This window comes from Myotis myotis, unplaced genomic scaffold (genome assembly GCF_014108235.1).
Source record: "Myotis myotis isolate mMyoMyo1 unplaced genomic scaffold, mMyoMyo1.p scaffold_m19_p_9, whole genome shotgun sequence".
Lineage (NCBI taxonomy): Eukaryota > Metazoa > Chordata > Mammalia > Chiroptera > Vespertilionidae > Myotis > Myotis myotis.
This window is the reverse complement of record NW_023416401.1, coordinates 85,244,679-85,316,767: the sequence shown is the minus strand read 5'-3', so window position 1 is coordinate 85,316,767 and position 72,089 is coordinate 85,244,679.

The window sequence follows — 72,089 nt, the reverse complement described above, 5'->3', positions numbered from 1 at the left end:
AGAACTTTGGGGGAACCAGGCATCTGTGGGTGCAGAAGCTCCCCGTGCTCCCCATGGACAGCCAAGGTCAAAAGGAACTGCCTCAGAGGGCAGGCTTCTCTCAGGAAATGACGCCTCAGCAATGACCTCGAAGATGAACAGCAGTCGTGTTTTTATCTTCCTGTGTGCGAATGACACACATCCTGGTAGTAATGATAGTTAATGCTTATTGAGCAGTTATGCCCCAAGCATGGCATTAAATGCTTCTAATACTTCATCTCCGTTAATGTTCACCATGATCTCAGGAGGTAAATGCCATCATCCCCATTTTACAGATGAGGCAACTGAGGCCTAAAGACAGTGAGTTGCTTGCCCGAGGCCACACTGGTACTAAGTGGCAGGATGGGGGCCCAGGCACGTGCTGTCCAAGCTCAGCTCCCCAGCCTCCCTCTCCAGGGAAGCTCGCCAAGGGCAGCCCAAACCGGAGCAGTGAGAAAGGCTGGGCCTAGTCTCCTCTGGCTGGATTTGTTTTATTTTGTTTTCTGCACACGTCTGCCTGTGGCGAGGCCCCTCAGGCACCCCCACCTCTTGGTAGATTGAGTCAGAACCTTGGCGGGAGCTCCAAGGACAAGGCTTGTTAATGCTTCTGAATAATCTTGCTCTGGGGTGAAGAGGAGGCGAGGTGGGGGGGACTTTGTTGGGTAAATTTAATGAATTATCTAATAAGTAGCATTCCAAGGCCTTTACTCCAGGGAGGTGTGTGTGTGTGTGTGTGTGTGTGTGTGTTTCTAGGTCTGGATCATGTCCACAACCTAGAGCAGGCCTATCTGGGGGAGAGGGTCACCCCAAGGAACACAATATGATAGGGAAGTCTCTTGACTTTTCCTTTCAATTCTGAGAGACAGAGACCATGCTTTGCTTATTCATAACGCTAACTCCAGAACGCTGGCTGGCAGGCAGGATAATTGCTCATTAAGGTGTGTGGAGCAGCCCAGCTGGCATGGCTCAGTAGTTGAGTGTTGACCTATAAGCCAGGAGGTCATGATTCAATTCTAGTCAGGACAGGTGCCTGGGTGGAGGCTCAATCCTCAGTGGAGGGCGTGCAGGAGGCAACCCATTAGTGATTCTCTCTCATCATTGATGTTTCTCTCTCTCTCTCTCTCTCTCTCTCTCTCTCTCTCTCTCTCTCTCTCTCTCTCTCCCTTCCTCTCTGAAATCAAAAAAATACATTTTAAAACAATAAAATAAGGTGTGTGGAGCACATGGATATGTACAATGGGGGTTTCGGGGGAAGATGCCCCGCAGAAGAGGCGCCTGAACTGAGACCCCTGGCTGAACACATGTTAATACATGGAGAGGGTGAAGAATGTCCCAAGAAAAAGAAACTCCACATTCCAAGTTTAGATGAAGCTTTTCAGGTATTCCTTGTCACCCATAATTGATAAGAAAACTGAAGATCAAAGAGGGTTAGTGATTTTGTCAACTACCACATATCTAGAAAGTACCAGAGTTTGAATTTGAACTTGGGCCCCAGACTTGTCTCCCAGCATTCTTTCTACTGGACATTGGCAGACAACCAGAGGATAATACAGGTGAATAGATTATATTTCGTGGCAGCACAAGGACTCTAGCCATCACTGCCAATGACAAAAATCGTAATTAACAGCATTAACTACCATTTATTAAGAGCTTATGATGTGCCAGATACTGGTCTGGGTATGTGAAATGCATTATCTCAATAGACCTTTCCCAAAAAACCTGTGGCATGGAAGCTATTCTCATCCCAATTTTACAGTTGGGGACACCAGGCCCTGAAGCGTTAGTAGGCCTCAGTTTACCGGGCCAGTCAGGAGCAGAAGGTCAAGCTCAGGACTCCAAAGCTGAGCCACTGTCCTTCAGGCCTGTCCGTCAATTCAGTCCTGGCATCAGGCAGCCTGGCCCTTGGCTGTCGCCGGGTCAATGATGAGAATCATTATTATTACACCTCCCTTTCTAGGGCTCTTAATGTCTATTTTAAGAGAACGTTCACAGTCCTTTGACAAAATTTTCCACTTTTCAAAACTGGGTGTTTTGATGTCATGTCTTGGGTGATGGAAATTTTTCTAGTCACAAGCTGTGAACACATAGTACATAGCCACAAAGACTATGAACAGGCCTGCGGAGTAGATGGTTATCAGCTCAGAGTCGGCACCCCTATGCACCTTCCCCAGACCCCATGGCGGCTAGTCAGGAAGCTGAGAGGGAGGATATCTCCCCACCCTGGTGCTTCTCCCCACCCTGGTGCTTCTGCCCATCCTGGTGCTTCTCCCCACCCTGGTGCTTCTCCCCACCCTGGTGCTTCTCCCCACCCTGGTGCTCCCACATGGAGAGAGCCCAGCTCCTAAGACTCCTGGCCTCTCTCTGCTCTTTACCCACTCTGCTCCAGGAGAGGAGTGCTTGGTCTGGCTGGTTGATAAATTTAGGAAGAATAAAACTAGTTTCCTTGTGGAGTAGGGAGCAGCCTTTGGACTCATGTCCTCTGCTCCTGTGTTGGAATCGGAGGAACCATTTAATTCTGAGGCTGGTGTTGAAAAGCCCCTCTCTCTCTCTCTCTCTCTCTCTCTCTCTCTCTTTCTCTCTCTCTCTCTCTCTCTCTCTCTCTCTCTCTCTCTCTCTCTCTCCCTCTCTCTCCCTCTCTCTCTCTCCAGCCCTTTTCCTCCCTCTCTATTTCTCTCTCTCTTGTTCTCTGTTCCCTGTGTGGGAGTTACTCGATGTCAGTCCATTGAACTTTTTCCAGCATAAGTTAGCCAGAGACAGTTACCTCTGCGAGAGAAAAACACCCACACGACTGTCTGCACATGGACGGTAAGAATTAGAACTTTAGGTCCAATGCCTTCATGGAACAGCTGGGATACTGAAGGGGGCACTTTTAAATTTGGGGTCGGGGAGACCTTGTGACTTGATGACTAAGAGCACAGGCTGTTGAGTCAGACAGTCCTGGATACAAAGCCCGCCTCTGCCATTTGTTGGTTATTCATTGATGGGGGCGCATTACTTAACTTTCCAAGCCTCGGGAAGTCACCTGTGACTGCAGGGTAAGAACAGTACCTGGCTTCCAGGGCAGGTCGTGCAATGAAGTGCATAAGAACCCATGGCTGTGGTTGCAGTTATTCTTCTAGATTTCTCCTGAGGCGTCACGCAAACTGGGGATGTAAATTGCAGAAGAGAGGCTGAGCAGGAAGGCCGTAAAGAAGCCCTTTCTCCAAGGGGATGTTGCTTTCAGAGGCACAGAGCAGGGAGCTCAGCCAGCTGTTTTCCAGGAAATTGTGCACTTGACCCAGGGTCAGCTCTACATTTTAAAGATAAGGCAGTGTCAAAGGCCTGGCGAGAGAAGAAAACAAACAGGATAATGAACAAATCCAACCACGCTGCATAAACTCTGCGGTCTCCAAGATGCCATCAGAACCCTGAGTTTGGAGGTGGCTCCATCTCCATCAGGGCAAGGAATCAAAGCCATCATTCATATTCTATTGACAGCTACAACACAAAAGTCAGGCTCAGCATCAGACGGCCAATGCAAAGGCTCACTAGGATCTCGGGAACAGTAAGATGTAAATGGTTAATCCAGACCCATGGGCTCAGGGACTTGGCATTGAAAGTTTCTTCTGCCAGAAAAATTCTTGCCAAACCTCTTCTCTGCACTGTTCAACCTTCTCATCTCAGCTCAATTGTCACCTCCTCCAAGAAGCCTTCCCAGTTCTCTCTAATGAAGCAACTCTCTCAGAGTGTTGTCTATGTTTCTGTCCCAGCAATGCCAAGTTTGTAAGGAGATGTTTCTGTGATTGTTGGATCGGTGGCTTTGCCCACTGTGGGTTCCAGGCGGCCAGAGAGCTAATCCACTGTACTCACTATTATAGGCCAGGGTAAGTCGGTTCCAGACCTGAGATAGAAACTCTATGTATCTTTATTGACTTAATGATTTTGGTAAATTCCTTATAATTATCACTCATTCACTCACTCAGCAAGGACTTAAATCTTTAGCATATCACTATTTGATGATGAACACCATTAGTTCATGCAATTAAACATTAATTAATTAGTAATCTGTGAGTGCATACTATCTGCCATGCACTGGCATGGGCAATGAGAATACAGCCATGACAAAACTCTCCACCCTGATGGAACTTGTAGTGGGAAGAGGTGTCAACAAATACATAAATATGACACATGTCCAAGGAGTTCTAGTTGCTTTGGAGAAAAATAAGTAGGGGAGGGTGGGTTGGGGAACCATGGTACAGGGAGATGCTGGAGAAGGCTTCATTGAGGAGAGACCTGAACAAGTGAGGGAACCCAGCGTGGCCATCTGAGCGATCATTCCAGAAAGAGCAGCAGGCACAAAGGCTCTGAGGGGCACGTCCTTGGCAGTGTGGGTGCAGTGAGGCGATCAGAGAGGAGGAGAGGGTGTGGGCCACTGAAAGACTTAGGCTTTGCTCTGAGATGGGAGTCATTGAGGAGGTCTGCAAGGGGATGCGGCATTTAACATTATTTTCAAATAATCCCGCTCTGGAGACTAGATGGGAGGAGGCATAGCTGGGGAAGAGGAGAAACTCTAGGCAGCCCTGTGTGGGCTGGATCAGGGCGAGAGCAACATCAGGCTCCTTGACAGTAATGCGGAAGATGCTGCTGGACTGTGTGTGGAACGTGAGGGGAAGGAGGCATCAGGGGCGAGTCCAGTATTTGGGGCCTGAGCCACTGAATGGACGGCGTGGCCATGAGCAGAGATGGGAAGACTATGAGACGAGCAGGTAGGAGGGAGGTGGTGATGGGCCTTGGCCATGTGACAGTTGAAACTTTTTATACCCCCAAGTGGAGATAATGACAGACAGACACAGCCCTTGCCCCCGGCCCCTGTTCTAGTGATAGCATATATGCCACCTAGTGCCAGGTGCTACGAAGGTGAGGGGATGTGAGTGGCAACTATGTGTTAGGCGATCGGTGGCCTTTGTGAGAAGGTGACAGGAAAGCTGAGACCCAGGGCAGGGGACAACAAAGACAAGTCCCCGAGGACCCGATGAGCTTATCGAGTTGAAGAACAGAAAGGCCACTGTGGCTGGGACAGAAGAAGGGGGACAACGGGAGGAGAGAGGCGAGGTGGCGGCCGCTCTCCTTGTCAGAATCCGGAGGGCTTCTGGACAGCCCGGGTTTTATCTAAGGATGGGAAGCCTTCGGCAGGGTTAGGGAGGAAGGCTGCCGGCCTCTGATTTCACTGTTTTATTAAAGGTGACCTTGAGATGGATGAGCATGAGAGGGAGACAGTGGAGACTCAGGGGAACGGACTGGGACGTCTATTACGGTTGTCCACCCAAAATCTGACATTGGCTCGGGAGGTGGAGGGGACAGAACAAGTCAGAGATGTGGGGCCTGTGTTGTAGGTACAGACGACAGGACACACAGACTGGCGAGGGGATTAGAGGATGAAGAATCCAGGATGACACTAGGATTGGGGTGAGTAATTGGTTGAAGGCTTCCAGGGACTAAAGAGGGGACAGACGGCAGGAGAGGAACCCACGTTTTCTTTGGTCACATTAAGTTTGAAATGAATGAGGAATTAGGAACAGGGGGGTGCATGTTGGCGCTTTTTGTAATGTTAGCGAAATCTTCCATACAGACAGACCAGCGGGCGATTCAGAAGAACCTAGCTGCATAAGTTTTCCCACGGTGACCCATCTGGGTAACCGGCCCCTGAAAGTCCCTCTGTGCCCCTTCACTCATTATCCCCTCCCCAAGGTCACCACTGTCCTAGCCTTTCATGAGAGACAAGTTTTATTGGCATTTTAAAAAAATATTTTTTTATTGAGTTCAGAGAGGAAGGGAAAGGGAGAGAGATAGAAACATCAATGATGAGAATCATTGATCAGTTGCCTCCTGCATGTCCCCCACTGGGGATGGAGCCCGAAACCAGGGCATGTGCCCTGACAGGGAATTGAACCATGATCTTCTGGTTCATGGGTCAACGCTAAATCACTGAGCCACGCCGGCCGGGCATTATTGGCATTTTTAAACCTTTGAATAAGAGATGATAACCAGAGATAAGCATGGGGCATTGTTCATGTAATTCTCAGAAAAATACTTCATCTGGTTTTTCTTTTAGACGGAATCAGATTTTGTTGTTGTTTGTAACATTGAGGTTGTGAGTTTGTCTTTCCCTCCTTTCCAAGTGAAGTGCTAACCTGGGCTGTGAGTGAACTGCCACCTGACCCCGCTCCCCCCGCCCCCTCCCTCCTCCGCACCCTGTGAGTCACAGGCCCCCAGGCCCCCGGGGAAGGTGCAAACCTGCGCTCAGTCCTCAGGAGCAGGTCCTCCCCGCCCAGCCCTTCCCCTGAGGTGCCTGTTTCTGGCCCAGCCAGACAGATGGCTCTTCTTAAGGCCTCCTTGACAGCGTGCAGGTTTTGCAGTGTTCGTTTTAGTTTCTTAATGAAAATACAGCCAACCCCATTCTGTCCTGAAAATTAACTTACCCCACTCCCTCTCTCCCTGTCACTACTCCTGTGATTCTTTCTCCGGGAAATAATTCCGCTCATGCTCTGCCTCCTGCATCTCCGAATCCCAGCAGATGGAACGGGCCGCTATTCTGAGCATCTGCACCGGCAGGAGGCGGGAGCCACTGCAGAGCACAAGCCTGTCTTTCCAGCAGGCAGACTTCCCCGGAGACCCTGGTCTGGGCCTTTGCTGAGGGAGCTGTTTCTCCTCCTTGGCTGTGCACACGTGCTTTCCTCCATAATCTCAAACAGTAACCTTCGAGTCTCCCACATTCTGGTGTGCTTGGAACTCACAGACCATGTTTCCAAACACACACACACACACACACACACGCACACGCACACGCACACGAGACCCCAATCTGTCCTGGCTGACTCATGGCCAAAAAAAACCAAAAAACTTTTAACTTGTAATGTGGCCTTTCTCCTTTTTCAAACAGCTTCATTGAGATATAATTCACGTGCCACAAAATCCCCCCGTCTTCAGTGTGCAGTTCAATGGTTTTCGCTCAGTTAAGGAATTGAGGACCGGCTATTGCGTTTTGGAAATGGAGCCAGTGGCGAACATTCTGCCGTCCAGCCCCCCTCCTGAGGGACGAAGGGAGACGTCAACTCCAGAGGGCCCAACCTGTCTCACCCCCACAGTCCCTTCATTCATGTGCCCTTCACAACTTGCTTCCTGTGTTTTCATTCTGAGCTGCTCAGCCTGCTTCTTAGGAGCCCTGTCGATTGTGAGAGGCATTTTCCGTGTTTGTTCTCATTAGTGTTTGGAGTCTTCAGCTCTTTGCTTTCTCTGCTGGGCTAATTAGAGAGACTGAGGGTATCTTCTGGCCCATTGCAAACCATCCAGAAACCTGAAGTGTTTAGAGCTAAGTTTAACCATTCATCGCAGTCTAAGACTGTTCAGAATGGTCAAAAGGAAGATACTTAGAAATATCAACAGAGCACACGTGTCTGGAACATTTTCCTGATATTAAAACATTAATCTAGAGTTTGCTTTGCTGTGCCTGGGTCTCCGTTTCCTCATCTGAAGAACAGGGATTAAAATAACCACTCAGGAGGTTTGCCCAAGGATCACATGAGATAATCCCTGTGAAAACACTTAGAATACAATCAATTTTGTTAAAGCAATAAATGTTCACTTAATAGGCATCTCAAAGAAACCCACTAGTGGTATAAGAATTCCATTTCTGCCGGGCCGACGTGGCTCAGTGGTTGAGCATCGACCTATGACAGGAGGCCACGGTTTGATTCCCGGTCAGGGCACATGCCTGGGTTGCAAGCTCGATCCCCAGTGTGGGGTGTGCAAGAGGCAGCTGATCAATGATTCTCTCATCATTGGTGTTTCTATCTCTCCCTTTCCCTTCCTCTCTGAAATCAATAAAAAATATTTTAAAATAAATAAATAAATTTTAAAAAAGAAATTCCATTTCTGTCAAGGTACATTCATAAAAGCATCGTGCCTGCTGTTGGAGAGGTGGGTGCCAGTTCCACCACCCACTCACCCACAGGTACCAAGGCTGGCTGTGCGCTAGGCTCTCCGGGCAAGGTGTCTAGGCTGATACAGTTAGGAGGAGGCGAGACAGATGTTCAACACATAGCTGAGCAAAGAACTGTCAAGTACAAACTGTACGGTATAAGGTTGTGGCAGCAATTCTTCCAGGGTGTGTGTGTGTGTGTGTGTGTGTGTGTGTGTAAAGCAATTTAAAGGAATGTATATTTTCCTAGTAAATTTATGCTTACAGGCATAGGTAAAAAATTTCTGGAATAATCCACAAGAACTTGGTTACAAGGGTTTCTTTTTGTGATAGGAACCAGACAAGTAGATAGGAGAATGTCTTCTACTTTTCTTTTTTCTTTTCTTTTTTTTTCTTGCTTAAAGTATTACAAAGAGTATTACATATGTCTCCTTTTTTTTCCCCCCCACCCTTGACAATCCCCTGGCCTCCCCTACCCCCCAGTGTCTTATGTCCATTGGTTATGCTTATATGCATGCATACAAGTCCTTTGGTTGATCTCTTACCCACCCCCCTCCTGCCCTCCCACCCTCCCTGGCCTTCCTGCTGTAGTTTGACAGTCTGTTCGAGGCAGCTCTGCCTCTGCATCTATTTTTGTTCATAAGTTTATAATGGTCTTTATTATCCAGAAATGAGTGACATCATGTGGTATTTTTCCTTCATTGACTGGCTTATTTCACTTAGCATAATGCTCTCCAGTTCCATCCATGCTGTTGCAAATGGTAAGAGTTCCTTCTTTTTTATAGCAGCATAGTATTCCATCGTGTAGATATACCACAGTTTTCTAATCCATTCATCTACAGATGGGCACTTAGGCTGTTTCCAGATCTTAGCTATGGTGAATTGTGCTGCTATGAACATAGGGGTGCATATATCCTTTCTGATTGGTGTTTCTGGTTTCCTGATATATATTCCTAGAAGTGGGATCACAGGGTCAAATGGGAGTTCCATTTGTAGTTTTTTGAGGAAACTCCATACTGTCTTCCATAGTGGCTGCACCAGTCTGCATTCCCACCAGCAGTGCACAAGTGTTCCTTTTTCTCCACATCCTCTCCAGCACTTGTCGTTTGTTGATTTGTTGATGATAGCCAGTCTGACAGGTGTGAGATGGTACCTCATTGTTGTTTTGATTTGCATCTCTCGGATGATTAGTGGCTTTGAGCATGTTTTCATATGTTTCTTGGCTTTCTGAATGTCCTCTTTTGAAAGGTGTCTATTTTGATCCTTTGCCCATTTTTTGATTGGATTGTTTATCTTCCTTTTGTTAAGTTGTATGAGTTCCCTATAAATTTTGGAAATTAGGCCCTTATCAGATATGACATTGGCAAATATGTTTTCCCACACAGTGGGTTTTCTTGTTCTTTTGTTGATGGTTTCTTTTGCTGTGCAGAAGCTTTTTATTTTGATGTAGTCCCATTTGTTTATTTTCTCTTTAGTTTCCAATGCCCTAGGAGCTGTATCAGTGAAGAAATTGCTTCGGCATATGTCTGAGATTTTGTTGCCTTTGGATTTTTCTAGTATTTGTATGGTTTGCCCTTGTATATTTAAGTCCTTTATCCATTTTGAGTTTATTTTTGTGTATGGTGTAAGTTGGTGGTCTAGTTTCATTTTCTTGCATGTATCTGTCCAATTTTCCCAACACCATTTATTGAAGAGACTATCCCGACTCCATTGTATGTTCTTGCCTCCTTTGTCAAATATTAATTGAGCGTATTGGTTGGGGCTGATTTCTGGGCTCTCTATTCTATTCCATTGATCTATATGTCTGTTCTTGTGCCAGTACCAGGCAGTTTTGAGAACAGTGGCTTTGTAATACAGCTTGATATCTGGTATTGAGATCCTACCTACTTTGTTCTTTCTCAGGATCGCTGCAGCTATTCGGGGTCGTTTTTTATTCCAGATGAATTTTTGGAGAGTATGTTCTAGGTCTGTGAAATATGCCATTGGTATTTTAATGGGAAGTGCATTGAATTTATAGATTGCTTTGGGCAGTATGGACATTTTAATGATGTTGATTCTACCAATCCAAGAACATGGTATGTTCTTCCATCTCTTTATGTCTTCCTCTATCTCTTTTTTCAACGTCCTATAGTTTTCTGAGAAGAGGTCTTTTACCTCTTTAGTTAAGTTTATTCCTAGGTAGCTTAATTTTTTGATGTGATGGTAAATGGGTTTGCTTTTTTAGTCTCTCTGCACATTCACTATTGGTGTATAGAAATGCCATAGATTTCTTGGCGTTAATTTTGTATCCTGCTACATTGCTGAATTCTTTTATTAAGTCTAATGGTTTATTGATGGAGTCTTTAGGGTTTTTTAAGTATAATATCATGTCATTTGCAAATAAGGACAGTTTTACTTCTTCTTTTCCAATTTGGATGCCTTTTATTTCTTCTTCTTGTCTAATTGCAATGGCTAATACTTCCAGTACTATGTCAAACAGGAGTGGTGAGAGTGGGCATCCCTGTCTTGTTCCTGTTCTTAGGGGAAATGGTGTTAGTTTTTGTCCATTGAGTATGATGTTGTCTGTGGGTTTGTCATATATGGCTTTTATTATGTTGAGGTATGATCCTTCAATTCCCACCTTGCTGAGAGTTTTTATCAAAAATGGGTGTTGAATTTTGTCAAACGCTTTTTCTGCATCAATTGATATGACTATATGGTTTTTTTCTTTCAATTTGTTTATGTGATGTATCGCGTTTATTGATTTGTGGATATTGTACCATCCTTGCATCCCTGGGATAAATCCTACTTGGTCATGGTGTATGATCTTTCTGATGTACTGCTGGATCTGATTTGCTAAGATTTTGTTGAGGATTTTGGCATCTATGTTCATGAGGGATATTGGCCTGTAATTCTCTTTCATTGTGTTGTCTTTACCTGGTTTTGGTAGTAGGGTGATGCTGGCTTCATAGAATGAGCTTGGAAGTGTTCCTTCATCTTGGATTTTTTGTAGTAGTCTGAGGAGGATAGGTTTTAGTTCTTCCTTGAATGTTTGGTAAAACTCCCCTGTGAAGCCGTCTGGTCCTGGGCTTTTGTTTGCTGGAAGCTTTTTGATGACTGCTTCAATTTCTTCCATAGTTATTGGCCTATTGAGATTTTTAGATTCTTCCTGATCAAGTTTTGGAATGTTGTATTTTTCTAGTAATATGTCCATTTCCTCCAGGTTGTCTAGTTTGTTGGAGTAGAGTTGTCCATAGTATTTTTTAACAATCATTTGTATTTCTGTGGGATCTGTTGTTATTTCGCCTCTATCATTTCTGATTTTGTTGATTTGGGTCCTTTCTCTTTGCTTCTTGGTGAGCCTGCCTAGAGGTTTGTCAATCTTGTTTATCCTTTCAAAGAACCAGCTCTTTGTTTCATTGATTTTCTGTATTGTTTTTTTGGTCTCTATGTCATTTATTTCTGCTCTAATCTTTATTATCTCCTTCCTTCTGCTCACTCTGGGCTTTTCTTGTTGCTCTCCTTCTAATTCTTTGAGCTATAGATTTAGATGATTTACTACCATTTTTTCTTGTTTGTTGAGATAGGCCTGTAGAGCTATAAACTTCCCTCTCAGGACTGCTTTCATTGCGTCCCAAAGGTTTTGGATTGTTGTGTTTTCATTGTCATTAGTTTCCAGGATGTTTTTAATTTCTTCTTTGATCTCATTGGTAACCCAATCAATATTTAATAACGTGCTATTCAGCTTCCAAGTGTTTGAGCATTTTGAGTTGTTTTTGTTGTAGTTTATTTCTAATATTATGCCCTTGTGGTCTGAGAAGATGCTTGGTATGATTTCAGTCTTCTTGAATTTGGGGAGACTTTGTTTGTGACCCAATATGTGGTCTATTTTTGAAGATGTCCCATGAGCACTTGAGAAGAACGTATATTTTGTGGCTTTGGGGTTAAGTGTTCTGAAGATGTCAATTAAGTCCATCTGATCTAGTGAGTCATTTAGGATTGCTGTTTCTTTGCTGAGTTTTTGTCTAGCAGACTTATCCAGTGATGTCAGTGGTGTATTAAACTCCCCTACTATGATTGTATTGTTGTCGATCTCTCCCCTGATATCTTCCAGGAGTTGTTTTTTTTTTGTGGCTGTTTTCTTTCTGGGCTTTTTAGTTCTTCTTTTTACATCAGTCCCTTTAGCATTTCTTGCATTGCTGGCTTGGTGGTGATAAACTCCCTTAGCCATTTTTTGTCTGTGAAGCTTCTTATTTCCCCTTCAATTTTGAATGATAGCCTTGCTGGATAGAGTATTCTTGGATTCAGTCCTTTGCTTTGCATCACTTTGTAAATTTCTGTCCATTCTTTTCTGGCCTGATGTGTTTCTGTTGAGAAATCATTTGATAATCTGATGGGGGAGCCTTTGTAGGCAACTCTCTGTTTCTCTCTTGCAGCCTTTAAGATTCTGTCTTTGTCTTGTGCATTTGCCATCGTTATTATGACGTGTCTTGATGTGGGTCTTTTGGGGTTCATCTTGCCTGGGACTCTCTGTACTTGTGTAACTTTTTTCTTCCCCATATCTGGGAAGTTTTCTGACATTATTTCTTCAAATAGATTTTCTAATCCTTGCTGCTCTTCTTGTCCTTCTTGCAACCCTATTATGTGTATGTTACTTCGTTTCATGTTGTCCCAAAGCTCCCTTAGGCTCTCCTCCTGATTTTTAATTTTTTTCTCCAGTTGCTGTTCAGATTGAGCTTGTTTCTCTGCCTTATCTTCTAATTCACTAATTCGGTCCTCTGCTTCTTCTAGTCTGCTGTTGAAACTTTCCATGGTGTTTTTGATTGTAGCTATATCACTTTTCATTTCTTCCTGATTCTTGCATAGGTTGTTGATTTTCTCATCCATCCGGTGAATGAATTGTACAACCATTATTCTGAATTCTTTTTCTGTCATGTTGCATGCTTCAACTTCATTAATGTCCTTTCTTGGTGACTCCTCATTGTCTTTCCTCTGGGTGTTGTTTCGTCTCTTCATTCTGATTATCTCCCGATGGTTCAAACGTCGAGTTGCGTGGGCCTGGGCTGTGTGCAGTGGGAGCCTCCCACCACCCTAGTGTCACTGAAGAGCTCTGACACTAAGATGTGTGGTTGTTGTGGGTTGGTGGGAACTAGGCTCTCTCAGAGTCAGTGTTGTCAGCGCTCAATGTGGCCTCGTATGAGCCCTTAGAATCAGGGACCCTGCCTGCACCGTGCTGAAACAGAGACCCCCCTGAAGCATGTTGAAAACCAGAGCCCCCTAGCATGCACCAGGAGTCAGAGTTCCCCAGAATCCAGTATCAGAGTCTCTGTTGCTTAGCGCGACCTTGCCTTGAGAATCAGGGTCCCTGTGTGTCCTTGCACCAGGAATTGGAGTCACTGGCTCTTAGTATGAATGCACAGGAAATCAGGATCTCAGGCGCAGGTGAAAAGAAACACAGTCAAGTCACTGGTGCTTGGTGCTGCCACCTGCCCAGAGAATCGGGGTCCCTGCGCCTGTGATACGTGGGACAAATTCCCGGTGTTTGCGCGATTGCTCCCAGCCCAGGGCTCAGAAGCCGGCAGTGCGCCTAGGCTCAGTTCCTGGGGTTCGCGCGTTTGCTCCCAGCCCAGGGCTCAGAAGCTGGCAGTGTGCATAGGATCAGTTCCAAGGTGCTCGCGCACTTCCAGGCTAAAGTTCCTGGAGCGCTGAGGCCCTGGCAAGGGGTGGGTCTATCAGTTAGTTACTCTGGCGCTGCCCTCAAGCCTGCAGGAAGGGGGGATGGGCTCTGTTACTCACGGATCTGCGGGGGGGGGGGGGGGGGGGGGGGGGGGGGCGATTTCTGAATTTTGGTGTCCGCAGGTCTGTAGCTGTGGTCACAGGTCTCTGTCCCCAGTGGCTGCAGGGTCCTGGTATGCGTCTGAGATCAGACTGGGTGGTGCTGAGGCCAGGATCCTAGTCTCAAGCAGCTCTGTTTCCCAAGATGGCGTGGTCGCCGTGCCTGTGCTGGCCGCCCAGGAGTGTCCGCGCAGGGAGCGGGACTCCGCCGCCTAAGACTGCCCAGTTTAGCAGCCCCTTAGAAGACCTGTAGAATCTAACTGTCCCTAGCTCATAGCTCATACACACATACCACATGCGTCCACACACTCCTCTATCACTTCCTTGCGCTCTTACACTCTCTCCCTCCCTACCTTCCTGCTGGTCGCCATTTTGGACCTGTCTTCTACTTTTCATTCTGTAACTTTCTATAACATTTGAAGCTCCTAATTGTAAACATTTTAAAATTATTTGTTTGCTTGTTTACATGTCAGTATGGTTTCCCTGAGAGTCTATGTGTATTTTCTTCATTATACTTTCTCTATTAAAAACAAAACCTATTATTTAAAATGAATAAATGATTAACTGCTTGAAATATTTAACTTGTCATGCCAAGCCAGTTAAATAGTAAATATATTTACTTAAATAAATGTACTTTGCGTTTTTAAGTGTAATGTATTATTACACTTAAAAACACAAAGGTCATTCACACGAGTGCAAGCATTCATCCACCCACACCAAGTTGTTCCCAGCCAGCGGGTGCCCCCAAAGTCTGCCCACACAATCACACTTTCACTCAGCAGACATTTACTGAGCATCTACTATGCACCAAGGCATTGTTCTGGGCTCTGTAGATTGAACAGAGCCATCAGGGAGTTACAGCCTGGACTCTACCTGGAGAAAACAGACAATAAATAAGACAAAAAAACAAACATTTATATATAACTAGAGGCCCGTTGCACAAAGAGATTCGTGCAATAGGCCTTTCTTCCCCTGGCTGCAGGCACCAGTTTTCCTCCAGCACCCGGGACCCAGGCCTTCTCTCCAGCCGCAGTGAAGAAGCCAAGCCTGGAGGCTTCTCTTCTCTGACCACAGCAGAGAAGTCAAGCCTCTTCAGTCTTCAGTCTTCGCTCGAAGCCTGCATATGCAAATTAACTGCCATCTTTGTTGGGTTAATTTGCATACTCATCCTGATTGGCTGGTGGGTGTAGTGGAGTGACACCAATTTGCATGTTTCTATTTTATTAGTGTAGATAATGTAAGTGCTACAAAAAAATGAGCACAGAGCTGGATGCTGAGTGACAAGGGGAGAGGGGTGGTGCTTTGTTTTATGGTATAAAGTACATTTTGTAGTTGCATCCACTGTGGAGGACAATCGGAGGCCTGCCTGAGGAGGGGCATTTCAGCAGCGACCTGGGGAAGGGAAGGAGGGAAGGAGTCATGCAGGTAAATGAGGGAAGAATGGTCTCCTCCACAAAAACCGGTAAAGGCCCTGAGATGGGAGAAATAGAACCAGTGAAGCTTCCCGGTGATCACATGACTGTTACACTGTCCCGCCCGCTTGTCACAGTGTTCAAACACTTCATAACCTCATCCTGGCCAGTGTGGCTCCATTGGTTGGAGCATCATCCCGTGCACTGAAGGGTCTCAGGTTTGATTGCTGGTCAAGTCACATACTCAGGTTTTGGGTTCAATCCCTGGTTGGATGCAAATGGGTAGCAACTTATTAGTGTTTCTCTCTCACATCAATGTTTCTCTCTCTCTCTCCCTCTCCCTTCCTTTCTCCCTAGAGCCAATGTAAAACATATCTTCGGGTGAGGATTAAAAAATTTTTCATAATGTCAAACATTTTTTAAGTAAAAATTAAGCACTGATAGCTTTATTATCTTTGTGTATAAAGGGCTCAGATTATGTGGTTCTGGGCATTGCTTCTCTTTTTTAGATATTTAATAAAAATAGTCAATGTGAATAATACATATTAGAGAAACAGATATATCTTTGTATATCAAAATATGTTAAACTTCTTATAGCTGTATTCATTCACAATCATTAGCTGTATTCATTCACAATCATTACAATACACTTTTTCTGTATTATCCTAAGTGCTCCATGAAATATTTGTATTTTATTATCACAATACATCCCCATTTTAATGAAAATTAAAATGAAATATTAATTAGGCACTGAAATTTAAATTAGTAAACACCCCAGCACACAGAGCACAGAACAGTCCCCCACGATGGAGAATGATTCATGGATGCTGCCAGCAGGAGGGCTCTATTGTTATTAGTGGAGAGAGGTCTTCACCTCCACCTGCCACTCAGGGGAGTGGAATTCTTGTGATATCCCTGAGAAAAAGAATTTTTTGAGACTTGCTTGGGAGAACAAAACATTGTAGAAAACTTTATTTCCATGGGTGCAAACCTCCAAGTTTCCAAGGTCCAATTTCCGTCAGTCCCCCCAAAGGAAGAAGTCCCATTTTGCCTTTAGCAAGACTAAAATCCATGTCCTGAGCCTCCGGTCCATGTTGGAGCAATCCAATCCAGCATCGGGCTAGCTCAGTTTGTGGTCCCCGTTGCAATCCATCAGTCCATTGCATGTGGGGTCCGCAGGACCACATGGCTGAGTAGGAAACAGACGAATGCAAGAAAGCAAGAACAAGAGAGCCCCATTAGCCAAGAGCGCCAGCTCCTTTGTTTGGGGGATTATGTATCCCCAAATTTTCAGTGGCTTGCATTGGCTGCACCTCTTCTAGCCAGTGATTTTTGTTCCCAGATTTGATTGACAAGTACCTCCCTTACGTCAACCCAACTTCACTGTGCATGTGTCCAATCTCCCCTTTGTCCAGTCTCTTGCCCCAGTGATCGGCAGGGGATGGGCTGGTGGTTCCCTGGGGACTGAAATTGCAGCTTCCTGGTGAAGCTGCCCAGATGGCCATGCTTATAATCACCGGCCTCCTTTATGCTCCTTTCCTATTATTAATAACCAGCCAATTACAATGGTATCATGATGATAGGTGAGTGAAACCAGGCACTGCTTAAGATAATAAGAAAAAAAATAGAAATAACAAGTCTTCACTCACCATCTAATTGTGTTTCTTGGAAAGCACTTTCCACTGTGGTCCTCACCTATAAAATGAAGGGCTGCCTATTAATTTAGCTCTAAGTCCTTGTTGATTCATTCTCCTTCTCTCGTATGTTCAGTTCTAACTCTATAAATTCTGATTAGAATAACTGCTTTGTAACCAGTCATATTCACAATTACTGGCTGAGCACAGAATTAATCTTCTGTCTTCATACAGGATCTTGTGGGTAGGATGACCTGGGAGAGTGGTTCTCAACCAGAGGCCACCCACCCCCCTTCCAGGGGACACTGGCAGCGCTGGGACAGTTTTTGCTTAGCATGACGATGCAGGAGATGCTGCTGGCATCTAGTGGGTAGGGCCAAGGATGCTGGTAAACACTCCAGTGCGGGGACAGCCCCCCACCATGAAGAATGATTCAGTGGGTGTCAGCAGTGCCAAAGGTCAGAACCTTGGGTCTAGAGAAAGTGGAACCAGTCAGGACCGATAAAGACCAGACCGGTGGAGGGCATTGTTTACTTCTGATGTCCACGTGGTATTTCCCACCTAAAAACAACACAGCAACTTCTGCCTTTGTTGATGCTGTTTCTCTTTATTATTCCTGAATTCTTGGATGTGTGACTTAAAGAACCCACATCAGCCCCAGCACAATGGGGTGAATGAAGACTGAGGGCAAATTGGACCCTGTGCCATGACTCTAAGTCCTTCTGCTATAGAACTTGGAAAAAGTCTTCAGACCCTGGGACTCATTTAATCAACAATACACTCATCTGCATATGGCATTCAGCAACAGAGGAAACTTTTCTTCCCTGAGTCTTTCGCTTCCCAATCAATGGGAAACAAAGGATTCAAGCAGCTTCAGTGACTCTCAAGTAAACGTGGGCGCGATCTCCAGCCATCTAAAATGTAGAGCGATGAAAAAGCATACTTACTAACCTTGTAAACATTCTACAAAAGTACAAGGGAATCTTTACAAAGAATATCCAAGTGTCCTTATTATATAATAGCCCTTTGTACTTTGAAATGTTCCTGTGTCTATAAAACAGAATTGAACAGAACAGCCTAAAAGAATGCTATTTCCAAGTCTTCTAGTAATGGTGTTGTTAAAACATTACTTTTCAGTTTCTTAACAGAAAATTAAGTTTCCCACACCAAGATCAGTTCAACTTACAAAAAGAACCCATATTTAAGCAACTGTCACAAGGGACTCAAGAGAAAGTTAATTGAACACGGAGGTTGTTTGTTTTTTATGATTTTACTAGAGGCCCGGTGCATGAATTTCATGCACTGGTAGGATCCTTAGGCCTGGCCAGCAAACAGGGCCAATCTGTGGGGTGACCAGCAGGGCAATGGGGTCCCCCCACTCGCATCTGCCTTGGCCTAACACCGCCTGCTCACCTGCTCCACCATCCCACCATGGTCCCATTGGGGCCGGCAGCGCCCACACTGCCAGCCGCTGCCAGCGCCACATCACCAGCACCCGCCATGTTCTGTGCCACCCCCTGGTAGTCAGCACACATCTAACTCCTGGTTGGTCGAATTCCTGCCTGTGGGGACAATTTGTATATTAGCCTTTTATTATATAGGATTTTTTTTTTTTACAAAATAATTAGCCATTTACATGCAATAAACATTCATATTTCAAGGAAAAAAGATTTTAAGTATAATATTACCAAAACTGTACTAACACAGTATAATATTACAAGAGTTGTAGGAAATATTAAAAATCTGAAAATAATAGGATTACTTCTATTATATTCTAAAATCATTTTTTCTCTGGCTCTATTTTTGCTCATCAGTTTATGTTGGTCATTATATTCCACAAAGGAGATCATGTGATAGTTATCTTTCTCCAGCTGGTTTATTTCGCTTAGCATAATGCTCTCCAGGTCCACGCATGTTGTTTGTTTGTTTAATTATTTAATGTTGAAGAACATGAGTTTTTGAAGTTCTCAAATGATGACCCAGGTTTTTTTCCTGAAAACACCAATAGCAGCAGCTTGGCAGGAAGCAGGAATTGGACAAGAGAAGAGATTGAAACCTCCCCTCCAAACTGGAAGAAAAACTTCCAAGGAGAAACTGTGAGGTTTGAAATCACTGCATGTTACATTATTCATCATTCTAATGGCCTCCAGCCTTATGCAAGGCAATGCCTGCAGCCATGCGCCAAGAAGTGTACTGTAGGGCCCTAGCCAGTTTGGCTCAATGGATAGAGCCTCAGACCGCAGGCTGAAGGAAAGGTCCCGGGTTTGATTCTGGTCAAGAGCATATACCTCGGTTGCAGGCTCAATCCCTGGCCCTGGTCAGGGCGCCTGTGTGGGAGGCAACCAATCGATGTGCCTCTCTCAAGTCGGTGTTTCCCTCTCTCTCTGTCTCTTCCACTCCCTTCCCCTCTCTAAAAAAATCAATGGAAAAGGATCCTTGGGTGAGGATCAACAACAACAGAAAAAGAAGTGTGCTGTGGGGGGAAGGACCCTCTGGGAGGAAAGGAGAGCCTCTCACCTCCCCAGTCCTCCCCCTCCCTCCCCCCTTCCCCCAGCCTGTAGGTTTCCCAATCGCCTCACTGTTCCAAAGGCCACTGACATCGCAGCCCCATTAGGGTACTCAGCCAAATACAGTCACTGCTGAAATGCATCTTTCTCTTTCTAAGCCCTTTGACCCACTGATTTCAAAATGTCTCTTTAATAGGCCAGCGAGGGCAGACTTCACTCAATAAAGGCCTGGAAAAACAAGCTGGAAAACCGCACTGGGGGCGGGCGATTTCAGGAACTGCAGAGAGCAGCCTGACAGTTCCCATCTAACTCCTGAGGCCTCACTTCAGTCTACAAAGATGAGAGGCAGGAAACTACCCGCGATCATCAAATGAGCTCAGCCGCCGGGGGTTGTTTTGTGTAAAAGGCCGGGTGGGGTGTGGTGGGAGCTGGGAAAACAGGCATTCTGCCCAGGGGAACCTAGAGGGAGAGAAAACCGCTCTCCTAAAATCCCTGCAGTTTGTTGCCAGTGATTCAGTGCATACCTGACCAAAAAAAAAAAAAAAAAAGTTGTCTAACTGGTTTAGCTGTTTCAACTGGCTACTGCCAAGAGGAGTCAACAGCACCTTATCATTTCAGTCACCTGTAACTTGGACATTATTTTCAAGTGAATATTTATCATTGCAATGCTATTGCATTGCCGTCTTTGCCTTGGATTGATTGCTGCATTGTGTCGGATGTAGCCGACTCCATAGCAACAAGCTGGGGAGGCTGCTGGCACTGAGCTGTCCTTCCGTGGCCCCTGGGAGCGTGGGGGAGCGTGACTCCCGCCCCTGCGACTCCAGTTACCTTGCTGGATGGGAGCTGAGTTGAGAGTGAGAGAAGCCTTCTTTCCTTGCCCTCTGGACTCCTCCAGTGGGTGGGGTGGGGTAGGGGTGGGGGGAGAGGGGCTACTGATCACGTTGCTCATCTCAATGAATTCCACACATGGGCATTTCTCTCTCTCTTCATTCAGGAAGTGGCGAGCCCAGCCCTGCGATTCTTTCTGCTCCGATGATATAAACAAATTGCAGAGGAAGTCAAGTCAAACTTTCCCTTGCTTCTTTTGTTCTCCCAACGAGCAATTCAGAAAACAGAGCCAACTCCCTTTTTTTTTTTTTTTTTTTTTGGATGCCTTTTAAAGATCGCTCTTAACTGGCAAGGCAGAAAACCTCCTGTTTTTATTTTTGTTTTTTTAAACAAAGATACTCCTAAATGGATTTTTTTCCACAAAAGCAAAAATGCCCTAGAAGTTTGTGTTGTGTATGTGTGTGTGTGTGTTTTTACAGCTGTTTTCTGAGACTTCTCAAACCAAATTGCTCCCTTGACATTGCACAGTTACCTAATTGTTGTTCTTTCCTTTGAATTTCAACCAGAAGAGCAGTAACGAGCTTTGCATGGACAGTGGCAAACATGAATCAAAGCTTCTGGCGCTCGCAGCCACAGCGGAGGAGAGCTAACAGGCAGGATTGGTGAGGGTGCCAGGACAGGCTTGCGGCAGACAGAAAGGAGACAGCTTATCTGTGTCATCTACAGATGCTGCTCAAAGGAAGCTCACACATCATTAGCCCCTCTCACAGTGGGGCTACTTGCAGCCTTATCGCCCCGCTTACAAGATTTCATCTCTGGGTTTCACTGATAGCTCGCAGAGGGAACATCTTCAAACCAGAGGCACCTGATAATCCAGGTGACATGCTCACCACGCCCATCCTAGTCATCTAATAAAAGACGCCTTGCACTAAGTAACTAAAGGAAAACACAATGGAGCTACATAACAAATATTTGTAGGGTAGCCCCGAGATGGCTCCCCTGATTAGATGTTCTGTTCTGTTAATCCTGGTGCAGGAAACACAGAAGATCTGATGCCACATGGAAGTCCCTCTGCCTCCCTTGCTTGTCCTCAGTTGGCCCTCAGTACAGGGGTAATTAGTCAACTTTGAGCCCAGCCCTATTTTCTAGTGAAGCATGTTAGAGTTCAAATACAGGCTCGAGCTACTTACCGAGTCTCTGTGTTCCCTTCTGTAAAATGGGGATATGTTATAACATAACAGTGCATAAGGGTTAGAAATACTATATGTGGAGAGACAGAGATAGAGAGATCGCTCTCTCAGCCCAAAGCGTGGCATATGTGAGGTTCTCAATTAAAGGTAGTTGTGATTATTAAAATTTAGAACACTGACTTCTGAGTCAGGAACAAATAGCATTGGTAGAATCCAAACTTCATAGTGTTTGCCAAGCGACTCTGTGTCAGAACATGTTTGCTCAGTCATGACGCCACCTCCCCCTTTATCTATAAATACCTGTATACTGTAGACATTTATAGACTAATAGGCACATAAGATCATTTATGCAAGTTTTAACTGACTGTGTGATTACTGAATAAACAGTGGGTGGAAGGAAAATGTGTGGGTCTGAAAGCTGGCTTTAATTCCCGTTTTATCTTATATTCTTGCACTGTTTACTTACTTGTCTACAGTCTCCCCACTGTTGATTCTTTTCCAGGAATGTATTTCCTTTGAACAATATCAGATGAGAAAATGATTTCATTTGTGTCCTCGCAGGGGAGGCAGAGAAACAAACAGAAAAACCCTGAGGGTGCGACTTGCTTGGAAGCCTCCAGGGTATCCAGGTCAGTGAATGTTTTTCAAAATATTTTTAAATTTTTTTTTATTTTAGAGAAAGAGGGAGGGAGAAAAGAGAGAAACATTAATTTGTTATTCCATTTATTTATGCACTCATTGGTTGATTCTTATATGTGACCCACTAGGGATTGAACCCCCAACCTTGGCATATAGGGACAACTTTTATTTTTTTAATAGATTTTTTGTTGATTTCTAAGAGGAAGAGAGAGGGAGATAGAAACATCAATGATGAGAGAGAATCATTGATTGGCTGCCTCCTGTACACCCCACACTGGGGATCGAGCCCACAACCTGGGCATGTGCCCTTACCAGGAATTGAACCGTGACCTTCTGGTTCATAGGTCGATGCTGAGCCGCTGAGCCATGCCAGCTGGGCAGAACAGCTTTCTTTTTAATGTAGAAACATGCAATCCCTACAATACCCCTGAATTTCTGTTAAGCAAATAGAGCTCTCATGCATTGATGCATTGTACATACATTTATAGATTCAATAATTGCCTTCAACAAACTTTATCAAATACCTACTAGGTGCATTAGGAGGAAAAAGAAGAGTCATCAGAGCTGGCGTGTCTGATAGGAAGGCCCAGAGAAGCAGGGGCACCATCATAACCCTTCTTGCCTCCAAAGGAGACAACCAGAAAATTCAGAAAAGTTATTTTTCATTTCAACATACACATAATAGTTTTATCTCTTTGAGAAACTTTTTCATCTTAGCTTGATTTTTTACTATTTTTAGTTGGGTACAGGGCTTCGGATAGTGTGTACTATGATTCAAAAAATACTCCTCTCCCATCCCGCTTTGGGTGGCATATACTTCCCTGCCCAACTGATACTGGACTTGGCCATGAGGCTGCCGGCTAATGGTGCCGGCAAACGTGATGCAAGCCAAGCCTTGCTATGCATTTGCACAGTGGGTCTTGCTCTTCTGCATGTCCAACATTGCCATGAAAAGCATGTTTGCTCATGCAAGGAGGATGAAAAACACCTCAGGGAGACCTGGGAGAAACCCACAACTTGAAGCCCAGCACAGCACAGCCTACATCATCCAAAAACCAGCCAACTTGCAGATGCTTTTTCTGAGATTAAATAATTAGGATTTTAAGCCACTGAGTTTTGGATGATTTGTTATGTGGCATTATTATGGCAATAGCTGACTGATATAGGCCCTATCATATTAATAGGTCATAATCTGCCCATGGGTATACCAATAGATACTAAATTAGAGAATAAAAAAATAGCAAATTTTGCCCCGGCCAGTGTGGTTTAGCTAGTTGAGTGTAGTCCCAAGCACCAAAAGGTTGCTGGTTCATTTCCTGGGCTGAGGGCTTGAACCCTGGTAGGGGGTTTGCAGGAGACAGTCGAAGGATGTTTCTGATGCTCCTTCCCCTCCCTCTGCCTTCCTCTCTCTCTAAAACTCAATAAAATATTTTTAAGTTAATTTAATTTTTTTAAATGCCTCCACACTTGCCTTACTGATTTGACTTTGTTATGTAAATCAAGGTCAATTATAGCCATTCATGTACTACATGAAACTTGAGGCCCATAATGTGTAAAGGAAGCAGCATATGGTTAAAGAATAAAAGAGGTCTGAGGCACTCATGTATTTACTCAGCTTCAGATAAGGCCTTCATTCCACAAATGCTTCATTCCAAGAAAATTTTTTCATTCAAAAAGTTATCAGTTGTGCTCTTTTGAGCTAGACTTTCAAAATACCATATGAGTATTAATAGCTCACCCTTATCGAGAGCTTACCATGGACCAGGCACTGTTCATGGTGCTTTATCTGCATTGACTTATTTAATCCTCAAAACCCCATGTCCTAGTGACTATTACCCCCTTTTTACAGATGGAAAAATTGAGGAACCAAGTAACTTATACAACTTGTACACGACAAAACTGGGATTTGAGCCTAGGCTGTCTGGTTTCAGAGCCCACACTCTTATCCACCATAGTAAGACACAGATGTGTTAAGAAAAATTTAAATTTTTATTCATTAATTCTAAAGAGAGAGAGGAAGGGAGATGTGTTGTTCCACTCATTTGTGCATTTATTGGTTGCTCCTTGTATCTGCCCTGACAAGGGATCTAACCCACAACCTTGGCAAAATAGGATAATGCTCTAGTCAACTGAGCTCTCCGGCCAGGGCATAAATGTTTGTTGACAGGAAATTTATAGAGTAAAAGGGGCAACACCTTCAAATTAGAAGACAAATCAATCATTGCAAACCATGGGCAGGACCATTATTGGAAAGAACAGGAAACAATGCTGAATAGTAGGGAGGACCTATTTTTTTGTTGTTGATTTCAAAGAGGAAGGGAGAAGGAGAGGGAGAAAAAGAGAAACATCAATGATGAGAGAGAATCATCAATCAGCGGCCTCCTGCATGCCCCCTACTGGGGATCGAGCCCGCAACCCGGGCATGTGCCCTGACCAGGAATTGAACCATGACCTCCTGGTTCATAGGTCAACACTCAACCACTGAGCCACTCCGGCTGGCCGGGAGGACCTATTGTAGACAGGTGGCCGGAGAAGGCTTCTCTAGGTCGGTGAAGTAGTCTCAAGGATATATACGATCATACAAAAAATGGCTGAGAAAGAGAAGAAAGTTCTGCACAGAGAGAACAGGGAGATTTTGGTCTGGAGGTGGTTCCCAGGTTGGTATGTTTTTAGGAACTGAGAAATGGCTTCAGTGAGGCTGAGAGGGTGAGGGTTCTCTCACCCATTGCCATAGGACAGGGGTTGGTCAACAGATCTTCTGTAAAAGTGCCAACGAGTAAATATTTTAGGCTTTGTAGGCCGTGTGGTTTCTGTCACAGTTACTCAAGTCTGACACTGCAGCATGGAAGCAGCCATCCACAATAAGTAAATGAGTAAGCGTGTCAATATTCCCAATAAACCTGTATATATGGGCACTAAGCTTTAGGTGTGACAGTCCCACAAATCGCAAGTATGTGTGTGAAGACACACAGGATACCCAGTGCATGTCCAACACATCAGGTAACTTCTTATTATAGTCGATGTATCTTGACCTTGGAACGCACGCTGGTGAGTTCTCTGTCAAAATACAGCCTAAGTCATACCAGTAAAAGCAAGAGATAATTTTGAATGAAAGTAATGATCGGGCAATTGGGTTATTTAAGCATTGTATTAATCAGGATTCTCCAGGGAAAAAAAAATAGAACCACCAGAATATATATGTACAAGAAGAGCTGTATTGTAAGGGAACTGGCTCATGCATTTATGGAGCCTGAGAAATCCCATGGTCTGCCATCTGTAAGCTGGAGACCCAGGACAGCCAGTGGTATAATTCAGTCCAAGTCTGAAGGTTCAAGAACCAGGAGTGCCAAGGGCAGGAAAAAATCAATGTGAAAGCTCAATCAGACAAAACGGCCAAATTCTTCCTTCCTCTGCTTCTTATTGTATTCTGGCCCTCAACAGACTAGCTGATGCCCACCCACACTGGGAGGGCACACTGCTTTACCAGGGGCCACTGATTCAAATGTTTATTTCATCTGGAAACCCTCACACACACCCCAATAAATAACATTGAACCAATTTCTGGGCAAACTGTGATTTAATCAGGTCAACACATAAAATTAACCATTACAATAATCTGATTCATAAACATGAGTAAATGATATATTCACCCAGGAAAAAGCAGTAATGTTCTTGCTGAAATATTGGCATTGACCAAGATAACATAATATGCACTCTCCATCCTTACAAAGAAGGTAGCAACAACAGAGAGGTTAATGGGTGTCATCATTCAAAGAGAACTTAAGGTTCATTGCTATATAAGAAAACTTGAGCCCTGGCCAGTGTGGCTCAGTTGGTTGAGCGTCATCCATGCACTGAGAGGTCACTGTTCAATTCCCAGTCAGGGCACATGCCCAGGTTGTGGGCTCGATCAGAAGGCATTCAGAAGGCAGCCAATCAATCGTTCTCTTTCATCTCTCTATTTCTCTCTCTCTCTCTCTCTCTCTCTCTCTCTCTCTCTCTCTCTCTCCCTCTCTCTCTCCATCTCCTTTCCTCTCTCTCTAAAATCAATAAAAACATATTTTTAAAAAAGAAAACTTAAGGTCATATATGAAAAAACTTGACAGATGTTTCCCCAAATTTGACACAATCCTAAAAATTTATATCTCCTAACCAGTAATGAGTAGTGAAGTCAAAAGAAAATTTTCTAAATTGACAATATTAAAAATTTTTAACCAACTCTGACTGCAGAAAGACTACATTCTCTAAGTGTCTCTCTACCGAAAATGGTAATCCGAAATCATTGTCATATTAACAGGCAATCAAAAATATAGAGCCAAAATGTATAGGAAACGTCAGATAGTTTGTTAATTTTTAAAAAGATTATTTGGGGAATTCTTTTTATATGAGTGGCATTTTTCAGCTTTTCAATTTTTGAAATTTGCAGCATTTCCTCCTTTATTCTAAGTAAATACTAACTTTCATAATTAATTTTATATTCTTTTTTTTTTTAAAGGAAGGCCCCCAAATTGTAAAACATTCAAGGCCTACCAGCCTGGAACCAACTCAGAATAAGTACCTACAATATGAGCCAAGCATTTCTAGTGCTAGAAACATAACATTGAACAGAAAAAATAACAAAACAGTAATACTTTTAAAATACGTATATCCACAAATTCTTTGACACACGAAAGTTTTGGGAGAGAGCTATAAGGAAGTCAGAGACTCTAACATTTGAATGAAATGTCAGCATATAGGAGTTCATTTCAAAGGAATTGACTTCTCTTCCTGAAAACTTCAACCCTTCCTGGTCATCTGCCCTTTTTACAGGACCAAGAGGATGGTGTGAAAATGATGTCCCATTTACCAAACGCCTGCTGTTCCTTAGGAACTAGAGGCAGACTCTCACATTGCTGGCCCCAGGTTAGGGATGTGGCTCAGAGAGGCCAGTAACTTGCCCAGGCCACACAGCAAATGAATGCATGGCAGAGCCAAAATAGCCAAGATGTTCTCTTCTCCCTGCGAATACAGCCTTTCAGACTTGGAAAAGGAAACCAGAGAAGGTGAGCTGCTACCTGGGGAAGGGCTAGGGAAGGGGGCAATTTCCCACTTTAACTCGCTCACTTCACACACAAATTCCCTACTCCCCACCCCACCACCACCGTCCTGCCCTGTGAGGTCACTCCAATCTTACAGTCTTACCTTGGGCACTGCCCTCTCACAGGTTCCCCAGCCTCATTAGATCAGTGTTACTAAACAGTACAACATCTTTTTCATTTGCATCCTCAAGGAACCTTTTTAAACGTTTTCTCTAATTGCTCCCCCATTCCGTGAAATGTTAATACCACACATGTACTGCACATCTGTTTAGGTGCTGTTCACATATGTGTGCTCTATAAAAAGAGTAAGGTTTTTTCTCCCCTCCTCCTTGAGGACCAGCTTGTCCCCCTAGAGAGCAGTTCTGTGTCCCTTGGGAACAGGGTCAGCGCTGGTGGCAGATGTAGCCGCACGGTGTGAACGGGGCTCGGTGGGTGCAATGCGGGGGCTCCTCCTGCCCTTCTCTCTATGCTGGTTCCCAGGTCCTGCCCGGACGTGGGAAGCTGCATGGCTCTGCTGGCCCATCTTGGAATGGGACCCCTTCCCCCCACTTCCACTCAGCTCTTCCCCAATCCCGTACCATCTTTGTCAGATACACAAGTGATTCCAGGAAAGCAGCAGCCACAGGAGGGTACCGGCTCTCTTCCGGGTGGCAAATCACTCCCCATCACCCCAAATCCCATCCGTTCCCACTTTTAAACTTGCTCTGAATTAGCCCTTTTTATGTCAACAGTCTTTTTCGGTCGCTGTTTCCAGAGGAACCTTTAGCCTTTGAAAATGTGCTAGGGTGGCGCTTGTCTAGAAATGAAGCACTGAGCTGGGTTCTTTCGGGGATTATCAATATTTCATTCTGGCAACAACTGCCACTCTACCGGTGAGATGATGGGGGCTCGGAGAAGCCAGTGACTTCACATGAGGGTAAGTGGGGGCCAGCCCAGGCCAGCCTGGCTCCAAGGGCATGTTGCTGAAGCCACCACTACATTTCAGTGTATCACTTCCCTGCGAGTGGGGAGGAGGCAGAAGTGGGAGATCTTCAAAGGGGGCGGGGGCACCTTTGAGCTTTATATAGTGTATCCTTCCAGCCACAAAGGCGGCCCTGGCGGCACACGGTCTTTCTTTAGTGGTGAATCCATCTGATCATTGATTAAGATTTGCTGCCCAGTCATTTAGTTTACCGCGTTTAATAAGAGATCTTGGCACTACTCCGTGGCTCCATTATCAAATGGTTCCCTCCAGGGAGAAACACCCCAGGGAAGACCAGGCTCCAAGGAGAAACGCTCTTACGCTTCGCCAGCTGTGCCCAGAAGCTTTGGAGAGGTGTGAATACTGAATCGTGTCTTCAGTGTTGCCCCAACGTTCTTTCACGTAGCACTCCTCGGCTCGGCTTGCATCACGCGAACCTTGAGTAGCTTCCTGTGTTCTTGGAGAATTAAGTGAGCATCCTTTCAGTTTCTTTTCATAGTTAAGGGAAGAAAAAAAAAAACACCACTTTATTTCTGTGATGATCTAGAATGTTTCCTTTCTATTTTGCATAAAATAACTGGGAATATGCCTTTTGCTCTGTATTTTGTACAAGTTACCTCTAATCCTCACCACAGCTTATGGTCAGTTTCGGGATAAGACAAGGTTCAGAGAGGGAGTGACTGGCCTGAGGACACGCCACCAGGTATGGAGAGAAGCAGGATTCAAGCTTGCCTTTTGCTGGCCCCAGGGCCCATGTTCTTTTCTTTTTTGTTCTTTTTTTTCTTTTTAAAGTTTTACACATGTGTCCTTTTTTTCTGATTGACCCCCCCCTCCCCGCCACTCCCACCCCCAAGGGCAAGCCCCCACCGCCCCAGTGTCTGTGTCCATTGGTTATGCTAATATGCATGCGTACAAGTCCTTTGGTTGCTCTCTAACCACCCACACCCCTGCCATTTGTCTCTGGATCTATTCTTGTTCATCAAATTATGTTGATCATTATATCCCACATATGAGTAAGATCATGTGATACCGTGAGGCCTTGACTTATGAGTTTAATTCGTTCTGTGACGGAGCTCATAACTCAAATTACTCATATGTCAAATCACTGTGATGTTCGCTGCGCCAACTAGCGGTGGGGTATCTGAAGTCGGCTCATAACCCAAATTTTAGCTCGCAACTCAACTCAAAGCAAAAAATCGGCCGAGAGATGGCTCGTATCTCGAAAAACTCGTTAGTCGGGACACTTGTAAGTCAAGGCCCCACTGTATTTATCTTTCTCTGACTGGCTTATTTCGCTTAGCATAATGCTCTCCAGTTCCATCCATGCTGTTGCAAATGGTAAAAGTTCCTTCTTTGTTATAGCAGCGTAGTATTCCATTGTGTAGCTGTACCACAGTTTTCTAATCCATTCATCTACAGATGGGCACTTAGGCTGTTTCCAAATCTTAGCTATGGTGAATTGTGTTGCTATGAACATAAGGATGCATATATCCTTTCTGATTGGTGTTTCTAGTTTCTTGGGATATAGTCCTAGAAGTGGGATCACAGGGTCAAATGGGAGCTCCATTTTTAATTTTTTAAGAAAACTCCATACTGTTCTCCACAGTGGCTGCACCAGTCTGCATTCCCACCAGCAGTGCACGAGGGTTCCTTTCTCTCCACATCCTCACCAGCACTTGTTGTTTGTTGCTGGTAGCCATTCTGACAGGTGTGAGATGGTATCTCGTTGTTTTGATTTGCATCTCTAGGATGATTAGTGACTTTGAGCGTGTTTTCATATGTCTCTCGGCCTTCTGTATGTCCTCTTTCGAAAAGTGTCTATTTAGGTCCTTTGCCATGTTCTTTTCAAGAGCACTTATTTCCCACACGTGGCCAGCACATCAGTCAAAACTTTCTCCTCCAGGCACCTCTGAGACTTTCAGCAGAAGCCTAAAATTTCCATTTCTAACTCAACAAATGCAAATAAATAAAAGAATCCTTTATTTGGCATTTCCAGCCAATCACTTTTAGGTCATTAGAAGTGGCAGGCAGACTTCCAGTTTCTGCTATGTAGGGAGCTTAGAAGCCGCCATTCTGTTTCAGCAACAAGGAAAAGACTGGACTAACTGGAGAAATAAACAGGTGTCCTTAGATCTGTGAGAGATGTCACAGGGCAGATCACTGCCTCCAAAACGGGAGAGATGGATGAATAGGTGAATCCAGAAAATCACAACTTCCTGGAACATCGCCGTCAGTGGGAACCAGTGCCAGGCCAGGGAAACCTGACCTGGAATTGGCCCATTGCTGGAGGCTCAGTGTGGATGGATCTGAGAGTCAACTCCAGGCATAGGGATCCCCACACTTGTGTGAGTTTTACCTCCAGGAGCCTGACAGGTTCTCACAGTGAGTATCAGAGGAAAGTCCTTCGTGCTTCCAGCAGGGGGAGGCAGGGACAGGGCACCATTTTGAAATAAGTCAGAGCTCTCTCTTGTTCCTAATAAGGTCTGCCATCAGGCTAACTAGTTAGCCCAAGCCTAATCTGCTAGGTTTTGTTGTTGTTTTTTTTAATATATTTTTATTGATTTTTTGCAGAGAGGAAGGGAGAGGGATAGAGAGTTAGAAACATGGATGAGAGAGAAACATCAATCAGCTGCCTCCTGCACACCCCCTACTGGGGATGTGCCCGCAACCAAGGTACATGCCCTTGACCAGAATCGAACCTGGGACCCTTCAGTCCGCAGGCCAATGCTCTATCCACTGAACCAAACCAGTTAGGGCTCTGCTGGTTTTATCAGAGCCTAACTGGCCAGGGAAAAGGAAATACCCAACTCCAGCCCCTTCTAGCCACCCTGCCCCACCTAAGGGGGTGAGGAGATGAACAGAGGAACTCTTGTGATGTTCACAGCCTCACCAAAGGACTGAGACCTAATCACACGACTCTAGAATGCTTCTCCTCCCCTCCCATCTCACCACCACATTACTAAGGGCCTATTGACTGCAGTTCCTTTTACCCGATACATCATATCAGGTGATGAGGAAAAAAAAAAACTACTAGGCACACTAAAAAGCACCATTTGAAGATACAGAGCAAGTATTGGAACTAGACTCACATATAGCGGGGATGCTGGAATGATCAGACCAACAATCTGTGGTGATGATGCGAAATGACCTAATGGATAAAGTAGACAGCATACAAGAACAGATGGGCAATGTGAGCAGAGATGGAAATTCTAAGAAAGAATTTTTTAAAATGCTAGAAATAAAGAAGCAAACACTGTAGCCCAGCCCGTGTGGCTCAGTGGTTAAACACTGACCCATGAACCAAGAGGTCACTGGCTCAATTCCCAGTCTGGGTACATGCCCAGGTTTGGGGCTCAATCCCTGGTGGGGGACATGCAAGAGGCAGCGAATCGGTGTTTCTCTCATCATTGTTTATATCTCTATCCCTCTCTCTTACTCTCTCTCCAAAACGAATAAAAAATATATTTAAAAACAAAACACTAACAGAAATGAAGAATTCCTTTGATGGGCTTATTAACAGACTGGATGTGGCTGAGGAAAGGATCTCTGAGCTCGTGAACACAACAATAAAATCTTCATAAACCAAATGCAAAGAGAACAAAGACTGAAAAAAAAAATAGACAGAATGTCCAAGGACTGTGAGACAATTACAAAAGGTATACATATAATGGAAAAAGCAGATGGAAAAGAGAGACAGCAATAGAAGAAATATGTGAAACAAAAATGACTGAGAATTTCCCCCAAGTTAATGTCAGGCACCAAACCACAGATCCAGGAGGCTCAGAGAAATCAAGCAGGAGAAATGCAAAACAAACAAAGAACTACTTCTAGGCACATAATATTTAAATTGCAGAAAATCAACTATAAAGAGAAAAATCCTGATGGAAGTCAGGGGGGGAATCTCCTTACCTATGGAAGAGTAAAAATACTTGCATGGTCATGGTTCCCCTCAGCAACCATGCAAGTGAAATACCTTAAGTGTTGAGGGGGAAACCCCACCAACCTAGAATTCTGTTCCCTGCAAAATTACCCTTCATAAGTGAAGGAGAAATAAAGACTTTCACAGACAAACAAAAATTGATGGGATTTGTTGCCAGCACACCTGTCTGGTGAGAAATGTTCAAAGAAGTTCTTCATTTGGATGAAGATGGTCAAAAGGTACAAACTTCCAGTCATAGGACAAATCAGTCCTAAGGGTGTAATGTACAACAGGATGACTGTAGTGAACACTCTCTGTGGCACAGTTGAAAGTTGTTGAGCGAACAAATCCTGAGTTCTCCTCACAAGGAAAGAAACATTTGTTTCTCTTTTTGCACCTTTAGGCGATGATGGATGCTCACTAAACTTATTGTGGCAATTACTTCATAATATATGTAAGCACATCATTATGCTATAGACAGTAGCCTTATACAGTACCACATGTCAATTATATCTCAATAAAACTAGGGGGGGTTAGAGAAAAGAAAAGTAATATAGGTCAGAAACAGATCTACATAAAGAAAGGAAGAGTATTGGAGAAGGAAAAAGTGAAGGTAAGATAAAAAGTTTTGGTTTTCTTATTCTTAATTGATCTAACAGATAACAGTTTGCTCCAAATAATAATCACAACACTATATTAAATTATGTATTCATAACCGAGCTTATGTATATATGCTTATCTACATAGATAAAAGCCTAAGCGACCATTATGACTGGAATGACCAGAATGACCAGTCAACCAGTCGCTATGATGTGTACTGACCACCAGGGGGCAGACGCTCAATGCAGGAGCTTCCCCCTGGTGGTCAGTGTGCTCCCACAGCCAACTTCCTGCCAGCCAACTCCCATGGTCCCTCCTCCCGGCCTGCCAGCCCCGATCACCCAATCAGAACCTCCCTCAGCCCCTATCGCTGGCCAGGCCGAGGGACCCCACCTGTGTAAAAATTCATGCACCAGGCCTCGTGTGTGTGTGTGTGTGTGTGTGTGTGTGTGTGTGTGTGTGTGTGTGTATGCTTATGTATAAGTGAAATGAAGGACAGCAATCATTCAAGGGATGAGGGGGAGGAATTCGGATTATTTTGCTACCATAAGGTACTACTAGCACTACCTATGAATCTGTATCATGTTATTTGAAACTGGACTTGGATCAGTTGTAAAGATATAAAGATATAAATAGAGATGTTGATATAGAAGTCTATAAATATATACTGCAAATTTTAGGGCAACCACTGAAAAAGCACCATGGGCACCCAGCCCACAACGGAGAGTCTGGGCAAGCACCATCCTCCAAGGAGGAGAGAGAGAGACTGGGCTCAGAACACGGGCTGCACCGTAGGGCCTGAGGCAGCTGTGTGCACTCAAGCCTCTAGCCGGAAAGAGGATATTTTTACTTCCTCGCTTGGCCACACCTGGCACCATGACCTTCCCTTCAGTTGCCCAACAGTCATAACCTCAGTGGCTTCCACACCTCTGGGACCTTTTGCAAATGACTGTGGTTTGCCATTTACTTACCTGTTGGCTTCTATGCCTGTGGCATCTTGAAGCCAGATTTCAAAGACAAAAACCACAGGTGTTTGTCCCGGTCACACCTGCCTCCCCATGGGTGACACAGAGTTTCACAAGAGAGTGGGGAGGAAAAAGATGAAGGGAGGATGAAGGAGAGGAGGGAGGGAGGGAGGGAGGGAGGGAGGGAGGGAGGGAAGAAGGGAGGGATGGAGGGAAGGAGAGAGGGAGGAGGGAGGGAGGGAGGGAGGGAAGGTGGGAGGGAGGGAGGGAGGGAGGGAGGGAGGGAGGGAGGGAGGGAGAGGAAGGAAAGAAACTTCTTAGAAGTTGAGATGAATCTCTGGAAAAGTTTGCCATGAACTGTAAGACAGGGTAAGGATCAAAGTTCTGCTTTTTACTGCTTCAGTGCTTATAAAATTGTGTGTGTGTGTGTGTGTGTGTGTGTGTGTGTGTGTGTGTGTGTATACACTGTACAGTATAATAGTCAACTATGGAGCCTCTTAAGTCAAACAGACCTTCATTCAGATCCCACTTACTAGCTCTATGTTCTAGGCAAATCCCTTCAGCAAGCCTCAGTTTCTTCATCTATAAAATGGGGGTAAATGGTGGCATCTACATGGTAAGGACTTTGTGAGATCACATATGTAAAACCCTTGGTACAAATCTCTCACAAATAATCAGGTCTAAGATAGTGTTCCTATTATTATACCATTACTGTTTCATTATTAGTACCAATTGATGTAAACGTCCAGATCAGGTAGAGTAGAAGCCGAGGGTGGAGAATAGGCGAGGGGTGGGTCTGAGAAACAGAGGGCCTAAAAAGCAAAAAGAACAGTTCCTGCTCCTCATCCCTGGGTGTTAGCAGGAAGCTGTTGACCCACTGGTTGTTGTGCTGGGAAGGAAGGGCAAGGACTGTGCAGCCCTGGGACAAAGCCGAGACTGCTGTGCACCTGGCATCTTCTCTCCGGTCGCCACACCCCATCACAGAATTGGGGAACAGCAGGAAAGGATAACTCCACAGATTCAAGGGCCGAGGGAGGCCAGGGAGGCTGGGGTGGGGGGATGCTAGAACGCTGCTAATAATTACACTGAAAACACTTCAGTCTGGAACGATGAAGTCTGGCCAGAGAGGGGATGACATCGAACTAATCTCACTCACAAAAGCTGCCTTTTAGTTGGGCATCCATCTTGACCAAAGCCCTGAACTGCCCGTACAGGCCGAAGTGACACCCCGAAAAGAGGAACTATTAGGACAGACAGGATCGGGCAGTAGGCATTGTCCTTGAGCAACGGGATGGGTAAAATCATTCATTCCGTCAGTCATTTCATGCATATGCCCTGACTGCCTGGGGAAAGCACAGCTGTAGGCGTTGGGGTTCAAGCAGCAAAGAGCAGGCGTGGTTCATTCTCTCCAGAAGTTCAAAGGCATAGAGGCCCCTCCGTGCAAGGTGTTCTCTCCTCCAGAACCCTTCCCGGCCCAGGGCAGCAGGTGTCCGAGTGAGACCCGCCTCCTAAGCCTTGCCACCAATCAAGGAGTGTGCTGTTGCTTTCCTTTATGTTTTTGTGTTTCACACAGCATGTTCGGCTAAACCATAGGCGATTGCCATTTTTATAGCTTGAAAATAGTCAAATGTCAACGATTTCAGATGATCCCCCTAATGTGTTCTAGCTGGTCCCCGGGGGCCTTGGGTTTGCGTTCTAGAGAGCCTCAGCTTATTTCAGTTCCTCAAACTGCCTGGCTCCCAGGTCTTCAAACTCTTCATCTGGCCAGTGCTGGCTTGTCAACGGTGTCACTGGTGATCGGGCTTCCTCCAGGAAATGCCACCGGATCCCTCGCTGTCGGGCTGGTATGCCCCCTCAGTTTTCCTAAAGGACCATCTTCTTCCAACATCCATGATGACAGTAATAGCTGACACTTAGAATTACTACATGCCAATGCCAGACACTTCTAATACTCTTGTATGTCTAATGTAGTAAGTTTGTACGTCTCTTAACCACAGCTGGCAAGGCTCCAAAGCCACTCCTTTGCGTGGGTGTAATGGTGCAATGAAGGCCTATAGAGATAGAGATATCACTTACTCCTCACAGTGGTGCCTCCAATTATTATGCCCGTGGTGCGGACGAGAAAACTCGGGCCTAGAGATGATTGTGATCAGCTCAAGCCCATATTGCTAGTAAGTGCAGCCCCAAGATTTGAACCCTGCCTGTCTTCCTCTGCAGCCCGTGTGTTTGCCACCACCCTCTCCTCTGTCATCGGAGTCACTGCTGTTTGCTGGCCGCCCTGCCCCGCTGGACTGGAAGTCTTTCGTAGGCAAGGCCAATTCTAGGCTGCCCTGCCGTGCGTCTGCGGGGCCACCTTCAATGGCATCTGGTACAAAGAAGATGCCGAACGCATCCTTTGTTTTCCGGACTTGACAGAAGGAATAGAAAATCAGGAGGTGTTGCCCAAAATATCAAGGGGTGTGCGATCTTTAAAAAAATGTTATGCACCGTGGCTGATTAGGCGACTTTCACATCGATATAAAGGAGGGAACATAGAACTAAGAGGAGAAAAGCAGGAATGGGACTTCACTGAGTCCATTCTGAGGGCCAGAGAGCGTCACCATAGCTTTTCCCAGCAAAACTAGTTCAATGGCAGAATAAAGGATCACAGTGACCTTTCTTGCACATTGACGTTCTTAGAGTAGTAGGCAAGAGAGAGGTGTTAGGATAAAGAGAAAACTGAGGCATCACAACCCGCTGGAAGACAGCCAGTCCACAGACCTTCGCATAAATAGCGTGATTCTTATCATTTTAGTATTTATTTGCTATTTCATTGACTATTTACTATGTACTTAGTATTTATTTCTTTATTTTATTTCCCAGTGTTATGAGGGGGAAAAAGGCATTGAACCCTCTATCCTAGAGGGACACAGTCCAATATGGCAGCCACAAGCCACACGTGCCGTTGAGCACATGAAAGGTAGCTCGTCAGAGGGACATGTGCTGTGCACATGATGACATGCCAGGTTTTGAAGACTTAGCCCAAGAAACAAATATAAAATATATCATTCACAATCATTTTGTATTGATTTCGTATTGAAATGATCATATGATGGACACACTGAGTTGAATAAAACATGTAATTCATTTCACCTGTTTCTTTTTACCTTTTTAATGTGGCTCTTAGCAAGTTTTTAAGTTCATGTGTTACTGCATTATATTTCTTCTGGTAGCCCTGTTCTAGAAGTTTCTGAGCTAGAAATAAATAGGAGCATTGATACAATGCCTTGCACTGATGAATGCTTTGAAGAAAAATGTCTCAGGGCAGGAAGAGGAAGTGAGAGGGGAGGTGGGGGCTCGCAGTATTTCACAGAGGTTGGACATGGAAGGTCTTTCTGAAGAAGTAGTATTTGATTACCCAGAAGTGTTCTTTCACTGTGTTACCAGCCAACATGTTGAAAGAACACTCAGAGGGAAACTGAGGGAATAAAAACGGCTGAAATGCTGTGTGTCTCCCATGGTAGGTGTCTCGACTAGCAGCCAGGAATAATGGTTTCCCCTGTACACAGTCAGCAAAGATCAGAGAACAATCTTATTTAGGCACAAGTAATAAAGATCTCAAGAAGAGATTTCCCCTTCCCCTAGCTATGCACCCACATCATCTATTTTTATTTAATTCTGATCAAACGAAACCCCTGTCTCATGATGGAAGCGGGAGGGGGAAACCAGAGCTCCGTGTACCCAAGGGTCTGGTTCAGTTCCCAGTAACTGTTTTGTGTACGGACAGCATGAATGCCGATGGTGGCAGAGGAGTGGAAACCCTGTTTGAAGTGGGCAGAGAAACCTTTCAAATCCCCCTGTGAAGAGTATTGCTATTACTGGACGAGGGTAACTGGAGCACCTCTCAATAGTGTGGTAGAAAAACTGAAACGCAGACTAGAGAGTTCTGCCCAGGGGAAGTGAAAGTAAACAGAAATCCAAGCGGTGGCACTGCTGACACTATGAATGTGGTTGAACTTTGATCCTCAGGAAGCCCTTCAAATGCCAGGTGGGTGCAGTCAGGGAGGCTGCTTATGAGCTGATGAATTCCATCACAGGCCGTTGTCACGGGCTCGCTGCATTTTAATTCAACCGGACAGTGGGCGAGGCGGCGCTGGCTTGTATGAGAACAATGAGATTTGGTACATGACTCCGGGGCTGTATTTTGTGGATTCAAATCCAATCAAATAAATCATTTCAATGGTTTTGCTTTCCTAGTCAGGGAACCCTGGGTGTGGTGGACACCGAACCCCACACACTAAAGCCTTGACGTGGACCAGATCCCTGGGCGGCGGGAACGAGGACCGTGCCCCCCATTTCAGGAAGAGTTCTGTGTTTGTTTTTGTCCTGGGTCTTGGCTGTGCATGAATCAACGATTCTGTCCCTTCTTATCCCCCCAATGAAAAGAACAAAAAGAAAAGAGAAGAAAGAAGGGAAAAAGCAGTTCCTTTGTTTTCTAAAATTATTTCCAGTTTTTTCCCAGTGATTTTTAAAAATAGACACGTGGCCAGTGGCTTCATAGTCGGCTCCTGAGACTGACTCACGTGGATGAGACATTGTTGGGGGTGGGAGTGCACTAACTAGGGGAGCCCTGGGAAACCGTTTTCTTCTAGTCGCTAATAGGTTATGCTTTTAAAAATGAGGCTGAGGCCAGAGTTCTCAGAGACCCTTCAAGAAGAAGGAGGAGTTGGCTTAGTATATCTGACGGTTGGCATTTCAAAATGTAAGAGCAGTTCGTCTCAGCCTCGTGGGGACAGGTCCGTGTGCCTGTATTTGGAAAAGCAGAACTGGCTCCTTCCTTCCCACACTCACACCCACCTCGTCTCAGCTCCCCCACGGCGCATGGTCTGCAGTTCACAGAGAGATCAGCTCTCTGGCCTCAAAAAACAATTCCAGTAAAGGAAACCCCGAAGCGCCCAGCGACAAACATTCAAATGAGAAGGTCAGACCAAAATTTCATTCGGAAGGAAGCAGGTCCTCGGGACAAACAAAACAGACACGGTTGGAAGATACAAACAGGATAATATTAATGTGCTGAGCTGGAAGGCAATTAATCAGCCTCCTTGCTTCCTCAACTTCCAGCTGTAGAAATATGCCAAGGGGGAGACACCGCCTCCCAGAGTCCTGAGCAGTGCAGGAAGAGTGCTATTTTGACTCCAAAGCCAAGGTTGGGGGGAGAGGGGGGGAGGTGAAATGTGGGCCCTCCCTAACAACGGAAGACTGCAGGATCCATTCTCAGGTATAAACATTCAGAACCTCCTCTGAGCACATAATAACATTTCTCTCTCTCTCTCTCTCTCTCTCTCTCTCTCTCTCTCTCTCTCTCTCTCTCTTTCTCTCTCTTCCTGTAGTTTCTACTATTCATAAGTACATCATGATGAATATTAGTGTGGTCTCCCACTTTTAAAAGAATGCTGACTTTTTCTGGAAGGATCCAAAGCTTTCCCCCCGAGAAGAAAGCACCTTTTAGGAGATGTTTTACTGGCCAGGAAATGTATGTGTCCATTTCAACAATTGTGAGATTTGAAACAAGAATATGAAAAGCCATCCACGGGTCGTGATCACCAGAAATGTCACCCAGGAAAAGCCTGTTTCTACAAACAGAAAAGGAACAAGCCCGGCATTCTTACCCGAAAATGCTAACGCGGGTCTTGCGTAATAAATCATGAATCTGTTCCAAAAGTCAAACAATGTTTGCTCCAAAAAGTGACACTCTGAAAGTTTCTTCCAACTGGTTTAGATCAAGAAGTGAATTTTCTCTCTGTCTCTCTCTCTCTCTCACTTGGGAAGTAAACACGGACTATAAATCTCTTTTAAGAGATAAATCATGTAGCCCCTGCCTCTGACATGGGTTAGGTCATTTGTTTGTTTCTGGGATACGATCTACCCTTGACTACAGCTGGGCTCCACAGTTTGTTCAAACGTTTTCTGGCAATTACTGATTTGTTCAGACAGAGACCAGAAGCTTAAATCCCACTGAATTAACCGGTTGGGTTATTACCAAGTGGAATAGAGCCAGAAAGCTAGAACATCCATACCACGCACATGTGGGACATAATGTCTGCCTTCACAGGGAGAGGATCGTTTCTGGGCTCTCACCCACCAGTCAGCTCAATGAACTGGAAATGTTTTTCCTTCCTGGTTTTGGTGTGTGTGTGTGTGTGTGTGTGTGTGTGTGTGTGTGTGTGTGTTTAACAGCAGGAATAGAAGAGGTTGGTAATTAACCAAGGTGAGCAATTCTTTTTCCTCTTGGAACATGCTAGAAAATAAAAATAACCATCTCTTCCTTATACTATTGACATCACTTCTATTAACCAATAAACCAAAAAGAAAGAGAGAGGAGTGAGGGAGAGACTATGAACAACAGTATGATGCTCCACACCCACAGAGGAAATAACCCAGAGACAGCATGTGGGTGCAAAAGGTCAGAAGCTACCAAGTAGCTTCCATATTCGACTCATTGAAGAGTGTGTTTAAACAATGCCTCCAGCATGTGCACAGTCACAGTTCACCCAGAGCTTTCACGTGTGGTATTGATTGGTTTGTCTGATATCATTAATGATCTCTTCTAGTGGGGGAAGCCAAGGGCTAAAGATATGAAGTCATTTAGGAAAGACGATACATCTGTACAAGGTGGGGCCAAACGGACCTTGATATTTTAGTCTCACTTTTCAGTTCTTACTGTGACACCAGACAGTTTTCATCCCTTCTGGTTCTTCTGTGACATTCACACACAGCTCATGTATCCATGGGGTTGCCTCAATTTGTATGACCCGCCACATTATGTTGTGAGAACTAAAGCAGTGCACTGGATCGTCACCACTGCAGTGGTTCTCAGGACAGCCTGTAGGCCCACCTCCTTGTCTTGTACTCAGAAAACACAGGGCAGTGGGTGGTGGGCCCAGCTCTCTCATACCTTAGAAATGGTTTTCGAGATCTTGTCAGCCAGGGGACATTTGGCAACATCTGGAGACATTTTTGGTTGTCACAACTGGTGGAGAGGGGAGTTAGTACTGAAACCTAGGGGGTGGAGACCAGGGATTCTGCTAAATGTCTCACAATGCACCAGACACCCCCACTGCAAAGGATTTTGTGGCCCAGAATCTCAGAATCCTGCTCAAGTCACATGACCAGTGGACCTGACCCGCATCAAGGATGGGCAGGGGACCCAAGAATGACCAAATGAGATCCCCTGCCCCGAAGAGCTTTTGCCAGAGACATTGGGAATGTGCTCTCCATTTCTCTCTCAGGTCAAAACCTTAAGCGCACTCCTCTACCGGTTTGGCTCAGTGGATAGAGCATTGGCCTGCGGACTGAAAGGTCCTGGGTTTGATTCCAGTCAAGGGCACATGCCTGGGTTGTGGGCTTAATCCCCAGTAGGGGGCGTGCAGGAGGCAGCTGATCAATGATTCTATCTCATCATTGATGTTTATATCTCTCCCCCACTCTCCCTTCCTCCCTGAAATCAATAAAAAAATATATATATTTAATTAAATAAATAAAGGTCTCCCTTCCTTGAAAACCCCCTCCAACTGCCTGTAGGAAATAGGCTTCCCACCCCCGACTTGCTGGCATTCCCTGTCCCCTCACCCCCCGCCCCCCCGCCATTGCTTCACGTGGCATCAGACCCATTTGACAGGCCATGTGCTTTTCTTGTTCATTTGTTTCTCTGTTCTTGCCATCTCCCCAGCACCCGAAATAGCCTATGACTTGTAGTAGGTCATCAATCAAAATATTCGTTGAGAGGAATGAATGAAGAATGACGATGAAATGAACGTACGGTTAATGACTAGATACAAACCAAGATCATGCCAAGTATAAATGTTCTCCCTTGGAGGTCTGTGGAATAAGTTAGAAGAATAATGTTCTTATAAAGGTCCAAATGCATCTCATCAGCTCTTCAAAATGTTTACTTTCTCCCAGTCAGCGTGGCTCAGTGGTTGAGCATTGACCTATGAACCAGGAGGTCACGGTTTGATTCTTGGTCGGGGCACATGCCTGGGTTGCGGGCTTGATCCCCAGTGTGGGGCATGCAGGAGGCAGATGATTGATGGTTCTCTCTCATCATTGGTGTTTCTCTCTCCCTCTCCCTTCCTTTCTGAAATCAATAAATACATTTTTTTAATGTTTTACTTTCGTATGGTTTTAGAGTTCCGTCTTATCACATGTGCATCAAAAGCTCTCCTGATCTGCCCAGAGCTCCTTTTACCAGCAACTGACAACTAGGAGGGCACTGTCCCCAGGCTATAGATGAGATGCTATCTGCTCAGTTTGAATCTGAAAAGGAATGGAGGGAGGGAGGGAGGGAGGGAGGGAGGGAGGGAGGGAGGGAGGGAGGGAAAGAGCACCTTCAATGACCACAAAACAAAACAAGACAGACACTTGTGTGAGGACTACAGGGAGTAGAGAGGAGTTTCTGGGATGCTAGAATATGCTATGTCCATGTCTGGTCATTGGTCACACAGGCTTGTTCAGTGTACGCAAATCCATTGAATTGTACATTTATGATATAGACACATTTCCACATATAGTCATGCATAATACAAAGTTAAAATAACATAAAATAGTCATCTCAATAGTCTACTCCTTAATGTTTTTAATCCTCGCCTGAGGACATATTTATTATTTTTAGAGAGAAAGGAAGAGAGAGAGAGAGAGAGAAACATGCAGGTGAGAGAGAAGCATCAATGGGTCACCTCCCGTACACGCCCAACTGAGGATCAAACTCGCAACCTAGATACATGCCCTGACCAGGAATCGAACCCAAAACCTTTTGGTGTATGGGATGATGCTCCAAGCAGCTGAGTTACCCTGACCAGGCCAAATGACATATTTTAAAACATTCATTTTTTTTTATCTGAAATTCAAATTTAAGTGGACATCCCATATTTTATCTGACAGCTCTACTCACAACATTTCTAAAGTCCATATAAGTCTTAGAATCAATAAGTTATTTATAATTAGTATTTTTTTCTTTCTTAGTGGTTCATACAATAATATTGCATTTTATTGGTGGCTTCTTGGATTGTGTGAAACGTGGTAGATGAACATTTGACAGATGAGCAGACAGACTCATCTGTAAACTCCCCCAGGTCGCAAAGCCAATGGCACAGGCAGGATTTGAACCCAGGAAAGCTGCTCTAGGACTGCACACCTACCCTACTGTACCTACTGCACACCTACCTTCTAGATGTGCGGTCCTAAAATAACCATAGTCCTGCCTTGACACTGGGCCATTAGGAGCCACTTGATTACATATCTGATTTCTCCCTTTTTTTGCTCAAATTTCTGCAAAGCAATGTTGGATCTATATGTTTAGTGTCTTGGCCATGGTGAGTTGGGATTCAAGTTCAAGTCAGCAATTACAGAGTCTGGACTTTAAGAGCTTCTCTGCTGTTAGAAAATGAACTCCATGAAAAGTGCTCACAACTTCCAAGTGGATTCAAGGTGCTGGGACCTGCGTGTCTGCTATAGGACAAAGCGGGTGGCCCTGCTGTCCCCCTGCTTCAGACAATAATGGAACGAGGTTAAGAAAACAGACTGTTGGTTGGGCATCACCCTGTGCACCAAAAGGTGGCTGGTTCCATTCCTGGTCAGGGCACATGCCCACCTTGTGGGCTAATCCCCAGTAGGGGGCATGCAGGAGGCAGCTGACCCATGTTTCTCACATCAATGTTTCTCTCTCTCTCTGTGTTTGTCTCTCTGTCTCTCTCCCTCTCCCTCTCCCTTCCTCTCTGTCAATAAAAATCAATAAAAACATATTTTTTTAATAAAGAAAGAAAACAGACTTTCAATCATCAGTCATCTCCTAAACAGTGCTCAAAGCCCAGCATTCATTCATTCATTCATTCATTCATCCAAAAGATAGTCACTGGCCTCCTCTATGCCAGGCACAGTTCTAGATCTAGTGCCATGGCAGAGAAGGAAAGAAACAGGGGGAAAAATCCTCGTCCTCGTGGAGTTTGACCTTAAAGTGATAGAGACAGAAAGTGAATAATCAGATTCTATGTGTGTTAGCAGGAGATGGAAGCTGGGAAGGTGAAGCAAGCAGGAGAGGGACGGGGAGTTGTCGCTTGAATGGGTGGCTGTGAGGAGAGTTGGGGCAGGGGTAGGGGGTGGTATTTCAAATGGATCCTGTTCAGGACATGCTGCTTCCCTGTAGGGGCACTGCCACGGTGATGTGAGGACAGGGCGGGCCCCACCTGTTCCCACTTCTACAGCAATGCTACAGGTGTTTGTTTTCTTTGCTTTTAAGATCATGTCGTTCATTTTAAGTTTGTCTAACAATTTTTAATGGCTGTGTTGAACAACAGGCTCACAAAATTCCTGAAAATGTAACAGTCGGCTGTCGAAAACCTGTGCGAGCCAGCTCCAGCTTACCCACCCGCACCCTGCCTGAGCCCAGGTTTCCCCACTTTCTCTTTGCTTAGTTAGCACCTCCCCATCCTTCAGGTCTGAGCCAGGCAGTATTTGGCAGGAAATTCTCTGTGCCCAGCACACTTGCATGGGCTAATTATATGTGTGATGATTTTATTGTTGACTTGACCCTTTACGAGGTCAGTTGTGTGAGAGCAGAGTTCTGGTGTGTCCTGTCTCCCCTGCCACTCACAGGGTCTGGTACACAGTAGATGCCTAATTAATGATTGCTTAAGGAATGCATGCATGAATGAGATTTTCATTAAGGCTTTCCCCGCCTCTTAGACATGCAAGTTTTGGTGACATTGTAAAGAAATTATGTAAGATTGTGTGCCCCAAAATGGAATCATTTATCCAATAAATGGCCCTCTTCCTGGCTCTTTGCAGGAGCTCAATCTTTCTTGGTGCCACGGACCCTGTGGGGGTCTGGGGAAGCCTGAGATGCCCTTCTCCAAACTGTTTTTAAATGTGTAAAAGATGAACAAGTTTTCAAAGCAAGCCAATTACATTAAAACACAGTTACCCACAAAAAATGCTTAGATAAATGTGGATTGTGGTAATATATGTGCTTTCTTATTAACACACTAAATGGCAAGCCCTGGTGGGAAGTCTAAAAACAACTGTAATTTCTAAATAACAATAACTGATATTTCAGATTATCTGTGACTCTGGTGTTCTATGAAAATATCTAGTTTCCATGGGTAACAAAGTTCCAAGTACTGTTAATACTGCTGTGGTTTGTCTCATTCGGAATGAGAAAAATGGTCAAGTTCAGGAGTGTGTGTGTGTGTGTGTGTATCTATTTATCTTGTATTCTATTCAAGCATCACTTGGGAGGACGCAGGGTCTCAGGGTGAGGACTCCTGTAGAGAGATCAATTGGCTCCAGGGTTCAAGGCGTCCCCACAAAAGAAAGAGCCTGTGCAGATCAAGCGCCAGGGTCTGCTGCCAGACAGTCCCAGATTCTGCTTCTGCTACTGCCTCTTCTAGGCAGTGTGACCTTGAGCAAGTTCCTTAACCACTCTGAGCCTGAGTGTCCTCATCTGGGCCTAATCGCAGCCACCGCCAAGGAATATGTTGTCGCCTAGATGACTGTTGCTGACATGTAATCGATGCTCAGAAGGTTGCAGCTGCCGTTTCTATGTTGCACTTACACCAGTTCCTTCTGACCTGGAAAGCTCCACTGCTTTTAACAACCAAATGAGTCACAGGTGACTGAAGGAAGAGATCCCAGTCCCATGACTAATGAAGCCCCAAAACTAACGTGCATACAGCGGAGGGCCCGTTTAGCTCAGCTGGATTCTTCTCAGAGGGCTTCCGGCTTCTGATCAGAAAAGCACTTTAATCAGAGATTCTAGAGTTTAACAGCCAAAGTCAAATGCACTCAGGCAGAGGAGCCCCTGATGAGACCCACCTTCCAGATTCTGCAACCTGACACCGATGGGTGACCCTCCAGCCCAGCTGGCCTGGACTGCCCGTGTCAATGCGTGCAGTCCACACGTGATTATCAATAGCATCCCAGTTTGGCTGCTGTAGGAAGTGGTCACTGTAGGTAAGGACCACCCTTCTCTCTTAGCTGCCGAGCCCCTATGACAGTGATGGCCAACCTATGACACGCGTGTCAGCGATGACACACGAACTCATTTTTTTGGTTGATTTTTCTTTGTTAAGTGGCATTTAAATATATAAAATAAATATCAAAAATATGTCTTTGTTTTACTATGGTTGCAAATATCAAAAAATTTCTATAGGTGACACAGCACCCGAGTTAAGTTAGGGTTTTTTTTTCCAAAATGCTGACACGCCGAGCTCAAAAAGTTCGCCATCACTGCCCTATGACATCCTTTGAGGGGCACCTCTTTCTTCCTCAGCAGAATTCATTAGGGAAGCTTGGCGCTCCTGAGCTTTTGGTCACTTTCTGCCAGTGTTCTGGAATCGTTTTGCAAAGGGGCTTGCAGGCAAAGAAGGCCTGGAATTAGATGACCAACCCCCCAGCTGTGCTGGGACTGAGCAGTTTCCCAGAATGCAGTGTTCTCAGTGCTAAAGCTGGGCCAGTCCCGGACACGTCGGGGCAGGTGGCCATGCTATCTGGAATCAAAACCTGACTCCAGCCTGGCTGGCGTGGCTCAGTGGTTGAGCGTCGACCTATGAACCAGGAGGTCATGGTTTGATTCCCAGTCAGGACACATGCCTGGGTTGCAGGCTTGATCCCCAATGTGCAACGTGCAGGAGGCAGGTGATCAATGATTCTCTCTCATCATTGATGTTTCTATCTCTCTCTCCTTCTCCCTTCCTCTCTGAAATCAATAAAAACGTATCTATAAAAACAAAACAACAACAAAAACAGAAACACCTGACTCAACTGTTTCCCATTTGTGTAACCCTGAACCAGTTACTTTTCTCTTTCTGAGCCTCACTTTCCTGATGTGCCAGTGGGGATAACAACATTAACCCCCACAGTGTGATTATAAGGATTAAGTAAGATGATACTTAATTGTAAGGATTAAAAGGGAAGTATTAAATAATCACCACTCCAGTGACTTCCACACACTTAAAATAAAACCCAAAGTCTTTCTCTTGGCTTACTATGTGCTACAGGACCTGGCTTTGGTACTCTCCAACTTAATCCTCTGTATCTCCTGCCTCCTTTTCCCCCTTGGCTGCAGGCACTGGCCTTCATGCTGTTCCTTGCACACAGACCTTATTTCTCCTCTGAGCATTTGCACTTGCTGTTCCTTCTACCAGGAAAGCTGTTCCCTCTACCTGGGATGCTCTTCCCCAGACGCCCTCATCACGCCGGCCTCTGCACAATGACATCTCCTCAGAGAGGCCTTCCCTGGCCACACCACCTAAAATAGCTCCTCCTTTCTCGCACTCTATTTCTCAACTCTGCTGTGTTCCCCCCTCGTAGCACTTGTCACCAGCTGATATTATATTATCTAGCAATATATTTAGTTGTTTGTTGCCTAACTTCTCCATGAGACTATAAACTCCCTGAAGCAGGCATTTGCTTTAAATCACCAATTGCATGTCCCCTGTACCTTATACACAATGCCCAACACGGTGCATACTGAAGGGCCTACACCCAGGCTAGTCAGGTTTGGTTACTGAGTGATGGGCAAAAACAGTATCTTGGTGAGAGACTTTCATTTCCAAGAGCATGTTATTTTCTCAATTTTCTTGCCTTAAAAAATATATAATGACACAATGCAGCACACAGATGATGTGTCATACAATTGCACACTTGAAACCTATGCAATTTTATGAACCAATATTACCCTAATAAATTTATGTATATATACATATATATAAAAATCTATACTCAAAAAGGGTAATATGCTAATTAGACCGGACATCTTCCAGACATCCATCGTAATGTCCTTCTGAATAAAGCCATGGTGGCAGGGGCCGAGGGGGAGGCAATTAGGGTGATCAGGCTGGCAGGGAGAGCAGTTAGGGGCGACCAGACTGGCAGGGGAGGGCAGTTAGGGGCAACCAGGCCAGAAGGGAAGGGCAGTTAGGGGTGATCAGGCTGGCGGGCAGAGGCAGTTAGAGGTGATCAGGAAGGCAGGCAAAGTGGTTAGGGGCAATTAGGCAGGCAGGCATGCAGGTGAGCAGTTAGGAGCCAGCGGTCCCAGATTGCGAGAGGGATGTCTGACTGCAGGGATTGGGCCTAAACCAGCAGTCAGACATCCCCCGAGGGGTCCCAGATTGGAGAGGGTGCAGGCTGGGCTGAAGGACCACCACCACCACCACCACCCCCTCCCCCTGCACGAATTTCGTGCACCAGGCCTCTAGTATATATATATATATATATATATATAATGGCTTTGGGGGACAGTCAAATTTAGTCGACTTACTGGGTCTACAGTGAGTTGGTAAGTGTTGGCCTTGTTCTAGAGGCACATTGGTGTTCCCAGGTTTCCAAAGCAGGGAGGGGTTCAGATGCCTGGGCTCTGCCCTGGATTGTGACGAGGTGGCTGATGATGGAACCCAACGGGGCCAGAAAGGCTGGTGGGGCGGGTGGTGGAGAGTAGGGCTGTGGAGCCCACACTCCTGGCTAGACTCTGGTTGCAGGACTATTGGGCCGGGCTAGAGCCAGCTATACCACCCATGGGAGCCCAGTGTCACATGTTCAGGAATGTCACTAGCTGGTTGTTAAGCACAGCCTTAAAGCAATTAAATTCTACAAACTTATAGTTAAATTACATGCTATGAAACACAAAGTCTATGCTGAGTGAAATAAGCCAGACACAAAAGGGCAATAGTGTGTGATTCCCTGTTACGAGGCACCTGGAACAGGTAAGTTCATAGAGACAGAAGGACAGAGGTTCCCAGGGGCTGGGGAAGGGAGATGCAAATGGGGAGTTACTGTTCAATGGGTATGGAGATTCTGTTTGGGATGATGGAGGTCATCTCTGGAGACAGCGGTCATGGCTACATAACACTGTAAACATACCTAACTCCACTGAATTGTATACTTACAAATGGCTAACATGGCAACTTCTATGTATATTTTACCACATTGATATAACACACATACATATACATATACATATACATATACATATACATATACATATACATATACATATACATATGCATATGCATATGCATATGCATATTCATATACATATACATATATGGTCATCACTTTCTAATGATTTTCCTGTTGCTCTGAAATTATTCCCATGTATGACAGGAATCCTGCATAATGATATTATTGCATTTCTCATCCCAAACCACGGTCAGGGGGTAAAGCCCCAACTGACGGGATGGAGCAGAACTGTCAACACTCAGAACTGGGAAAGAGAAATTATTACTATACAACACAAAATGTTGGCATAGTCTGTTACTCAGAGATACCCAGAACGACTGCTTACCTTCAAGCTTCTATAGGAAAGAAAATCATTTTCTATCACATTTAAATCATTGAAATTGTTGATGTCCTTGCATTTAAACAAAATCCTTACTAATTCGGGTTGGATGAGGCTAGTGATGGCTTGAATAGGAGTGTTGCCGGGAGATTTAGGGACTGGATTTGATCCCTAACCAGCTGTGTGACTCTGGCAGTCCTCTTGTCCCTGGACCTCATCTGTAAACTAAGATCCACTCATAAAGTTTCTAAGCACCACTACATAGGGCGTCGCACAGAACTACCCTTTTCTTTTTTCTTTTTATTTTAGTATTTTTGTTTATTTTTAGAGAGAGAAGAGGGGAGAGAGAAACATTAATTCAAGAGTGGATCAGCTGCTTCCCACATGCCCCGCCACTGGGGATTATGCTCTGAAATCTGGGCATGTGCCTGACTGGGAATCGAACCAACAAGCCTTTGGTGAACAGGACAACACCCAACCAACTGAACCACACCATCCAGGGTGTATTTGCCTTTTCTTATGAGGCTTACAGTGTAGCAGGGTGAAACAGTTAAGAAAAAAATAAAGCCCTTTGGCTCAGTGAGTAGAGCATCAGCCTGCGGATTGAAGGGTCCTGGGTTCGATTCCAGACAAGGGCACATGTCCAGTTGCAGGCTCGATCCCCAGTAGGGGGCGTGCAGGCAGGAGGCAGCCAATCAATGATTCTCTCTTATCATTGATGTTTCTATCTTTCTCACTCTCACCATTCCTCTCTGAAATCAATAAAAACATATTTTTTTAAAAAAAAAAAAAAAGATAAACAGGTAAAGAAATAAGCCATTGACATCATATTGGAGAAGTGAAGGACTCAAAACCAGAGGAATCAAGAAGATTTGGGGGGGTGGGGGGGCTACTCTACATGGAGGGCTGAGAAAGGCTCTTGAGGGAGGTGCCACCTGAGCATGAGTCTGATGCAAGGACAAGCTAGCCATGTGGAAAGCTGGGAGACAGGCTCTCCAGGCAGAGGGAACAGCAAGAGAGCAAAGACCTCACTTTGCATGGTTGAGTAACAGCCAGAGGCTAAGATGGATGCAGCAAAATGGGTGAATAGGAGAGGGCCCATAGATGGCCTCTGAGGCTCAGGAAGGGCCAGAAGTAAGCAAGCTGGAGGAACGCGTGGTCCATGCAAGGCCTTGTATCACAAGCCACTGTTGACCTTGATCAGTGGTTTCCAGCGTGTGGACCGTAGTTCTCAATGGTGGTGGACGGTTAGGAGTTTGTGAAGACAGGGAATTATTACAAAGGTCGCAAGATTTGGTATTCACGCAGAATAGTGTCTGCCCACTAAATAAAGCATCTTGTTTTTCATGTGCCACTAGCTTTTAAATGTCTTGGGGGCACTATTGTATTTTCTCAAAATACAAGTCCATTGCAAAAGCACTTGAGAATTTACAATTGTGAATTTGTCATTATGTTGGGTTTTTTTCCAATCAGTGAAAATTAATAGCTTAGCTATATCCAGACTATGGAATGTCTGGTGAAAAATATGCACTCATACTCCAAATTAGGACAAACCCTGAGGATGCCCGACTCTTCTCTTTCTAAAATCACAGAAGAAAATTGTCCAAAAAATGTGGTAAGGCAAAAAAAAAAAAAAAAATCAGGTGGTGATTTTTGTAAGCATTACTATTACTCTAATAAGAATTTATTAAGACTCACTATTAGCCAGGCACTGTTATGTTTCAGTTACTCAGGTTTCATATCAGTTGCTCAACTGATCTTCGAAGCAATTTTGTAAAGTAAGCATTACAATTCCCACTTTACAGATGAGGTATGTAGAGGCTCAGAGGTGTTAACTAAACTGACCATGTTTATATATACAAGTAGTAAATGGTAGAGTGCCAGTTAGGTATGGCTATGTAACACATCACCCCAAAACTCAGCAACTTAAAACAACAGGCATTTATTATTTATGAGTCTGTGGGTTCAACCAAGTGGTTCTTCTCTTCAAAGTTGAACCCACTCATGCTTCTATAGTCAGCTGTGGGCCGAGCAGGTGGTCCTACCAATGCAGAATGGGCTCTCGCCGTGTTGAAGGGTTGGCTGGCTGTAGATTGCCTGTGATGGTTTCAGCTGAGGCAGCTGAGCCCTGATCCACGTGGTCTTTCAGCCCCCAGCAGGCTATGCCAGCCTGTGCATGTGGCCATTGCAGGGTTCCGAAACATGCACAGGATAGATGAGGAAGGAGGGAGTATCCTGGGCAATGGCAGGTTCTGTATCAGACAGGTGGTGGTTAAAAGGGTGTAAGTTGGAAACTGGCTTACTGTTATTTTCACTACATTTATTGGTCAAAGCAAGACACATATCTAACTAATATTTGAGAAGTAGCAAACAGACCCCAACTCTTTATGGAAGGCTCTGCAAAGATGACATTGCAGACGGTGTTGATATAGGGAGGAGCAAAGAGATGCAGCCATTTTTTGCAAGCTACCCAAAGAAAAAAATACTCTTGTACTACGAAAGGGCAGGAAATGAGGCACATGGTTTAATCAGAGGCCTCAAAACCTAGTAAGTTCCCCACTTGGGAGAAGTTGAGCAGTTTCTTCTACATACATTAAACATACACCTACCCTATGACCCGGCAATTCCATTCCAAGGTATTTATCCAAGAGAAATAAACATGCGTGTCCCCAGAAGGAGTGAGAGGTGTCCATTACAGCTTTATTCAAAGTAGCCAAAGGCTGGCAAAGGAAAAATAAATGTCCATCAACAGAAGAATGGATAAACAAAGTCCACACAATGAACTATGACCCAGGAGTGACTTAAAAACTAAAACACACAACAACATGAGTGAATCTCAAAGGCATCACAGTACTGAGAGAAGCCAGACAAAGAGTGTGCATTTTGCCTGGTTCCATGTGTATGAGGCGCTGGCCCTTGAAGCCTGGGGGGGGGGGGGGGGGGGGGATAGAAACCCAAACCACAGAGGCGGGACCGTGGTTCCTGGGAAGAGGAAGGCGGGAGCGCCGGGCGATGGAAGCTTCTCTATCGGTTAGTTACAAGGGCTTAGCCATGTGTCGAAACTCACAAAACTGTACTTATAATCGTTGCAATTTTTATGCAAATTGGACACCAATTATTAATAACAGTAGTAATAATGACATTAGGCTTCCAGAGGCTTTCTTAGAAAGGTCTGGAGGAACTGGCAGGGTTTCCTGGTGAGCCTTAGGCTCCGTGAGTCACCGCATTCGGGAAGCGTGGAGCCCGTGGGCCAGGCTGGAAGCCTCCATGCGTCCTCACCTGATCCTGCCGCTGAGATCATTCACTGCCACGTTCAGGAGACATGCCGGCGGCACCGACAAAACACACCCCTCCACGGAGGCTCCCTTTTGCAAACAATCTGAAAATGACCTTTCCCTATTCTAATCTGCACCTACACTTTTGTGTCTGGCTTCTTCCAATACTGTAACGCTCCTGTGATCCGCTCACGTCGTGTGTGTATCCTTTGTTCATTTTAGAATTGCTCCTGGCGCCTAGCTCCCTGTGTGGACAGCAGCCCTTGGTCCATTCACCACTCAGGGCTGGGCTGTGGGTGTGCCTCAGGGAAGCTGTTTTCCCAGGAGTCTGCTGGCCAGAGGAGGCTCAGACCCGCCTGAGGGCCACATCCCTGGGGAGCCTTCTGTAGGAGTCAGACCCCACGCAGAAAGTTGCAGATCAGGTTCCTGGTGTTTATGCTGCATAAAGGCCAATAATTCCTCTCTTGGAAAACCGCTCCGAATACACACAAGTATTTGATCAAGGAGGCTAGAAGTGTTCTGTGCTCAAATCCAACCTTTCCAAGGAAAACGAAGACAAAGCCTGGTGTGGAGCCCTCAAGCTCCCCCAGGCTACGAGAGACAGCGTAGGCATCTCGGGAAGGCAAGCTCTGGCTTTGAGACGATTTTTTTGTTTTGTTTTGTTTGGAGGGGGTGGGGGGGAGAGCAACCTTTCCCTGTAAAGACAACACAGTCTACATAACTTTAAAGTCCCTCAAAACCAACTGAGGGACAGAGATTTTTAACACTAACGTGAGTGTCTTGAGCTGCCTGCATTACTCATACTCAATCCACTCCTGTCCGTGTCATTTGCTCCATTTCACAGATGAGGCCATCGTGGCCCTGACGTGCTCACAGTCTGTCTGATCTTGCTCTCTGCGCTCAAAGTTTAGCAAAGTGAGGTTCTCCAGTTGCCTATAAGAAACCAGTTTGCACTTTAGGCTCCCTTTTGCAAATCATCTAAAAATCATCTTTCCATTTGCTAGCTGTGCAAGCACCCCGCTGGCCTCTGGGCTGGGTTACAATGACTGGCCCCGAGTCCTATTGTTTTACTGGTGGGATGAAAAGAAGAGGAGAGAGGCAGGCTGACAGCAGAAAGGATGCACTTGTGCCCGCGAGCCCTTTGCTTCTCTTGCTCCCCAAGGAGGGGGAGGGGGCCCGGACTGAGCTCCGCGGCATCTGAAAGCGCCATGAGGAGGAGTCCTCGCTGCGCAGAGCTTTCTGGGTTTCACTAACGTGCTGTTATTTCAACCACCGTATTAAATCTTGCTGCTAATTTTGTTTAACAGTTTTTACAGGGTTTTTTGTTTTGTTTTGTTTTGTTTTTTGCTTTGATCTCCGGGTTCTTTAAGAACTGAAAGTGTAGGGAGTTTAAGCCTTAGGCTGCTCTGCGTTTATTTTTGTCCCACTAATCATAGATGTTAGCACTGAGTCTACAACTATGTGTGTGTTTTTTCTCTGAAATGGGTCTGAATATTCCTCGTATTTCAGAGAATCTGGCTTCCACCACCACTGTCCTGTGATTTTTATTATGTGCATACATTTCTCATGTTTCATAAAAAATTTCAAACTTACTAGTAGTCAAAGAAATACAAACAAAACAAATGCGATTTCTGTGATATCTGGGTGTGTGTGTGTGTGTGTGTGTGTGTGTGTGTGTTAAGTTAAAAGTCCTGAATTTCTTGAAAGAAGCAAATATATCTTTCCATACGATGCAGATGAAACATAAAACCAGTTTGACATGAGCAAGTATCATGAGTCTTAAACTATGGTACCACTAGGCCAACTACCAGGAATTTATCTTGTTACATATCATAGAAGAGGAAATAAGAAAAGAAGGAAGGAGAGAAGGAGGAAGGAAGGATGGGAAAACATGCAACCAGAATGCCTGACAAATGTTCCCCACGGGAATACATACCATCCTTTTAAATTATGCAAGTGAACGATATTCTGCATCGTGATGGAAAAGTGGTCCCAAATGTCAAAAGTAAAATATTAAGCATGCCCCATCTTTTCTAAAGTCTATTCTTTTTTTTATTGTTGGATGAATAGAAACTTGTCATCGACTTTATTGGGGTTACATTAATCAGTAAAATCATATAGGTGTCAAGTGTACAATTCTACAATACATCATCTGCACACTGCATTGTGCTCTATCATCCAGTCTAGTGCCCATCTGTCACCATTTATACCCCCACCCCACCCCCACTTACCCTCTTCCACCTGCCCCCACCTCCGTTTCCCTTTGGTAATCACCCCACTGTTGTCTGTGTCCATGAGGTGTTGGGTTTTTTTCCGGGGGGTGTGTGGGGGTAGGGGAGGTGCTTAATCCCTTCGCCTTTTTCACCCACCTGCCCCTCCTCTGACAGCTGTCGGTCTGTTCTCTGTATCTATGAGCCTGTTTCTATTTTGTTTGTTCATTTATTCTGTTCATTCGATTCCACATATGAGTGGGATTATATGGTACTTGTCCCCCTCTGACTAACAAATCTATATGTTTTTAAATGCAGAGGGAAAAGACTGGATGGATTCATAACAAAAAGGCAACACTGGGAATTGCTAGGTGGTGAGATTAGCAGTGCTTTTATTTTCTTCTTTTTGTTTTTAGATTTTTAAATGCCCTTCTGTGAATTACTATTCATTTTGGAAGTCAGTATGGTAAATGAACCCCAGCATAAACCAATGTGGGTGAAATCCCAGCTGCACAGTTAGGCTGAGTGACCTTGAGGGAGTAGGTGGCTCTTTGGGAATCTCTGTCTCCTCATCCCTAAACAGGGGATAATGTGTAAGCCTCTTTAAAAAGCTCTCAATATGAGGTGAGATTACACTCACGAAGGAACTTACCACTGAAACTTGCAAATTGAGTGAGTTCCATAAGTCTCATCAATCATGAGAAAGGATGATAAAAGTGTTTTCTTCTAATTGACTCTATATTTAAGTAAACATTTCTCAGGCTTCAAAGCGTGGTAATCAACATTTAGCTTCCACTAGGAAGTTCTGCTAGTGAAAAAAAGAGTGCGAGAGAGAAATAAAGGCCCCCTTGTGTTTTTACTGGCCCAGTAATCTAAGGATATCTCTTTCATCTCTTTGGAACTGTGAAAGTCATTGTTAAGCCTTTACTAATCAGAGACCAGTGATTCTTTACCAAGGGCAATTCTTCCCCCCAGAGGACATTGGACAATGTCTGGAGACGTGTTTGGTTGTCAGAACAGGGCACCTACTGGGGTGAGATGCTGAAATTTAAAAAAAAAAAAAAAAAATGGTAGGGAGTGCCTGTCAGAGGGAGCTCCTGTCTTACTACTTTAAAAATATATGTATGTTTTGATTGATTTCAGAGAGGAAGGGAGGGGGAGAGGGAGAGAGAAACATCAATGATGAGAGAGAATCATGGATTGGCTGCCTTCTACACACCCCCCTTTGGGGATCACACTCGCAACCTGGGCATGTGCCCTGACCAGGAATCAAACCATGACCTCCTGGTCATAGGTCCATGCTCAACCACTGAGCCACACCAGCTGGGCCCATCTTACTACTTTTTGATGAATATTATGTTTGCGTGTAGGACTGCAGTGACAACATTCTAGAAACACCTCCTGGGCATGCCCCTCACTCCACCCCACACAGACAGTTATCCAGCTCAGTCTAGTTACTAGGGAAAACAAAACATACCTCTCGATCTCAGGGCCTACTGCGCACAAAATCTTAGGCTTGTTATTGGGATTAACAGACAAAACATGTGTCTACCTCTGTCTCTTAGGATCAAGAAAGACAAACTCAGAAGCAACTCATTGAAACCCGTTCACTGTCATTGAAACAGAAGTAGGGAGGAGAAGCACTCTTGACTGTTATTTTATTAAGAGCTGGGTTTTGGGTTAAGTACCTCAGAATGCCCATCAAAGCCTAATGCCTTTCACCTGTAAGCCAGCAGCACCCTGACAAGAGACAATAGACTTGACCAACCAAATCATAGGGAAGATTACAAGTACCAGTTGCCAGACAAACCTGTTTTGTAAGATAACGTGCTCAGCGCTGACCCTAGGTGCCAGGAAAGGAATCCACAGGGCAGTGCTCTGCCAAGAAGTACGCTAGCCAATCAGAAGTAAATACCACCGGATCCTCAGCACCAAAACTCAGCTCCAAAACGCAACACTGGAGAACATCTGTGCAACCTGCATGACACACGACACACCCATTTCACAGCCTGGACATATAAAGAGAGCTTAGGGATGGTTTTTAAAAGGCAACACCCACGAGAAGAAAAAGGCTGATGAATGTTCAGCGCACTGGAAAGGCCGCTGCATTCATTGCACACCTCTGGGGTGTGAATAACAACAGTAATGATAGTAATTGAAACAACAAGAATATTGTAATATTTGGGGGGATTTTAAAAACAGCTTTATTGCCCTAGCCAGTTTGGCTCAGTAGATAGAGTGTTGACCTGCAGACCAAAGATCCTGGGTTCAATTCCAGTTAAGGGCACATACCTAGGTTGCAGGCTTCTCCCTGGCCTGAGCCCTGGTCAGGGCACATGCAGGAGGCAACCAATCGATGTGTTTCTCTCACATTGATGTTTCTCTCTGTCTTCCCCCCCTCTCCCACTCTCTCTAAAATCAATGGGAAAATATCTTTTAAAAAAATTAAAATAAATAAATACCAATAAAATAGCTTTGTTGACATGTAATTGACATACAAGAAACTGCACATTTAAAGGTACAATTTGCTGTTTTCTGTCATATATATGTATGTATGCATGTATGTATAATTACATATGACACCATCATCACCAATTTAGTGAGCATGTTCTTTATTCCCCACAAGTTTTTTTTTGTCATCTATCCCTTCTGCTCCCCTCACCCCCATTACCAGGCAACCAGATCTGCTTTTTGTCACTATAGATTGCGATATAATTTCTAGAGTTTTATTTAAATGGAATCATACAGTATAGACCCTTTTGGGTCTGGCACCTTTCAGCATAATGATTTTGAGGTTCACCCGTATTATCACATGTATCAGTAGTTCATTTCTTTTTATTGCCAAACAATAGGCCATGGTGTGATTACACTATAATTTATCCATTCCTCTGTTGATGGACATGTAGGCTGTTTCCATTTGGGGCAGAATAATGGCCCCTGAATTATATCCACCCCTAACCCTTGGAACCTGTGAATATGGTGCCTTTCATGGCAAACGGGACTTGGCAGGTGTGATTAAGTTGAGGACTTTTAAATGGAGACATTAGTGTTGGTTATCCAGGTGGGTCCAATGTGATCACAGGGCCCGTATAAGTGAAAGAAGGCGGCTGGAGGGTCAATGTCAGAGGAGACGTGAAGGGACACAGAGGGGCAGTGATGCCCTTGAATCTGGAAGAAGGAGCCAGAGGTCAAGGAACGCAGGCCTCTAGAAGCTGAAAAAGCCAAGGCTTCTTCTCTAGAGCCTCCAGAGGGTCAGCCCTGCCGACACCTTGACCTTAGCCAAGCGCAACCCATTGCGGATTTCTGACCTCCACCACAGAAGATAATGAGTTTGTCTGCCTGAAGCCACTGCACCTGTGGCAACTTCTTTTTTTTTTAATATATATTTTATTGATTTTTTACAGAGAGGAAGGGAGAGGGATAGAGAGTTAGAAACATCGATGAGAGAGAAACATCGATCAGCTGCCAGCTGCCTCATGCACACTCCCCACTGGGGATGCGCCTGCAACCAAGGTACATGTCCTTGACCGGAATCGAACCTGGGACCCTTCAGTCCACAGGCCGACGCTCTATCCACTGAGCCAAACCAGATAGGGCCTGTGGCAACTTCTTCCAGCAGCAATAGGAAGAGAGACATTAGATCATCTCGCCTCAGAACAGTTGTTTGAGTTGTGCCTGTGCTCCCCATTCTGCAGAAGGAACGGGCTCAGCAAAGGTTAAGAACATTCCTGATGTCTCACAGCTGGAATGTAGCAGAGCCCGTTGTCAATTCCAAGTCTTTCTGAAGCCCAAGGCCAAGCTCTTGCCTTGTGCATCCCAGTGTCTGAGGGTCATTCAGCTTCTACTGGAATGAGCCAGAAACAGAACTGTCCTCATTCTCTGTGGCTGACCAGGATTCACCCCTGTGCCTGCCACAGACCCAGCTAATTGCTCCTGCACTCGGAACTGGTTCAGACACGTTGAGTTACAACCGAAGGCACCCAGTTGACCTAGCAGAAGTAAAAGGGGGATGGATGACAAGGACACGGCTATCCCATGAAGTCCAGGTCCAGGAAGGCACTGGGCTTCAGAAGAACTGCAACAGGACTGGGAAGCTGAGAAGACTCCAGCCTGGCCACACCCTCTCTCTTCTAGCTCTGCATCTCTGCCTCATTCTTTTCTCTCCACAGGTTGATTCTCTCAACTGCTTCATTGTCCTGCTGGCAAAATGGCTGCCCGTGTGCCCCACACTCACACGTTACAGCTACAGTCACACGGAGAGGCAGACTGGCTGTCCCCAGAGCAAGCTGCACATTCCCGAGAGATGCTCTGGCTTCTAGCAGGTATGCATCCCTTGTCCCATCAGCTCTCAGCGGGAAAGCAGGATTGCAATGGCTTTCTGGGACTCACCTCACTTAAGACCATGGACTTGGGGTACACGGGGTAGGATCTTATAAGCTGAGCTGATACTGTGGATATTTCCACATGGACCGACCCCCCCCCCCCCCGCCCCCAAAGAAAAGCCGATGGAGATGGTAAGGCAGCTATTTCCATGGAAGGACTTCAGAGCTTTAGGAAAGCTCTCTTCCCTGTGGTCATCTCTTTTCCCAGGAAATATCTCTAGATCCTTAGTCAGTCCTCATCCTGGCGGCTCCCAAATGACTCACCAACCTGCCCGACCCTCCCCCTCAGCCTGCTCAACGTTGGCAACGTGCCCGTTCAAATTTATAATTTTTCTCCATAACCTCCCCTCTAGCTCATTTAAGCTGTTTTCTTACTTTCCTTCCTTGGACCCACAAGGCATATATACTTGACGCTGCCAATGCGGCCTCTGATCATTTCCTTGGCAGATCATACATCTGGCTCAAATTGAGCTTGTGGCCAACTAGAAGCCCAGATCTACTTCCCAGGAACTGCTGTCTGGCCAAGTCTCCCCATTCCCAGACTTAAGTAATTGATGCCAGAATCCACATAAGTCCCTGGTAAATATTCTCTTATTTCTTCCAACCCTTCATTTGACGTTTTTGAGAGCGTTGTGGATCTTGACCCTACTGTACCAATTTTTTGTCTCCTAGAAATCTCATCTGGATACCCTAATGTTTCAGTCCTGAGCCAAAATGATATCCAGAATAGACAAAGGCAGTGCCCCATAGCTCGCCAATGGGCACTTCCTAAGTGGCCCCCGCCCTGTTTTCAACATCAAATATACTGAAAATATGTCTCCAGTATTTTATGATCTCTCATTTCTGGAACAGGAAGGGTGGCTGCCCAAATTCCTCAAATGTTTTTGATGGATGTTTAATTTTTATAAGAACAAAAAATATCCAGTAAAATTATAACCTAGGCCATCAAGAATATGGGAAAGCCAACGCTATGCTGCATACCCAAAACTCATACAAAAATGAAAAAAGGAATATAGGAAACCCTTGGAAGTCTTTAATTTGGGTGAATAACTATCATTGAGTTAGCACTTACTAGGATTATTGAATTTACTTCTTACATCAAGCCAGAGGTATTCGCACTCCCTTTTGATAGCTATGTAACCAAAATTACACAGAAGTCGTAAAACAGAGATTAAGTGCTTAATCCCAACACTATGGGTGGGCAAATGTTTTTCTATAAAGGTCCATACAGTAAATATTGAAGGCTTTGGGGACCATACTATCTCTGCCTTTGTCTAGTAAAAGCAACCATGGACAATGCATAAACGAATGGGTGTGGCTATGTTCAAATAAAACTTTATTTACAATAACAGGCAGTGTGCCCGATTTGGCCAATGGGTTGCAGTTTGCTGACTGTAATCCTCAAATCCCAACATTCTATAGTTCTGGAATGCTGTTCCTTCCAAATCTGCTTGGCAAAATTCTACTTAAATATGCGACTCAAATATGAACTTTAAGTTACAAAACTAGACATTGACTGGATTTGGCACATGGATCATAGCTTGCTGACCCATCCTTAACCATCGTGCCTTCTGGCTTAGGAGGTTAGTTTATCTCACTGAAGAGCCCTCCCATCTCTGACCTCTTCTCTTCCTATCTTTCAATTTTGTGAGACTTCTACCTACCTTGAAATTCTACCTTCTTCCCATTCAATTGTTCTCACAAATCCTCATGGATTTCCCATCTCACTCCACCCTGTTGGTACCCTGCCTGGACAGGGGGACTCTTCTACTCAGAAAAACCAGCATAGCCCTAGCTAGTTTGGCTTGGTGGATAGAGCGTCGGCCTGCAGACTGAAGGGTCTTGGGTTCAATTCCAGTCAAGGGTATATGCCCGGGTTGCAGGCTCAATCCCCAGTAGGCAGCAGGCAGCTGATAGATGTTTCTATCTCTCTATCTTCTCCCTTCCTCTCTCTCTAAAATCAATAAAGACATATTTTTTTATTGTTTTTTAATATGTATGAAACATTTTATTTTTATATATGTATTGATTTTTGTATATTTTATTTGTTCATAGGTCGATACTCAAGCACTGAGCCACCCTGGCCAAGCAAAAACATCCTATGTAATAAAAGTCTAGGTGGCGTCATGCCCTCATGCGATGCCCTCATGCAATGTCGTCACAAGGTGGCCTCCACAAGATGGCCACATGCACAGCAGAGGCGGGGCCCAGCGGCTGCTCTGTGCAGTGAGGCCTGGGGGTCCCACAGTTCTGTGGAGGAGGCCAGTCCTGGCGAAGAAGGCAGGTCATGGCAGGAGAGGGCAATTGTGAGCAATCAGGCCGGCAGGGGAGGGCAGTTGTGAGTGATCAGGCTGGCAGGGGAGCAGTTAGGCATCAATCAGTTCAGCAGGGGAGGGCAGTTGTGGGCAATCAGGCTGGCAGGGGAGCAGTTAGGCATCAATCAGGTCAGCAGGGGAGTAGTTAGGGGGTGATCAGGCTGGCAGACAGGTGAGCAGTTAGGAACCAGTGGTCCTGGATTGTGAGAGGGATGTTTGAGATTGGAAAGAGCACAGGCCAGGTTGAGGGACACCTCTCCCCAGGCACAAATTTCATGCACTGGGCCTCTAGTAGATATATATTTTTTAAACTATCCAATTGTTCATGATAATTCTAAGAAGATATTGCTACTAGATGTTAAAATAGCATTCTTATTTCTCCACACTAGGTAAAAATGAGATGAAATAAGCTGAATAATTGACTTAGGAGGGTATCACCTGCTTAGAGTGTAGTGTGAAGTGAGGCTGGTTGTGGAAGCTCATAGACGCGATCCACAATGAAAGGACCCAGGTGGCTTTTTTTTTTTTCAGCTAACATACTGGTAAATATTTTTCCATTACAGTTGACAGTGAATATTATTTTATATTGGTTTCAGATGTACAACGTAGTGGTTAGACAGTTGTGTAACTTACAACATGATCCCCCTGATAAGTCTCGTACCCACCTGGCACCATACATAGTTATTACAATATTATTAACTATAGTAGTATCCGCATATTAGTGAGGCCTAAAGTAAAGAGACTGAACTTGGCCCTGGCTGGTTTTGCTCAGTGGATAGAGCTTTGGTCTGTGGACTGAAGGGTCCTGGGTTCGCTTCCCAGTCAGGGCCCATGTCTGGGTTGTGGGCTCGATCCCCAGTAGGAGGCATGCAGGAGGCAGCTGATCAATGATTCTCTCTAATCATTGATGTTTCTATCTCCCTCTGCCTCTCTCTTCCTCTCTAAAATCAATAAAATGATATTTAAAAAAAAAAAGGGTGCGACTGAACTTGGGTTTCAGACCGACCTGGGTGGAATCCAGTTGCAACCCTTGCTGCTGTGCCACCCTGAGCAGCTCATGTCCAATCCAGAGCCTCAGTGGCTATGTAATGGGGATGAGACCACCTACCATTGAGGGTTGCTCATTTAGTCCTTCAACAGTAATCTATTAACTACTAATAAGGTGCCAGGTTGAGACAGGCCTTAAATTCTAGAACAGTGTTTCTTGACATGGAGAGACCATGCCCTCCAGAAGACATCTGGCAACATCTGGAGACATTTTTAGTTGTCACGATACAGGGGGCGGGGGAAGATGGAACTGGTAGAAAGCAGGGATGCAGTTAAAAACCCTGCAAGGCATAGCACAGCCCTCACAGCACAAATTTATCCACCCAAAAGTCAATAGTGCTGAGGCTGAGAGCTTCTGCTAGAAGGGAAGAGACAGCCAAGATAGAATAAACAAATCAAAGGTGATTCAAGATATTGCTCGGTGTCCCAAAGCCAACAGAATAGAGAATGGGACAGAGTGACCCGGTATGCTGCTTTAGCTGGGGTAGGGGGATGGAGTCAGGGAAGGCTCTCTTATAAAGCCATCGTGGCCCAGCCGTTGTGGCTCAGTGGTTGAGTGTTGACCTATGAACCAGGAGGTCATGATTCGATTCCCGATCAGGGCACATGCCCAGGTTGTGGGCTCAATCGCCAGTGGGGAAGTGCAGGAGGCAGCCAATCAATGATTCTCTCTCATCATTGATGTTTCTATCTCTCTTTCCCTCTTCCTTCCTCTCTCTCTCTCTCTCAAAAAATCAATAAAAACATTAAAAAAAAACTATCGTGGAAAGTACACACCAAATGAGTTGCATGCAGCAACAGCATATAATACAGGATCCCCATTAAACAACAGGAATTTTCATGCTTCCATTTGAACATTAAATTTTTGTTAAAGCCAAAATGACAAGTGCAATTTAAACTGTCTAGTTCTCCCCAATTGCCCAAGGTGATGACGGATCAGGGTGAGCTGGCAATTTTTACTTTGAAAGTCTGGGTAAAGAAAACCAAAGATGAACTCCGGGAAAGTACGAAATCTAAAAGTGCAGCAATAGAGCCCTGCTGGTCGCTTAGTTAGCTGAAGCATCAGCCTGATATGCCAAGATTGTGGGTTCCATCCCAGGTCAGGGTACATACAAGAAAGAACCAACTAATGAATGAATAAATAAGTAGAATGAATAAATAAGTAGAACAGCAGCAAATCGATGTCTCTCTCTCTCTCTCTCAAGTCACTTTTTTTAATTTTCAATAAATAAAAATGCAGCAATAATTATGATTTGGGGAGGGTTACAAGGGACAGGAGATGAAGTTCTTCTACAAGAGGATATCAGAAAACAAAGGAGCTATTTCAAATAAGAAAATTATATTTTTAAAAATATGGGTCTCTACTCAGGAGTCTGATGCTGGTGTACACAGCTGATCTTCGGCCTCACGGACAGTGGGAGGCCCAAGTCAAACAAGGCATTAACGGGAGTCCAAGTCAAGACACTTATAAGTGGCTGTTTAAAGATTTTTAAACACAGGGGATATTGTTTATGAAACGTAATCTGATCACCCAAGCAAAATGACACAAATCCCATGGCAACGGTGGAGATGAAAGCAGTGTTTTAAAGACAAAATCCCTTATCTAGCACCCCTCTTGTCAATGTACTCGCCAAATAAGAGCTTTCAGGAGAAATGTTAGGGGATAAAGACAATTCACTCCATGGAGAAAGACTTTCAGAATCCCAGTTAGAAACTGGTGCATAAACATCACTAAAACTGGGGGATTAAAGGCATTGTTGGGCATTATTAGGTTTCATACAGAGTCCAAAATAATAAGGTCATAATAATAGCAGCCACCATTCACTGAGCTGAGTGTCTTATGTGCATTAACTCTAATTGTGAGTTAATCTTCCCTTTGTAGATGAAGGAAATGGAGTCCAGAGAGGTCACTGACCTGCCCAAGGACACAGCTATCGAGCACTGTCCAGGCTTCTGACCCTAGCAAGCCACTCTCCAAATCACGCTCCTGGCCACATCATGAACAAACAATCCAATACCTCTCTGCATGGGGGAGAAAACACACAGACGTCACTTTCAGAGACTAACAATAACAACTAGACTGAATTGAACACTCACTGTATATCCATCTCTAAGGCTAAGTGTTTTAATTAGGTCATCTCATTTGATTCTAATGATAACTCCATGGATGGGTACTTCTATTATTTTTATTCTACAGCTAAGGGACATTAGGCTCAGATACGTTCAGTAACTTTTCCAAGAAAGGATTTGAAAACCTATGGTTCAATTGCAGAGTCTACAGGCATAGCCAACACCTTCCGGTGAGGGAAATGGAAAAGGAATTACAGGTAGTCAGGAGGTATGATAGAAGTTTACGTGCAGTTCAAATATAGTCTCTTTGATCCTATGTTTGTTTCTTTTCAAAGCAAGTTTCAAAATGGTAGTTAAATTATTATTATTCATACAATTATTTGCTCAGTGTATGTCTCCATTGAATGATTTGTACAATCTAGGTTGGTCTTGCTTATCATCTTAGTCCTGGTACCTGTGACAGAGTCTGTCGGTGGACAATGCTCCATCAATATCTTCTGTTTTGCTTTTTGCTTTTTTGGTTTGAGTCAATGAAGCAAAAATTGGAAAGATGAGTGGGAAGGGTGGAGAATCACAGAATTAGGGAATTAGGAATCATTATCCCAAACTAGACAACGGGCACATTCACTTTTTGCTTCTAAAATCTGGTCTCATTCTTTCTACCAGAACTTTAATTCTAGCTCAGTCGTGATCACTAGATCAATAATTATTCTACATGTTCCCCCCAAAAAGGGAAACTAGCAAACATCTCAAGCCCGCCTCTCACACACGCAGCTCCAACTTTGGTCATCCCCGTATCTATTTAGTAGAGGAGCAAAATGTGAACTTCTCAGTGGGTGGCATCTTGGGAGTGTCATTCATTCCCTTTATCAGTGCTGGAAATGTAATCCCTGTTGCTGGGGTAACAGGGCATTCTGTCGTGAGTCCCATCATATTCTGATTCTCATGGACCCATTCTCATGGCTTTCCGCTCTGCCCCTTGCATCTCTGCAGCATCATAAGTCACTTACGCTGAAAGTGCCCATGTAGAATGACCAAAATCAACACACTGGAAGAAAACTGTCTCCCAGAATCCAACTTGGACATGGGAGAGGATGTTTCCTAGCGGTTAAGCCCAGGTATTAAAAGACAGTCCTAGGGTTGGAAGCTCGAGGCTCCTAGTTGGCTGGCTAACTAGACAGCGTATGCTTCCTCCGTCCGCCATACTGACAAAATACATGTAGAGGGAGGCCAACCCAGATGTACGCACTTCTCCTGGCGGGACTGCATTCTTGGATTTTAGACCCAAACACACCCAGCTTCAAAAGCTGGCTCTGCCACTTTCAAACTTGGGCAGTTTCCCGCGCTCCCCTGAGCCTCGCCTGTGTGGGAATATGAGTAGGACCTCCTTCGACGGTTGGAGCCAAGATTAAATGAGATAAAGAGTAGAAAGCTTTTAGTACAAATTTTTGTAAAAGTGCTTGATAAATGATTGCTATTATTAATGTTATTATTATTACCCACCATTCATTTACAGAAAGAAGTTTCCAAACTTTACCCAGAGCAGAAATCTTCACTTCCTTCTCATGTTTTTTTCTTCCCCAAAAGGAAGTAGAAATGTGCAGCCAGGACAAAAATGCTGGAGCTGCTCCAAGCTGGTACAATGGTTTACTTTTCAGGTCACCCTGTTTATACTGGGCGATACTGGTGTATCTGTTAAAGGCGAAAGCAAGGAGAAGCGCAGCTCAGACATCCCAAAGGAGTCCTCCATTTTATTTATAAGGGCATGTTAGAGCTCTATCCTCAGCCCTCTCTCCTAGTGATCCTCTGTACTCCAGGTATGTTTTTTTTTTCCGTATAAATCCCACCCACCCCCCTTTTTGTAAGCACGAAGATGGAGTGAACAAAGACAGATTCAATGAAGCTGCAGGTGATCAGCAGCAATTCTTCTGGAGGAACTGGATTCCAGCGTCCGGGGTGGGGCCCTGTGTGCTGCGTGCTTCTGGACGGTAAGGAGGCAGAACTGCGCATAAATCACCAGCACACTGAGCCCTCCTCCATTAATCTTTTATTCAGAAACAGACACTGTTTTAAGGGGAAATTAAAGGCAATCAATAAGCAGGCTTGCCTGGGCAGTTTAGGAGCTTGAGATGCAAATATTATTCCAAATTCTAGATCCAGGGCGATTCGTCCATTGATATGTTAATAGCCTCCTCCTGTTTCTCTGACCTCAGATCCTGGCAGCGCTTGAAGCCATCCTTACAGGAAACAAAAGGAAAGCACGTCTTAGAACAAACATTTGCTAAGTGGGCTTGACTGTGCACCCCAACTTGTCGCGTGTTCAGGATGGGATTCTCTATGAGCAGGTGGGGTGCACTGAGCGGTGGATATGCTTCTCTGTTTAAAGCTGCCATGGCATTCTTCCCCTAGTGTCACCTCCTGGTACACAAGCCAGCACATGCTTTGCTGCTGTTGTCCCCGATAAAGGCAACCCTTGGCCACCAGAAATAAGCAAAAGTCAGATGCCCACCGATCGAAGGTGAGCACAACCAACGTTAGTCACTCTTCTATAAATTCAGAGTAAAAACAAATTCAGAGAATATTTATTTAGCACCTATTGTATGCAACATAGTGTGTTAGCTTACGGGGATAAATAATCAAATATGTGCAATGAGGAGTTTATATTTTTAGGGGCAGATGGGCAATAAACAATTTAAGAATTAAAGATAAATCAGGCTGTGGAGTGCTTTTATTATTATAGATTTATTATTATAGATTTCAACAACAAACTAGTTGATGAAAATGATAATAACTGGGCAGCAGGGGAGAGGGGCAGGTAGAGAAAGGACTCTGAAGAAATTGCATACGCACAGAAATTCATGAAGGCTGGGCCAGTGACAGGAAGTGCAAAGGTCCTGAGGTAGGAGGGGTCTTGTGTTTGAGAGTTTCCCAGGGGAGGGAGATTGAGATGAATGAGAGTATGTCTTAACACCAAGCAGCAACCAGATCATGAGGGTCTTGTAGTTAATAACACTTTGTGAAAACAAGTGTAATATTCAAAAAATTATGTCTTCCCATCAAGAGAGGGATGTATCTAATCTCTAATTCCTGGGCATACTAAACAAATCTCAAAGGTTGACTGACTATACATTTTTAAAGACTATAGTATCATAATACTTATTAACTTACTATATTCTTATCTATCTATAATAATAAGAGCATAATATGCTAATTAGACCAGGTGTCCTCCCGGATGTCCTTCTGGATGAACTTCTGGACGATGCCGGGGCTGCGAGGGAAACCCGGGTCCCAGGTGCCAGAGGTAAGCCGGTGCCAGCAGCCGGGGGAAGGAAGGGCTACTCTTGGATGAATTTTGTGCATCAGGCCTCTAGTCCTATATAATAAAAGGGTAATATGCAAATGGATCCTAACAGCAGAAAGACTGGGAATGACTGGTCACTATGACACACACTGACCACCAGGGGGCAGATGCTCAATGCAGGAGCTGCCCCCTGGTGGTCAGTGAGCTCCCACAGGGGGAGCTCTGCTCAGCCACAAGCCAGGCTGACGGCTGCCAGTACAGCGGTGGTGGTGGGAGCCTCTCCTGCCTCCTCAGCAGCACTAAGGATGTCTGACTGCAGCTTAGACCTGCTCCCTGCTGGCAAGTGGACATCCCCCAAGGGCTCCCGGGCTGCCAGAGGGATGTCTGACTGCCAGCTTAGGCCCAATCCCCCGGGAGCAGGCCTAAGCCAGCAGGTGGTCATCCCCTGAGGGGTCCCAGACTGAGAGAGGGCACAGGCTGGGCTGAGGGGCCACCCCCCCCCCCAGTGCACAAATTTTTGTGCACCAGGCCTCTAGTATATATATAAAAGCCTAACTGACTGGAAAGACTGGAACAACAAGGATGACCGGAATAACCGGTCGGTATGACACACACTGACCACCAGGGGTCAGATGCTCGACGCAGGAGCTGCCCCCTGGTGGTCAGTGCACTCCCACAGCCAACCATCCCCAATCAGCCAACCTCCCATGGTCCCTCCCACTGGCCGACAGGCCTCAATCACCTGATTGGGGTCAGAATTCAGGCCTGGACAAGGAACCGGGGGTGAGTGGTGGCAGACACGGCCCCTTTCCCAGGGGTCCAAGGGCCTGCTCCCTCCTCGGGGTTGGTGGCCAACCTACCATGCCATCCCTCCACCCGCTGGCAGGCCCCAATTGGCCCGCCATCCACCCACCACAGTGGTGGCACAGTGGCGAGGGAAACAGGAAGGGGGGCCGGGAAACCACACAGTGTCAGGGCGCTGGCATCAGCGTTGGCATCCAGCGTTTGTTCCTTCCGCACCCGGCCGGTAACCGTCGCCTCCTCTTCTGACCCTGCCAGGGGCCTTCGGGCCCCAGGCTGGGATGGGGAACCAGGGGTGGGTGACGGAGGATGTGGCCCCTTTCCCAGGGGGGCCAAGGGCCAGCTCCCTCCTCGGGGACAGCGGCCAAACTTCCACACCCTGTTCCTCGCCCCCACCAGTAGATCCCAATCGGCCCAGCCCTGATCAGTATTGATCGCAGGCCAGGCCTAGGGACCCCACCTATGCACGAATTTTGTGCACTGGGCCTCTAGTATATATCATATTCTAGAACCACATGCATTAGCCTCAGTATCTATTCCTCAAAGTCAAGGTTTCTAGCTAATTTGCTTTTCAAGATCTAAATTCATATAGCAACTGACCCAATATGTTGTGTTTCTTATCTTTTATGTGAAAGGCATTTGTAAAATATCCCAGGAATGTCTTTCCAAGTGAACTGATCATCTACAATGTGAGCCTCAATCTTTTATGAAACTGGTTTTCCCGTTGAAGTCTATCTTTTTTTGAAGGATTTCTGTGACATACAGCTGGTGCAGGAGGCACCCTCTGAGATGGTCCCACAACCCCCGATATTCCCATCCTCCTGGAATCCCCACCCTGTCCTATCAGGATTGGCTGTGTGACCAATAGAATACACGGACGTGACAGGTGCCTCTTAGGTTATCGAAGACATTGCAGCAAATCACGGGGCACTGGCTCCTCTCAAGTTTCTGCCACCTTTTTGCCTTGGGGACATTTCCTGGGATTTCCGACAGCCGTCTTCCGCAGGGGACCACAGAAAATAAATGACTATCAATGGAGGAAGTGCCCCAAGATTCCTGGGTTTTTCCCAGGCCAGAGGACCCTGGAACTGGAGGCAGACTGGCCTTTCTTCTGCTCTTGTTGGGGTGGTTTTCTAATTCTAAACGACATCAGTACCAAGGGGGCAGGAAGCAGAGTCACCGCGGAGCCAACTGCTAAACTCTACTGCCTGCTGTGTGGCCACGGCAATTACCGTCAGCATCAGGTTCCTGGCCTGCAGAATGGGGACAAATTAACATCTATTTTGTATGGTTATCTGATCTCCACGTGCATGGATTTGTGGGAAGCACTGAGCCCTGGGTGGCACAGGGCATTCACTTACATATTTTGGCAAACGTTAAGAGCGCATGCTCAGTATTTCAGGCAGTGGGCGCAGTTAGGTACAAGGAGGAAACTGAGGTACAGATGAGGAAGCTGAGGCGGCTCAACCACTGTCACATGGCTTATGAGGGGTGGAGCTGAGATTCAAGGTCGTCATCTCCGGCCTAGGAGCTTTTGCTGGAGTTGTGATTATATTAAGGGTGTTACGGTTGGGTTCAAAGATTTGTTGTTGTTAATTCTCACCCAAGGATATTTCTTTCCAGTGATCTTTAGAGAGAGTGGAAGGGAGGGAGGGGGAGAGAGAAATATCAATGTGAGAGAGAGACATTGATTGATTGATTGCCTCCCACAGGCATCCAACTGGGGCAAGGATCAAAACTGCCACCTAGACACGTACCCCTGACTGGGAATAGAACCCACAGCCCATAGGAGCATGGGTCGACACTCTAACCACTGGTCCACACTGGCCAGGGCAAGAGTCCAAAGATATTTTGGTCTATAAATTCTCACATTAAAAAAAATAGTTTTCAAGGGTATTTTCTAAAACTTTTATAGGGATAGATAGGAGTGTTTTGTTCTAGTTAGTTTTAGTTCTGTTCTATTCATCTATGTACATTTCCTCCCTCCTCTCTTTTTTCCTCCTTCCTTTCTTCCTTTTCTCCCTTCTTCTCTCTCTTCCCCAGCAATAAGGGCATATGATTTAATTAATAGGTTTTTAAAACAATAAATATAAAGTGTTCCCTGTGGCTTGTCCCCTGAGGACATTTGACAATGTCTGGAGACAATTTTGGTTGTCACAACTGTTGGGGGAGGGGATGCTACCCGCATCTCATATGTAAAGGCCAGAGATGCTGCTAAAGGCCTTACAGCGCTCAGCACAGTTCCCACAGCAAAGGATGATCTGTCCCTGTCACTAGAAACCCTGCCCTAGAGCCAAGCCTCCTTTGTAAGGGGCTCTCTGCAAGGCTGCTGCTCCGTGGGGCCTCCGCGCGCTCGCCTCCCTGCTGAGGTCCCGCAGAGAGTGTGTGGGGCAGTGGCTCTGGGGCCACAGGCTGCAGACTGGGGAGGGGCTGATGGAAAAAGAAACACATAGATTGTTTATCGAAGCCTTACTCACACCAGGCTCTGAACTAACTTCAATTTGTTATCGATTACAAATTGATTTATCCAATGCCCTCAGGACAACCCTGCAAAATGGGCTCTGGGTGGTTAAGTAACTTTCCCAAGGTCACCCAGCAGGAAATGGGGGGCCGGGGATTCTAACTCCGGCTGCCTGACCTCGTCACTTCCTCTTGGTGCATGTTCTGTGAAATTCCCAGGTATTCCCCTCCGAAGAGCTTCCCAAAGGGGCCGCCCTTGCCCCTCACAGTGGTCAGCTGGGGTCCAACGTGCTTCAGCTATCGGGACCACCCTCGTGTTCTGACCGCTGTACTCAGATTGTTTAGCCAATTGCATGCAAGCCAAGAGGTGCCAGCGCATAAATTCTTGTTGCAAAATATTGGCTCATTGGCCAGGCTCTTTATTTCCTCTTAACTCGAGTGTTTTGTTTACCTGGCAAAGCCGAAAGTCCAGGAGGAGTCCCCACTGCGGAGGCATACACAAATGACAGGAAACGGGACTCGCTGGAAAGCAATTGCATAAAGCCCACCTTCTTTCTTCCTATTTTTGACTCCTGCGACCCATTTTAAGAAATCAAAGGAAATCATAGGAAAACAGTCTAATACTCAGAATTTTTTTTAATCCACAACCAAGGAACCACCGCTTCTTCCGGGAAGTCCTGAGGTTAGCATAAGTTCCGCCCAGGTTGTGGAGCTCAACTTGGGTTACTGGGTCCAGAGCTGTGGCCAGGTCAGACCACCAGTCCATCCGGAGAGATTATGTGCAAACACTTGCAAAGGAAGGAGAATTTCACAAATGCTTACAGGTTTTCGGCCACAGGGCATGATAGGTTTTCTGCAGCTCCTTGAGCTCTGTGACAAATGCCAGCCACAAGCCCCACAGACCCTGAGCAAGGTGGTTTATTGAGCAATTTTCTCTTTTGAATGGAATCTGAATGACAACCCACCAGGATCTGCCCCCTGCCTACCTTTCCACTCTTGGCTTCCCCAGGGACAGCTTGACCTGGTCACACGCCCCGGTCACATGGGCCTTTTCTCTGTCCATGAAATGTGCCACACTCCTTCCTGCTTCAAGCTTCTGCATTTTCTGTCCTCTCGACCTACAGGGTTTTTTCCCAGATTGCTGGCCCTTTCTCATCCCTCAGGTCTCTGCCTGGCCTCTCCCACATGAGAGAGACCCCTACCATCCACCATCCCACGCCTCATCCTGGCCCAGCTCACCCTCCTGCGTGTCACCTGTCAGCGGCTGACCTCCTCCTGTCCTCTCAGTCATGGGCTGCTCAAAGGTCAGACAGAGTGCTGTCACGTGGTTACAAGATGGACTCAAAAATCCATATGGACTTAATTGTTGAGCATTGACCTATGAACCAGGAGGTCA